We start from the raw sequence: 72,089 nt of genomic DNA on the forward strand, positions 1-72,089 counted from the left end.
ATGTGCATTGCATTGCATCATTTGCATTAGATTTTCCCAAAACGACCCTAATAAGGTAAAATTATTTCAGAACCGACAAAAGATATGGACCAAAGGTTAGAGAGAATGGGGCAAAGGCAAATGCAGATGCAAGAGCTGTTGATCGAAATTCAACAGGATATGCGAGAAATGCTAGAACTCCAAAGAAATATGATGGGCAAGTTAACCCATTTACTGGCCGGAGAATTTGAAAAACGGAATGGCCCAGTGGTCAATAGTGAGGATGATGTTGAAGAGATCATCTATTCCCCAGGCTTTGCCCCAATAAGCATCCCGACCCAACCAGACATGCAAGGGGTACCCGTTGTTATAGGAAACCAATGTCAGACGGATACATCAGCACTGTTGAGCTTCTCGATGGGTTCAGGTTTTAATCCGAAAGATGATCAAGCTGAGCAAGTTGTTCTGGCAGAAACGAAGACAAGGGGAGAGTGGACTTTAAAGGCCCCGAAGAAGAATGAAAAGAAGGCAAATAGTACGAGTAGGTATAACAAGGGTCGTTCGGAGCCAGTTATAGCAGGCTGGCCAAGGTCAGTAACTACTAGCCATCAGACCTTCTCAAGGCAAGAACCCAATCGAAGACCGAGCTCAGATAAACCCCAATATGCGCCCATTCCAATCACGTATGGAGAGTTGTACCGCGTTTTGTTCGACGCACATGTCGTATCCCCTTTTTACATGAAACCTATACTGCCCCTATATCCTAAATGGTACTATGCAAGCAGTCAATGTGAATACCGCGGGAATCACGGGGCATTCCATCGAGAACTGTTCCGTTTTTAAAAAGATTGTCGAAAGACTCACCAATTTGGGTATCGTAAAATTCGATGATCCCTCTGGAGCGGGAAATAGGTTATCCAACCTTTCTGTTAAAGAGGCGAACATTGTGAGTTTCATGCTGAATTGGGGCATGAAATTTAAGGGTGCATTGAGCTCGGAACTCTAATGCAAGGCCTGGTATTGGGAAACTCGAACATCAATGACGTATCAGAAGAGGGAACCCAGGAGTAGACTTTTTCAAGCTTCTGTCCTTACGTACTTAGGGTGTTTTAAACAATGGGACTGTGAAAAGGATCCTTTATTTTTAGAGCTAATCTAAAGTAATATTCCAAACAAGCTTGTTGTTTTAAGCCTAGAAGCAACAAGAGTCCTTTTGTGAAATAGGCTTATATCCAAAATCTTTATTTCAATGAAGTACATGTTTGAGTAAATATTCTTTTATTCTTTCCATTTTATACTGTACAAACGACTATTCTTAGATTCTTTCATTCATGATCATACCATACAAATAATCATTATTAGAATAATTTATTCTTTGGAATCTGCCTTCATATCTACAACAGGTCCCTAGATATCAATGATGAGAGCGACGCTGTCATTGACTCTGAATCTCCTTTTGCACGAAATATGGGCTTAAAGGTATCTCAACACTTTGAAGATGACAGAGATGTAGACTACTCTTTGATTTGTTAAGGATGGTAGAGTAAGATGAAAACAGTTCCTCTCTTACAAAAAGACAGTAGACAGTAGGCCTAAGACAAGAGAAAGAGGCAAACATCGGAGTCTGCATCACTACAAAGGCAAAGCGAGACGTCATTGACTCATTTCTAAGAATTTAAAGATTTTTTGCACGATCGTATCAAGATATGCCTAGCTACTAAGACGTGAGGATGTTGCGGGGTTTTTGAATGACATATGCTAATGTCATATACTGTGGCCGAGCTAATCATGAGATTTGGGTTCTGCTGGTCCACCGTAGAAAGGGATTGCATCAGTATGCTGTAAATGCCAAATTTATGGAGACAAGATTCATGTGTCCCTTTATTTCTTTGTAGATTTTCTCCATGTGGGGGCATGGAGGTTATGGGCCGATCTCTTTAAAAGCTTCTAACCAATACTGATTCGCCTTTGGGGGTCGTCGATTACTCCACGGAAAGGGTAAAAGTTGTTTCATATGCCAATGTTACTAGGTCGACAGTCATCAAATTCTAAAAAAAAAGAGGTGCCAACAAAGAGTGCCAGAAAATCATGTCGAACACAGATTAGGCACTATATGGCAAAGGCAAAGGCAAAGGCAAAAAAAAAAAAGACCCAACAACAAATTAAAGATCATGGGGAAGATGACCGAGACTTGTAAAGATTGGCATAAGAAGTCACTATTTACCCTCTATGCTCATCGAACGTTGGCCAAGACCTTCACCGGGGCAGCGTATTTCATCAATCTATGGGATAAAAACGATTTTAAAGAGGAGATTTCTTACCTCTGAGTCTTGTCAGACCTGAAGGTGGATAAGGCAATCCCGATACGATCAGAAAGGAGGTTGAAAGCCATCCGTCATGGTCCAATGAACGATGTGAGCTTACGATGAAGATGTTAATCCTAGATAATTCCACGAAATGAACTTGATGTTGAAATAGATCATTCCTATACGAAAAGACTTCAGAGAAAAGTAGATGTCAAACTGAGAAGGACCTTATGTAGTAAAAAAGACCTGTTTTGGAAGGGCATTAATATCGACCGAGATAGATGGCAAAGATTTGCCCAAGTCGGTGAATTCAGATTTCGTCAAGAAGTATTTCATCTAGAAAATGAGAGGCCAAGGCGAAAACCCGCAAAGAGCGCTTTGAGACCTTCAAAAAAAAAGAGAAGAAAAAGGAGAGGCCAAAGCGAAAACCCGCAAAGGGCGCTTTGAGACCAAAGGGGATTTGAGTTGAAAACCCTGAAAGGGCGGCTCAAATTTGGATCAAAGTGGGGCATACAACAGTCTTGCTATACCTGAATTAACAATGAAGAAGTATGCTACGTCTTGGGGCATCAACAAAGTGCTTTGAATCCCTAAACACGTATTGAGCTCAGAAAAGTCCTTAAGAAATTGGTACAGAGAAGCTCAAGCAGCGATATCTAGGGCACCTAGTTTTCCGTTCTACCCATTTTGAATTTGCTATATTTGATTAACTTATTCGTTTTGAGTTAATTTCCTTCTTATTGCATTTGCAATCTTTGATTAATTTATCCATTTCGAGCTATGCTCATAATCAATTTCCTTCTTGTTCATTGTTTTGATCTTTTTTAAGCATTTTGCATTGAAATAATGATTAATGGACTAATAACACTTTTACAAAAGAAGTTTTGCATGTTACTCTGGAAGTTTCTAAATAATACAAGAACCTGAAACATGACTATTGTTTATGTGACAGCCCTAAAGTGACCCTAGTCGGAAAGCGGTTTTGGGACTGCTAAACCGAGTCACCAAATTATTTGAATATGATATTTATTGTCTAAAATATGTGATTATGAATGTGTGAAAGTTTTAAGCTTCGATTTAGTAAATTGCATGTGAATTTAGTCAATAGGTCTTATGTGTGACACTTCTGAAATGTGATAGGTTAACCTATAAGGATCTATTAGTGCATGTAATCATAGGGGTGGACTTGCATGTCAATTTCCCCCATTTAATTACTAGTGGCCGGCCATGACAAAGGGTGATGGGCAAAACATGTCATAGACATGTTATGCTGGTGCATCATGGGAGGAACAACAAAATAAAAAGTTAGTAATAAAGAAATGGAAAAAGGAAAATGATGAAAGAAAAAAAAAAGGGATCATCATTCATGTTCTTGCTAGCCGAATCTAAAGAAAAAAAAAGGGAACAAGAGCATTTGGTGATGAAAACAAGTTGTGTCCTTTGATTCTTCTTGGCCGAATTGAAAGGAGGAAGAAAGGAGTGAAGCAATCGGCCATCTTAGGTCAATATTAAGGTAAGGTGTTCATATTAGTTCTTGAAATTTTAGTTGATCTTGAGTGAGATATCAAGTTATTTTTTTGTAACCCATGATGAAATTTTGATTTTGGATTGAGTAAGGTTTTTGACTATGGTAGTTAATAATGGTGAGTTTTGTTGTTTCATGTTAAAGTTAGGTGAATGATGATGGATGAGTGTTTGAACCATAAAAAGAATTCGGCTACCTTGTTATGAACTAGGGCCGAATGTGAGTTGGTTGTGGTTGAATATTGCATGCTTGGTAGAATGGTGGATGAAAGTGCCGAATGTGGTCTTTGGTTTGGCATGAAGTGATAAATAAAGGTTTAAAAGATAGCTTAAGTTAATTGATACTCACTAATGAGTTCGAATGGAAGCTTTGTTAAGTGGGAAATGAGTGGCCGAGAGAGAGAATTATGGACTATTGCCGAATGTATGTTGGATTGATAGAGTCTCCAAATTGATTTTATGTGTGTATGCATGACCGAATATAATCGGCCACATGAGTAAAGAAATGGGTTATTTGACATGTGGTAAAGTTAAGTGTTAAACGAAATGGAAATGAAATCATATTGGAATATGTATACTCGACCACATGAATGAGTACATAGGTTGATGTGTATGTTCGGCCATAGGTAAACATGTTGATGGCTTTATCTTGACTTAGAAAATTCGGCTAAGGTGAATATTGGCTAATATGTTGAGTTGATTCATGATTTCATATGTATGTGACTTTAGTGTCTAATGTATATATATGAGCTAACTATCTTGAGTTCCTCTTTTGATGCTCAAATGATTAAATCAATTTATTTGTTAAATTAAGCTCAAGAGCAAAGGGGAACTAAATCCGATAAAGGGAAGGAAAAAGTGGTCGAATAGCCATCGAAATCGTTCGACAACATCCGAGGTAAGTTTTCGAGCAATGAGACTTAGTTTATGATTTGATTAAGTCATAATGTATGTGCATAGAGATCGTGTTATAAAGCAAACTAAACCATGCTATTTGTATGTGGCTAGTGAGCCGAAATGGGAATGCTTAATACGTGACTTGTGTTTGAACTCTAATTATGAAAATGAAATTAGATGTGTCATGATTTATTGATATGTGCATGAATGTTCGGATGATAACCGGGCTAAGTCCCGAGAGCATTTGAGCTAGTGGCTAATTCCGGGCTAAGTCCTGAAGGCATTCGTACGAGCTACTATATCCGGGCTAAGTCCCGAAGGCGTTTGTACGAGCTATTATATCCGGGCTAAGTCCCGAAGGCATTTGTGCGAGTTATTATACCGGGCTAAGTCCCGAAGGCATTTGTGCAAGTTACTATAACCGGGCTAAGTCCCGAAGGCATTTGAGCTAGTGGCTATATCCGGCTAAACTCCGAAGGTACTTGGTTTGAGAACGAGTGATCTTGCTGTAATAATTTAAATTGATACGCTCGTAAAACCCAACGATGAGGTACGTTTCGTATATGCATTAGGGTGGTGATTCCGTTTAAATAATATTCGCTCAGTAAATTAATGAGCTTCCGGCCTTGGCTAAGTTGATCTTTTGTGTATGAATATAAGGGTTGGTAATGTGAAGTAAGTATGATATTGAGAATTTGTGCATATGAGATTATCCGTTTAGCCATATGAATGCTATACTTTGGTTGTGTCTAATTTCATGGCTCAAACTTACTAAGCATTAAATGCTTACTCCGTTTCTTTGATTCTCTGTTTTATAGATTTTGGGTTCGTCAGCTATCGGACTCGGGATTGTTGAAGTCGAAGTCGTCCACACTATCAAAGCCCCTTTTTGGTACACTTTTGGTTGAACTTTGAAATGGCATGTATAGGACTACCCGTTTTGTTGTTGGTCATGGACCCTTTGGTTTTGTGTAAATTTGGATAGCCATGCGAAAATGGCTTATATACACTTTGAGCTTAGTATTATAATCGTCTTATATGATGTTCATTAAGAGGTATGGAAATGTTTGGGAACGATTAGCCGTTGGAATGGTTAATCATGATCATATTTTGTGCTATATATGCTAAAGGGCTAGTTGAATCATGGAAACTATGTAATAGGTAAAGTCTACCTTAAAAATAGATGCTGATAGCAGCAGTGACGTGAATGTGAAAAATCACTAAAAATAGTAGGAATGGAATTAAATAGTGAATAAATTATGTAATCGAACCTTGATGAATCTATTTTCATAGAAAAGTAACGAAACGATCCTATGAACAGTATATTATGACATATTTAAGTTTTCGCGAAACAGGGCCAGAACGGTTTCTGGATTCCCTGTTCCGACTTTGGAAATTCATTATAAATTAACCGAAGATAATTAAAAGTCATTCCATATATGTATAGATTCCTTTTCGAGTCTAGTTTCCATAGAAACAAACGACATCAATATTGAATCCCTGTACAGGGAGATATCTAGGTCGCAATGCAGGAAGGTCAGGGTAGTCAAACCCTGTAACAGGGGAGAATTTAACTAATAAACTGTACTAATTGGCTCAACGAAAAATTCTAGAAAAAATTTTTTGGATGGATATATGAGTCTAGTTTCAGGGAAAAATTACGAAACTGATTTTCGAGTTTTGGAACTCAAGATATTATTTTTAAGGTGACAGTGACGCAGTTAGTCAGCTGTCTGGAAATTTTTAAAATGGACTGTGAAAATAAGTGAATTAAGTCTGTTAACCCCTCGTGTCCGACTCCGGAAACGGTCTCGGGTACGGGGTGTTACAGTTTAGAACTCACCAAGCCTAAGGGTTGGAAATATTATCTCTTTAGACTTTTTATTGGTTGAACGAAAAGACAAGACATTTTGTCAGTGATACAACCTCGACAAATGACGAGCAATGTCAACCTAAGTGTAAAAGAGGGTCATTCTTGACAAAAGAAAATGATACTCTGCATTCATATACATCTGGTCATTACACCCAGGGAATAGTGTAACAGATCAAACTGATTGAAGATGATACAAATCCTATGCCTTTAAGTTGTAGCGGAATGGATGGAAGAAACCAAATGTTAGTAGGAGGCACAAACTCTATGTCCCAAAAGGTACAGTGGAAGGGACTCTGAAATTACAGTGGGGCAAGCTTGCTGAGCAAAATGTGATTATTTCTTTGACTTTTCTATCAAGAATACCAGCCGAACAAGATGCCAGCGTAATACGTAAGCGATAATATCCTAATGAACAACGAACGATGATACCTTAAGCCTTTTTAAAAAAGGCTCATGACATTTCTACATTTATATAATAACACATCTAGTTAGGAGCATTTGATTCATTTCATAACATCCTAATTATTTGACATAAAGCATCACATTTAGTTAGGAGCATTTGATTCATTTCAATTATAGCATCCTAATTATTTGGCATAAGCATGGATACATGAAACTGATTTTACAGAGGACAGTGCAGTAGAATCGGTGAATTCACAAGTTTTAACCCCCTAAGCAGTAGGGCAACAAGTTGAAGATATCCAAGATGATTTGGCATCTCTGTATCAGGCGGGGAGTAGATCGAAGACATAGCTAATTTGGCTTTCACGTGTTTACGTTAAAGCAGATCCAAGATAATTTGGCATCTCTGTATCAGGCAGGGAGCAGATCGAAGACATAGCTGATTTGGCTTTCACGTGTTTACGTTGAAGCAAATCTAAGATGATTTGGCATCTCTGTAGCGGCGGAGAGCAGGTCGAAGATAACAGATTTGGCGTCTCTGTAGCGGCGGAGAGTAGATCGAAAATAGTAGATTTGGCGTCTCTGTAGCGGCGGAGAGCAGATCGAAGATAGCAGATTTGGCGTCTCTGTAGCGGCGGAGAACAGATCGAAGATAGCAGATTTGGGGTCTCTGTAGCGGCGAAGAGCAGATCGAAGATAACAGATTTGGCGTCTCTGTAGCGGCGGAGAGCAGATCGAAGATAGTAGATTTGGCGTCTCTGTAGCGGCAGAGAGCAGATCGAAGATAACAGATTTGGCGTCTCTGTAGCGGCGGAGAGCAGATCGAAGATAGCAGATTTGGCGTCTTTGTAGCGGCGAAGAGCAGATCGAAGATAACAGATTTTGCGTCTCTGTAGCGGTGGAGAGCAGATCGAAGATAGCAGATTTGACATTTCTGTAGCAGCAGAGAGCAGATCGAAGATAACAGATTTGGCGTCTCTGTAGCGGCGAAGAGCAGATCGAAGATAACAGATTTGGCATCTCTGTAGCGGCGGAGAGCAGATCGAAGATAACAGATTTGGCGTCTCTGTAGCGGCGGAGAGCAGATCGAAGATAACAGATTTGACATTTCTGTAGCGGCGGAGAGTAGATCGAAGATAGCAGATTTGGCGTTTCTGTAGCGGCGGAGAGCAGATCGAAGATAACAGATTTGGCGTCTCTGTAGTGGCGAAGAGCAGATTAAAGATGACAGATTTGGCGTCTCTGTATTGGCAGAGAGCAGATCAAAAATAACAGATCGGTGTTCTTGAGTTTTTAAGAAGCAAGTTGAAGATAGCAAATTTGACACTCTTGAAGACATCAGAATACCTTTAGGGAAGATGAGGAGCAAGATTTTGAGATTCAGCTAGACCAGGCAAATTTGGTCCTTTTTATAGTCTTTGCTCCATTCTCGTTACACGACAATGAGCAAAGAGGGGCAGCTGTAAGGCCCAAATTTTGCCCGGGGCCCAATAAAACCAAACTCAAATTAAACCTAGCCCATTACCCAGTTACAAGCCTAAACCCAATTTTGGCCCAACCTAATCCCATTACACTAGCCCAACCCGAACACACAAAAAAAAAACTTTAGCCACCTAGTGCCACCCCTATTGTCTGCCACCAGCACACTTGCTCCACTTACACCTGCAAAAGCCAAAAGAAGAAAAAAAACAAAAAGGGGCAGAAAAGAAGCAAGAAAACAAGGAAATAGACAATAGCAAATCCATTGTATTTCGGTTATAAAGCCTGAAATCTCAGATTTTTAAAAAAAAACACGAATATGGAAATAAAAGAGAGGGAAGAGATTGTACTAAAAAAAAGGAAAAAAGAGAGAGGAGGAAAAGAAAAAAAAACATTGTATTTTCACATAGAGATAAAAAATCCAAAGCAAAAAAAAAAGGGTTGATTTTAATTTCTTGTATTCCCTTTGTTCATTTTTCATTTTTGTTATTTTATTTTATTTTCTTTATTTTATATACATATATATATACATAATTTAATTAAATTACTTATTTGAATTCCCTTGCAAACATGTTTATATTTTTCCCTTTAAATCTATTTATGTATACCATTTGTTCACCAATTTTAAATTATACTTTGTTTATTTCAAACACTTGCCTATATTACTATTTTTTTTATATACAATGTTTATATTAAGTTTTATTCTTTATGTATCTTGTTAATTGTTGGTAAGTAAATCTTGTTTCAAAATATTTTGTATAATTATTGATTTATATTATATAGTATGTCATTCGTATATTCTTTTGTATATTCTTACATGGTTGCATTTATATAATTTATTTATGTTACAACTTGTTAATATGTACATTATTCGTTTTAAAATTTTATATAGGTACACATTACTATTGCTATGCACATAATATATATTATATATATATATTTTTTGAATCTTGGTTTTAAATTATTTTGCATAACACTAACTTTAAATTTCCTCTTATAATACTTATTTTGAAGCTCATTTATATGTTAAACTTTATATGCGTTATGTATTATTTATTTTTATTTTTATTTATTTTACAATCTATTGTAAATTTTTTGCATGTATTATCTGTTTATGTATATATATATTTATATATAATTTACCTACTTTTAAATTGTTCATTTCAAGTTTATTTGTTTTAACATTTTTAATTACCTTTTAAAATATTTTTCTTAAAATAGATTTTTATTTAACCATTAGTTAGAAACTTTAAATAGTGTATGTGGTAAGATTATTATCATTGGGCATGTTTCGATTTTCATGTTTGCACTTTTCAAAAATTTGTATAATATATTATTGATGTATGTTTTCCATATTTGTTACTTTGTTTTTGCATCCCCATGTATTATATTATAATTGAGATTGCCAACCTATTTGCCTGAAATCAACCTATTTGCCTAAAATTATTCATTTCATTTTCTTTGCTTCAAATGAATCGAATAAATACGTTGCAAGTTTGTTTCCATAATCAATCCCTTTTAAAAAATAAAAAATAAAAAATAAAATTTCAAAGCGAGGTAATATTTCGTGTTTGGTAATTCGAGAAATTGTGCCCTAACGTGTTGGGTTTCGATTTTCTGTTTGACCAAATAAATATTCTCTCGAGATTTCGTCCATGTTTTTTTAAATTAAAAATAAGGCAATATTTCGAATTTAGGAAATTCAAGAAAATAGTACCATAACTTACTAGGTTTCATTTTTTCTTGTTTAACCTAAATAACTAAATATCCTTTTGAAATTTCAAATGCATGAGTTTTGGAAATTATAAAATGATCTTGTATCGAGGATTTGAAATGTTGTGTCCTATCGTGCCGGGTTGCGCTTTTTCATTTGTTCAAAACGATTGAAGATCCCTTTGGAATTTCACTCACGTTTTCTAAAAACTCTTTAAAATGAAAGAAATGTTCGATGTTTGGCAATTCGGGGAATAGTGCCCTATCGTGTTGGGTTGCAATCTCTCGTTTGTTCCAAATAATTGAATGTCTCTTCGGAATTTCACTCGTATCTTCTAAGGTGAGGCAATGGTCAATGTTTGGAAATTTGAGGAATCATGCCCTACTGTGCTGGGTATCGATTTTTCATTGGACCAAATAGTTGGGTATCCTTTTGTTATTTTCGAATTATAAATTTTCGAACGTCGAAACAAGAAGATTTTTTGCAAAGGATTCAGGTTATTCAAATGTTATTAAAAAGAACCACATTTCAAAAACATTTTTAATTTTAGACAAAAGGACATTATTTAATCGATTTGGTACCAATTTTGGGCGTAACGAGGGTACTAATCCTTCCTCATACGTAACCGACTCCCGAGCCTATTTTCTCATATTTTCGTAGGCCAAAATCATTGTTTTAGTAAACCAATATGTTTTATTAAAACAACCCAAATTTCTAGGTGATCCGATCACACCTAAACAAGAAAAGATTGGTGGCCATTTTCGCTTTCCAAAAAGTCGATCAATCATTTTTACTTCGAAATATAAAAAAAATGGTTTCGACACATGATATTACTATTTTCTGTCAAATTTACATAAATCTTAAAAAAAAAACAGATTTGACTCTTAATATTTACACATTCTATTAATTTGATCTTGATTCTAAAATCTCCTCGGGAAATAAGAAAAAAACTATAAAAAAGTCCAAAAAGATAAAAGTATATTGGTGTGGACCAATAAAACCGTGGCATGTGGCACAATGTTTATAAAAAAATATCAGTTAAAATATCAAAATTTAAATATATAAATTAAAAATAAAAAAATTATTCTTAATTTTAAATATATAGAACTCTAAGAAATAAAATTTAATGAAAAAATAAATTCTAATTTAATTTTCCTTATTTACTCCGAAAGCCATCCGCTTCAACCCAAAACCAATAATCATCATCTAACCTTTACCTGCAACCACCCTCAATCACCTCACCATCAATCACCAGTATCACGTACAAGGTTTATGATTTTTGGATAAATTACATTTAAAATAATTAAATTGTTAGTAAATTTATATTTTAATCACTTAATTTAAAAAGTTATAAAATTGTAATTGAACTATTCTAAATTTTTTGTTTAAGTCAGTCAGTTATTAAAATCATTGTCGTATCATGTGTGGCATTTTCTATTCACATTACCTGCATCAATCAAAAGTCCTATTCCCTTTCTTTTTTACAATTCAAAATTTTCTTCATGAAACAACTTTTAATGTTACGAATTTATGAATTAAAATCTAAATAGTTTTCTTCTTTGATCTTTGATACTGATTGTTAGATTGACTTGGATTTAAGATATATTTTTCTACTCGTTGATAAGTATTGATTCACGGTACCGATCGTCGAATCGTCGCTTAGAGCTCGCTAGCTGAACTTCAAAAAAAAAAAAAGCCTAATAACTTGAACAAAAAACTTCTGGATAACTCAATAACCATTTTATAACCTTTTGAAGTTAAGTGACTAAAACATAAACATATTAATAGTTTCATGACTTTGAATGTGTTTTACCTTTTTTATTTGTTTTGTGCATGGTAAATGAGGAACTCCAAAATGTAGAGCTTCATTGCCAAAACAATCCTAAAGACCCATAATATTTTTCAATTTTTATAAAGCTTCATTAGTCAAATGTAATTTATAACACGACTTTTCAAACATACTATTTTGTGTGTCAAATACCATATAATTTTTAATTTATTATAGTAGTAGGTAAAGCCAAATCTGACTCAAAAGTTAATGTAAACATAAAAAAACCCTCATGATTCATGCCGACAACCCAAATAAACGCACAAGGGATTCAAGGTTTACATGAACACACAAACACACAGTTTCTAATTCTACAAACATTACAACCCACAGATCAAATTTCTTTATTTTTCTGTAAAAATTAATAGACTTAAAATTGAGAATTATGGGAAGGTTTTTGTACATAAAAAAGAGGAAATGGAGAAGAGTAAAAGAGGCGTACAATGAGACAAGGTAAAAAAGAAAATCTAAAAAGAAGGAAGGGTTATAGTCAAACTTACACTCGATAGATTATGATAAGAAGGATGTTAAATCAGATTACATTAAATGCTTAATGATTAATCATAACAAAATGGGGGACCATATTAGTAATCAATTAATGCCTTTTTAAGTTTAAGCCGTCAATTTCAACAATTTTAATGAATAAAAAAATTATCGTTGGTTAATTTTGATGAGGTAGTCAGTAATTTTAATTTTAAAAAAATAAAAAAGTTTTTTAAATTTTTTTAAATTTTCTTAATAATTTTAATAATTTTAATTTTTAAATATTTTTCTGAATTTTTTAAATTTTAAAAAATTAATTGTTGATGTGACATCTGTGTATTTTATATCAAAAAATTTAATAGATGTTAACTTTTCCATCCATTTTGGGTGATTTAGCAAATAATTCAAGTTTAAGGGCTAAAAGATGTGAAAACTTAAATGAGGCTAAAATATCTTTATTTATAAAGTTGGAGGGCCAAATAAGTCATTACACCTAAAAAATAAAGTAACATTTAGTCATTGAATTTTGTAATTTTTTGAAGGGTGAGTATTTGGATTGGTAGTGTTTTTTTTATGAGTAAATTACACCAACAATCACTCAACTTTGGTGCAGCTGACAAAACAGTCACTTTGATTTTAATTCAGTCACTCAACTTTAGAAAAATAACAAATCAGTCCTTTTAACCATTTTCCATTACAGACGTAACAGAAAAGTGACATGACATCCTACTATGTAAATGGCCCCAATTTAAAACCCTAGTTGGGCTGGGTAATTAAAGAAGAAGAAGAAAAAGAAAAGGAAGAAGAAGAAGAGAAAATTATAGAGTGGTTCAGCAGTAGCATGAGGTTATGGAAGAATCATGCTCCCAGGGTACCGGAAAATGAGTTGTCACTGAGTTCAATGACTTCTAACCGAGTTAACATGATAAAGTTGATTTCAAGCATACCCAGGTAAAGAATTTACTTTTAAAGAAGTTCCAATAAGTTAAACGACAGTTTCGGTAGAAATCGAGTGAGTTTGTTGTAACTCAGGTCATGTCTCTTTAAACTTGTAAGCGAGTTAAGCGATTTAGGTAATTTCCCAGACAAAGAATTATGAGAAAGGTCTACGGTTTCAAGCGATTTAAGAGCCGTGACGGAGCCAGGAATCGAGAAAAGAATAAAAAAGGTTGTGAATCCGGTGACGACGGTGAGGCAAGCTTCACAAAGAATAGTTTCGGTGACGAGAATGGTCGAGAGTTTTTCTTTGCAGTATCCAGCCAAATGCACCATCTCATCTCTTCTCAGTTTATCTCTATTCGTACCAGATACTTTGGACTTAGAATCTGCATGGTTGAGGGATAAAACAGTGTGATTGTTGTTGTTTTCATTTTCTTTTTCTGTATGGGGTTTTTGTTTTCTTTATTACCTTTTGTCTACCTTTTATCAGTTTATTACCATGGTGATGTTTGGTAGGTATCTGATTATGAGTGTTTTGTTGGGTACATATGGTTTGTATTGAAATGGAAATTCATTTATCAATTAATGCATATTGTTGGTTATACCCATGTGAGGTTTAGACTTATAATAGTTAATAGATGATGATGATGATGTTTAAAGTTGACCATCATCTCTCTTTCATGGAAAATGGAAACTGCATCTTTTTTTTTTATTTAAAATGAGCATATCCTTGTTAGTGAAAAAGAAGAAGAATTAAATCACCACCTTTGAAAACAAAGATTGTTGGGATGGAGAAGAAGAAGCATAAACATATTAGGTCATTTACGCAAAAAGTAAAAGTATTGGGCCATTTATTTAAAAAACGAGAAAGGAAGAAGGAAAAAAATAGTCACTCAACTTTGCCTCGTCCAACATGACAAGTAAACTGGTCACATTAGCTAGTTAATTGGCCATGTCAATGGTCTCATTAAGCCTGTGACAGAAAATGTAACATCCCGAATAAGGGTCTAATCGGAATAGTGATTTTGAGACCACAGATCTGAGTAGAAATAACTATTTTATGATTATTTTATGATCCATGATATGATTGCATGTTTGTGTGAAATTTCCATGAAGAAATTTTATGCCTAAAGTGTCCAATTTGAAGTTAGGGACTAAATTGAATAAGTTGCAAAACTTGAGTTCTAGAAGCTTTAAGCATGAAATTGCTATGGGTTATTAATTAGAGGTCCTTAAATAGTAATTTGACCAAGTTCTAAAATTTTGGACAAAAATGGGCATGTATAGGAAAAATTTGAAAGAAAAGCCTTAAGGGCATTTTGGTCATTTAGTAATTAAAAGAATAAAAAGGGAAAAATAAGGAAAATTCATGTCCATCTTCTTCCCTAAGTGCCAAAATTTAGGTGGTCTCCACAGCTAGGGTTTTTCAACTTTTCAAGCTTGATTGTAAGAACCTCCAAGCCCCTTTTTAATGTTCTTTACATTTTTGAGATCCTTGAAGCATGATCTATCCATTTCTACCCTTATTTTGAAGTAGGGTTTAAGTCCAAAAATTTCCCATGTATGACATGCATGTATTTTTATGTTTAATGGAAGAATATGAAAGTTTGATGTGTGATAAACATCTTTTACAAAGTGATTTTGCATGAAAACACCTAAACCTATTTGTAAAAGTTGCAAAATGGGTAGTAAATATGTGAAATAAAGAAAAATGTGGGCTGTTAGGAGTAGGAATATGAATCGTCTAGGCTTGTGTAACAAAGAAAATGCATGCATTTCGTTTTACGAGCCTAAGGACCAATTTGTAATAAGTGAAAAGTTAGGGGTAAAAAGATAATTTTACAAAGTATGTGTTAAGGTTCGATTCGAACAATGTATATATTAAAAAAGTTAAATTTGGTATTATAGATCAAGAAAAACCTGATTCGGGTCTTGATCGGGGGAAAAACAAGGTTTACAAAAAATAGGCTCGTTTTCATCATTTTGTACCGAGGTAAGTTCATATACAAATAATGTGACATTATGTTATATTTTCGATGCTTGAGTATTATGTGAATTTAAATTCTTTAATGCTATCATGAGTTATGCTTTGATTGCTCCATGAGTAAGTGATTGGTATTATGGATATTGAGATCGACATTACGAGCAAGCTTGACGAAGATGTGATATTGAAAAATCCTGTTTGAACCTTAGGAATAGTTTAGGATAACATGTCACTAGGAACCATGTGATTTATGAGCTCATGAGATATGTGGTATATGTTTATGTGGTTCTGGGTGTTGGTCTTGTACGTCCTACCAGTGGCTGGGTAGTTCGGCATGTGTTGTTGATACCTGACAGCTTATATGAGCAGCCCGTGTAGCTACGTCCTGACAAACAGCTTGTGTGAGTAGACCTGTGAGTAGCTCAAGAATGAGCTTTTATGTGTTATCTGATATGATGTAGCTTTAGCTACGTATGTGGCACTACGAGCCTTCCGTGTATCCGATAGTATTCCAAGTGTTCAACGGGTAATCAGTGAGTTATTGAATAACAAGTAAGTCAATGATGAGGAATTATGAGAATGTGCTATGAGTTGGTACTGGTATGTACTTATAACTCATGAGTAAAGGACTAGGTATACTATGAATATGTGGTAAGAGTGCATATGAGAAAGTTATGCTTGTGAAATATTGATGACCTTGTGACTAATGATCTACATTTACGATGAATGGATTTATAATAATATTTGAAAATAATCATGTGTTAGGCTTATGATACTAATTGAGTTGTGATATAGTACGGTGTATATACTTAAGTTGTGATCCAATGGATATGAGAAAAAGGAAAGAAAAACGTAACCGTCGATTAAAGTCATTGGGAAAACATCGAGAGAAGTGAGCTATAGATATGTGAAATATTGTTAATCTATACGTTGAAATTATGATTACTTGTAAATGATGTGCATGTTGTTAAGAGAGTTAACATAACTTGTTAATAATGTGATATGCTATAATGGGGAGATTATGGTTGCTAGTCTAATGCTAAGACATACAATTAATGTTTGTAAGATAAAAGAATAAACATTTATGAATAAGTGATAATCATGAGACTTAATGCAAATTATAATATTAGTATCCTTATGGATGGAGAAAGTAAATAAATGTTAACAGTTGTTATTATTTGCATATGAACTTACTAAGCTTTGAAGCCTACTCCCCTTCCTTTCCCATCTCTTATAGGTTAATTTAGCTAGCTTGGATTGGAGACCGCCAGAGATGCCATCACACTATCACGCAAGTATTTTAAGTTTATGGCATGTATAGGGATTTTGTCTTTTGATTAATTATGTCATTGTTAATGTGGTCAAATGTGTTGGCCTAGAATGGTTTATGGTCCAATATGTATAAGGCCATGAAATATGGCTCATATTGATTATGTGGTTGTAAACCTATTCATATATGCATGCATGTGCCAAGGTCATACATGATGTGGTTAAAATTGTTTGGCATGGATGGATTGTGGATGTGACTATAGATGTTTGATGATGGAATTGTAAGCGAGTGGCATGATAATAACCAAGACATGGGTATCTTAAATGGAAGTAAACTTCAACTCTTAGTGCATGCAAATTTTATAAATTTAGCTTGAAAAAGTATGAAGTTTTATGCATGTATTAGTGAAGATAAAATGATCATGATCATATCATGTTTGTGTATGTTTAAGTGCTTATTTTTTCCATGCTAAGTGCCTTTGAAGTTATATATGTATTTGTGTAAATAAGGGTGGCAATTGGCTTGGAAAATAGCATTATATTTGTCCACATGGGTAGACACATGGGCATGTGTCTATGCCGTGTTTGACACACTCTCTGCTGTATGGGCGTGTGATCCGGCAGTGTGTCCCCTGCACCTTAATTAGGCAAAACAGAATGCCCAGTAGTAAACACATAGGCAGAGACACGACCGTGTGTCTCAGCCGTGTAAAGGACACGGCCTCAGGACATGGGCGTCTACCCAGGCCGTGTGAAGTCTGTAGTTAAGTTTTTGGAATTTAAATCGCCACACGTCCTAAGCACACGGGCATGTGACTTGGCCATGTGACCCTAATTGTGTTGATGACGTCATAAATAAAGACTTAACAGGCTGAGGACACGGGTGTGTGTGATCACGACCTACCCGTACAGGCGTGTAACCCTTCAAAACAAGAAAATTTTTTAAGTGTTGTATAAGTTCTGAAAGTTCTCGGTTTAGTCCCGAACCACCCTCAATGTATGTTATGCATGTGAATGAAAAATTTTAAATTTGAACGTAAATTCATGTCTTGGCCTTGTATGATTGTGCGAGTTTATGTCCGGTAACGCCTTGTACCCTATTCTGACATCGAATACAGGTAAGGGGTGTTACAGAAAATGTCAATAGGTAATTGATTTGTCACTTTTCGATAACGTTAGTTACTGATTTGTTATTTTTCAAAAATTGAGTGACTGAATTGAAATCAGAGTGATTGTTTTGTCAATTGCATCAATGTTGAGTGACTGTTGGTGTAATTTACCCTTTTTTTTTCTTTAAGTAGCTTAGAATTTTGATGTGTCTTTCTTTTTAAATATTTAATTTTTTAATATTTTACTATAATTCTATAGGACACTTGTCAATCCCTTGACCCTACTTGTGGAGTTTAAAAACTTCACTAGCAGTGTACCAATTAATTTTCTTGTTTTTCAAAATTGGTATTTGAATTTTTTTAATCCATATTAGTCTTGAAATTTAGCAATTTTTCTCAATTTGATCCTTGAATTTGAATTCAATTATGGTATTATATATTTTTAAAATATATATATAAAATCTAGAAAATAAAAAATTATTAAAACTTATAAAAGAAAATTTAAAATGTTAAAATGTTTCATGTCATGACGTGATACAATCTTGAAGTATCACGTCATCACATTTTAGTAGAATCTAAGTTTAGATACCAAATTGAGAAAAAATACTAATGTGGATAAGAAAACCTCTATAGACCAAGGTGAAACAAAAGTTTCCAAATTCAAGGATTAGGTAACACCCCTTGCTCGTCCTAGCATACGATACAAATGAGACTAGAGCACTTTCGTGATAAGAATATTTGATTTATTTAAGAAATTAAATTTAAAACATTTTTATAAAATTATAGAAAATAGATAAATTCAATTTTAGAATTTTAAAACCATATTAAAATCTTTTAGAATAAATTTGTAGGTGTCCAAGACCAAATACAAGCTTCACAAGGCTCAAAATCATCAAAATAAAGCAAAGACCATAATCCGACATTGTGGTATTTGCACAAAGGGAGAAGTATTGATACTTCTCCTTGTTAATATAGGTTTGGAAATCTGTCTCACTTGTTGTGGTACTACAACGGCCATGTAACACCCTTTACCCGTATCCAACATCGAATAGGGTACGAGGCATTACCGGACTTATACACAAGCAATCATATAAAACCGAGAAGTAAATTTCCATCCAAATTTAAAACTTTTCACATTCATTCCTATCATCCCTAAAACGAGCCTACGAGGCCCAAAATATAAATTGGAAGTGACTTGGGACTAAATCGAGAACTTTAGAAAATTTCACAACACTTGGTAAATTTTTGCTAAAATAGAGGTCACACGCCCGTGCAGCTTGGGACACGCCCGTGTGGGTAAACTGTGTGGTCACACTTGCCCGTGTCCCTAACCCGTGTAACTCTTTGTTTCTCACCAAGAACAAATTGAAGTCACACGGCCAAGACACACGCTTGTGCCCTGAGGTCTTGTCCTTCACATGGCTGAGACACACGCCCGTGTCTCTGCCCGTGTGCTCCATTTTGAGCATTCTGTTTTGCAAAAATTAAGGTGCAGGGGACAACGACCAGATCACACTCCTATGGGGCTGGCCGTGTGTCAAACACGGCCTAGGCACAGTGTGAACAAAAACATGGCTATTTACCAAGCCATTTTGCCACCCTCACTTGCACATATTTACTCAACATCACATGGCACAAACTCAAGCATGAAGAGCAACCAAATAATCACAACCAAGACAATAACATTTCATTCTCATACCATTTTTAAACATGCTTAAAACATCAACCTTTCCATATCAAATTATGCAAGCTTCCACATTCATAAATGACATTAACACAAATATACTCATAACCAACATTAGCCAACTTCCAAGGCTATATACAAAATGAACCATGAGCCATTCACATACTAGTACCATATCAACATCTATCATACATACAACATTTATCATGCCATAAATCACATTTCCAAGTATTTCACATTCACCAAGCACACCATGATCATATCACCAAAGGCATTGACATATATATGAATATACTTAGGCTTACTGTAACACCCCAAACCCGACCTAGATGTTATGGCCGAATCTACCAATGTCACATGATAGTGTATGAAACTAAGTTGTTACGATAAAATAATTTTCATTTTTTTACTCTTGGTGACCCCAAAATCATTACTTATTTAGTCAATCATTTAAAAAACACAATTCGTAGCGGAAGCTTTACGAAATCGTTTAGTTTATGGAAAACCGAGAGATTAGGTGAATCCGTCCATTTTAAGAAGAACCCTTTTGTTTTAGAGAAAATCATTTATTTGTTGTGTTTTGCAGTTTAAAAGAAAAACCAAAAACAATTTAAAATCCAACTTAAAATCAAACAGTCCAAAAGTCCAATTTACATTTAAAATTAACCCATAAAATACTTAAGAATTAAATACCAAAATTGAAGTCAAAATGGTTTATGATATGTGTGGCCACTATCGAGTCCTCTGCTGCACTGATCCATCAAGTCTGGGGATTACTTGTGCATATTTAAAGAAAAGGGTGAGTTTACGAAAACTCAGTGTGTAATCCCTAAATAGAACAAGTAGACAAAATGTAGTCACAGTTTGGGCTTAAGCCCTTTCAGTACCAGATTCAGTTCCAGTTAGGGTCTTAGCCAATTTCAGTACAGAAGCAGTCATGCATTAGGGATTTGGCCCATTACAGAATCAGTAATCAATATAGTAACAGATATATAGTCACAAAATCCTACCTAGCCAGCCTTTACACACCATCTCCGTCCAACCCTACATTCCATGTGGGGATATAATCAACCCACCCATCCCTACATTCCAAAAAGTACCGAATGCGGCACTAAACAGTGGTTTCCAACTGAGTTGCCAGTAAATTAGGCCCGAGGCCTTTTAGTACACTTCCTCCGAACAACACCAACCCCCATCCCAATGCAATGCATCATACAGTAATCACACGCTATATAATGGCAATAGTGCTCATTAAATATCATTATGCTCGATAACATGTAAATATATATATATCAGTCAAATAGTCATTTTAGTCAATTAGGGGTCTAAACAGTGCTTACCGACCCTACAGTAGGTTCATAGTCGACTTGGGCAACCCGTGTAACCTTAGAAAACGTTTCAGTAAAATAGGCTCATACGCCCACGGCCTAACCCAGAATCCCACATGCCCGTGTTATGGCACATGGCTAGCACATGGCATACCACACAGCCAGGTGGTGTCGATAGAATAGTTTTTAGCTTTCACCGAAACCTCATTTTCTGTATTTTTGGGTACACGTCTGGTTTCGATTGATGCTAAAACGGTCCCCTAGCACTCTTGAACCTATAATTGACCAATTTCACTCAGTTTATCATTTAATCAATCAAACTAAAACCGAATCCGAAATGGGAAATGCATCCCTTAAGCGATGAAAAGCTCACCCCAACGCCTTGAAACAATTGATCACACAATGGTACGATGAGACCCTTAATCAACATGAGGTGCTGCTGCCAAACATCAGAAACCCCTAAATCAAAATTAAAAAACGTAAGTTGTAGACAAAATAAAGCTTTACCTACCCTAAAAGCACGTAGAAATTGATATAGCAAGAGTGAAGGTACAATAGCTGACAGAAGCGAATAAGAAGCGAAAGTAAGTCAAGGGAAAAACGACAGAGAAGAAAAGGGAATTTTGCTTAACGTCAAAATTTTTGGGAAAAAGGGGCCGAAATTTTGTAAAAAAGAATTTAATCAAGATAATTTCCTAACTCCCCATATCCCTTAAATCTCTCCGCTCAACCCACACCCAGAATTTTTGTTTGACCGAAACTTTCTCGGTCAAACGAGAGCAAAAATAACATCCTTGCTTGTGCAAGGATTCGAACTCAAGACCACTAGCATATTACCACTCCACTTAACTACTAGACCAGCAGACCCATTCTGATGTATGACCATAACCAATTAAATAAAAGCCTACTAAACAAGGTTAAGGCTTTATTCAAAAAAATTCTAAAATTTTCCCAAGACGAGGCTTGAACCTGAGACCTCACACTCACACCTAGAACACTTAACCACTAAAGCAGATTCACACTTGTGTGTCACATTTTAACAGATAAAAAATATAAATTTTGAGGCGTTACAACTTTGCCTCTTAAAAGAAAATTTCAGCCTCGAAATTTTACCTAATCAGAACAGATGAGGATACTGCTGACGCATCACATCCTCAGGCTCCCGCGTAGTTTCCACTGTGCTATGATTATGCCATAGGACTTTGACCAGTAGAATAGACTTCTTGCTCAGAACTTTTATGACACGGTCCAATATTTGAACCGGCTTCACCTCGAAGGTCAGATCTGGCCTAACTTTGATCTCCTTAATAGGAACAATATGCGTTGGATCAAAGTGGTAGCGCCTCAACATTGAAACATGGAAAACATCATGAATCCGCTCCAACTAAGAAGGTAGCTCCAACTGGTAGGCAACCGATCCCACTCGTTTCAATATATGATAGGGTCCAATAAACCTAGGGCTCAACTTGCCCTTATGACCAAGTCTTAGTACCTTCTTCCATGGAAATACCTTAAGAAAAATGAAGTCTCCCACAAAAACCTCGAACTCACGATGCTTCAGGTCTACATAAGACTTCTGTCTATCGGATGCCACTTTTTATTGGTCTGGAATCAACCTAAATTTATCCTCGGTATCAGAAACTAGTTCAGGACCCAGAACCCGTCGCTCACCCAACTCAGTCTAGCATAAAGGAGTGCGACACTTACGACCATAAATTGCATCGTAAGGTGCCATCTGTATACTAGACTAGTAACTATTATTGTAGGCGAACTTTGACAACGGAAAATACTACGCCCAATTGCCTCGGAATTCAATCACACAGCTCCTCAACATATCCTCCAGTATCTGAATCATCCTCTAATATTGACTATTTATCTGATAATGGAAAGCAATACTAAGCCTAACCTTGAACCTAGAGCCTCATGTAGCTTTTTTCAAAACCGAGACGTGAAACGAGGATCCCTATCAGAGATGATCAAAACCGGTACCCCATGTAGTCTCATTATCTTAGACACATATAATTTAACCAGCTTCTGCAGCTAGTAGTCAGTACAAACCGGTATGAAATGAGTGGACTTGGTCAATATATCCACGAAAACCCATGCAGAATCTTTTTTAGTGGGTATAATGGGTAACCCACTAATGAAGTCCATAGTCACTCGCTCCCACTTCTAAAGTGGAATCTTAACTGGCTGCATCAACCCCGAAAGTAACTGATGCTCTGCCTTAACCTGCTGGCAAGTCAGACATTTATCCACAAAATTGGTAACCTCTCATTTAAGTCCTAACCACCAGTATAACTCACGAAGGTCTCGGTACATCTTAGTTTCACTAGGATGCATAGCACAGGGGCTACTATGCACCTCTCTCAGTATCAACTGCCTCAATTCAGTGTCTTTCGGTACACAGATTCTCCCATGGAAATAGAGTACCCCTTCGCTATTCAGTCTAAAGTCTTCAGTATGCCCACTCTTAACTTGTCGAAAACGAAGACCCAAAGATTTGTCTTCCAACTGCTTACCCTTAGTCTGCTCAATCCATGTAGGCTTAACCTGAAGCTCAGCTAGTAGACTTCCATCATCAAATAAACTGAGGCGAGCAAACATCGCCCTCAAATCAGTCATAACCTTACGGCTCAGTGCGTCGGCCACCATATTGGCTTTACTAGGGTGGTATTCAATTGTACAGTTGTAGTCTTTAAGCAGCTCAATCCATCTATGCTGCCTAAGATTTAGCTCCTTCTGAGTGAGGAGATACTTGAGGCTCTTATGATCCATGTAAATGGTACACTTTTCAGCATATAGGTAATGCCTCTAGATTTTCAATCCGTGTAAATGAAACTAAGTTGTCACGATAAAATAATTTTCATTTGTTTACTCTTGTTGACCCCAAAACCGTTACTTATTTAGTCAATCATTTAAAAAACACAATTCGTAGTGGAAGCTTTACGAAATCGTTTAGTTTATGGAAAATCGAGATGATTAGGTGAATCAGTCAAACAGTCATTTTAGTCAATTAGGGGTCTAAGTAATGCTTACCGACCCTATAGTAGGTTCATAGTTGACTTGGGCGGCCTGTGCAACCTTAGAAAACATTTCAGTAAAATGGACTCATACTGTAACGCCCCTTACCTGTACCTGAGACCAAAACAAGGTACAGGGCATTACTGTGCACGAACATGACATTTTCGGGAAAATTTCTGGCTATAAAATTTTGTTCCAATTGAAAATCAATCAATCATATTCATGATATCCCTATTATGGACCTACGAGGCCCAAGAAATACATTGAGAATGGTCTAGGACTAAACTGAGAACTTAAGAAAGTTTTTACAAAAATATCCTAAGTTAAGCCTCACATGCCCGTGTAGAGGCAATGTACACACTCGTATGCTTTGGGACACATTCGTGTCCCTTACTTGTATGGAATTAATTAAATTTATTTCTGATATCAAACCTACAAGGGTTTTCACATGACTGAGCACACGCCTGTGTCCCTAGCTTGTGAACTTCACACGGCGTAGACACGCCTGTATTGTCGCCTGTGCCCAAAAACTCAAGCATTCTGTTTATGACATCATCATGCATTTAGGGACACACAACCAAGACAAACGCCCATGTGCTAGGCCGTGTCCTCCACATGGCTGAGACACACGGTTGTGTCTCTATACATGTGTTTACTACTATGCATTCTGAGCTAAATATTTTAGGTGCAAGGGACCCACGGCCATACCACACGCCCACGGGGATGATCGTGTGTCACACACAGCCTAGACACACGACCGTGTGTCTATCCTTGTTGACCTTTTTAGAGGCTACAAATCTAAGCCAATGGTCACCCTTTATAACCACTCATATTTGCGAACCTAAATGATGTTTAACATGGCTTAAATATGTCTGAATACTACCTTAAATGATCTATTGTACGTTAACCTCATCTCATCGGTTATGTACATGCTAATTTATCCTCTTTGTATTTAGGATTTCCATCTCATTCAAAAACATATTTAGACTTGGCTCATTGTTACAACTTATGACCAATTAAGTCCTAACCATCCCAAGTGATTTGGCCACATTTCATATGTCTATTTATAATATATTACATTAAATTACAAACAAGCACAATTAATAGGTCATAGCCTACATCACAATGAGCCATGTCTTATGATCATATCAAAAAAGAATAAGTTTAATATTTAAGCCTTTACATAGGCCAACCAATGACACGTATCACAAAATAACCGGGACCTATACATGCCATTGAATCAAAATAAAGTATCTATATACCAAAGCAAAACAAGTTGATAGTGTTGACAATGCTCCAATCATCTTCCAATCTTCACGAGTCCACGAGTCTGTAAAACAGAGAAAGGAGAGGGAGTAAGCATTAACATACTTAGTAAGTCCGGATAACAGGAAAGTAAACTTACCGGTTATTTAGCATACAATCATATAAGACATTCAGGCCAGACATTCATAGTAAAATTTCCTATCACATGTACTCAACCATAAAGTTAGTCTCATTCCAGTACAATGTAACATCCTTCATAGATGAGTTCATCAATTCAAAGAAGTCTATTTCCATTTAACATTTTAATCCCGTCAAATTTCTTAGAATCTCGATGTATATCTCGTTTACCATCAAATCATGCAAGTGATCCGTTAAATACACACTCCCGTGGTCACTTTTATGGCGAGATTACCAGTCCAGGATAAATCCCTTACAATGACATATACTCCTACGAGTTCAGGTCGGAATTACCAGTCCAGGATAAATTCAGATCCTATTCGGATTATCCGTCTGGGCTAAATCTGTAACACCCCTCACCCGTATCCAACACTGAAATAGGGCACGAGGCATTACCGGAACTTTACATTTTCAATATATTGACTCAGGTCAACAAATTTCATTCAAATTTAAAACTTTTCATTCATGAATATCTCATCCCTTGTATAGACCTTCAAGAGCTATAACATACCTAGAGGCAGTGCAGGACAAATTCGGACACGTTTGATAAACATCGGGCTTCTCAGAAAATTTTCTTTATTATGAAGTGTCACACGCTCGTGTAGGTGGGCCGTGTGGACTCACACGCCCGTGTGGCTTGGGGCACGCTTATGCCCTTCAGCCGTGGGCAACACTAACTTATTAACACGACCATGGCACACACACGTTCTGCCTGCCCGTGGATGACACTGTCATTTTAACGTGGCCATGGTGCATGCTTATGTGGTCTACCCGTATACAACTTTGAGCTAAAATTTTGAGTGCAGGGGACACACGACCATAGCATATGCCCATGGGAGAGAACCATGTGTCACACACGGCCTACACACACGCCCGTGTGTCTAACAATGTGGACTCTAATAGGCTATTTTCCAAGCCTTTAGTCACCCCTTTCTACTACTTGTACTTAGTGGTTTCATACATGACAGGTTATTTCCCATTTAGTGTTTATGGGTTCCCATATCACTTTAATTCAACCGAAATTGAGTGATTCATGTGACTCATTGCCAATTGGTAACGACCCATCACTAGTAAATAAAACCATGCATAAATTCGTAGGTCATAGCCTACTTCAATTAGGCCAATTTTCGTGGCCATATACAAAGAGATAAACATATTTTTACATGCCTTCATTTGGCAAATCAAATGACACATATAACAAAATACTCAAAAATACTATACATGCCATTGAACAAAATAAACAAAGTCTCTATACCAAAGCTTGCTTGGTTGATAGAGTGTTGACTCTCCAATTGTCTTCCAGTCCTTATGAGTCCTCGAGCTCTGTGAGACAGAAAAAAAAGAGAAGGGTAAGCATTTTCATGCTTAGTAAGCTCGAATACCTGGAAAGTAAACTTACCAAGTAATTAGCATACATCCATACTTAAATCATAAAATCATCCATTATGAAATGATTTCCTATCACATGCACTTAATCAATGAGTTAGTCACGTAACAAAGCATCATGTAACTTAAGTCGATGAGCTCATCATTCATCATCTTATTGACATACATCATATTAATCCTGTTGAGTTTCTAGGAAATCTTGATGGAATACCCATTATCCGTCAATTCATACGAATGATCATTCCATATATGCACTCCCGTGAGCCTCACATCATATGACGGGATTACCAGTCCAGGCTAAATCCCCTATTATATGAACTCATAAGGTGATGTCGGGATTACCAGTCCAGGCTAATTCCCTTATAACGACAAACACCCTTAGTGAGCTCGGATCTGAATTACCAGTCCAGGTTAAATTCAGACGCTAATCGGATTACCCGTCCAGGCTAAATCCATAATGCATACATATTCTTCAGGAGGCTTGATCATTCAAGGAACACCCGTCCGAGCTAGATTCCTTTCCATACTTGAGATCACGGATTACCCGTCCGGGCTAATCCTTACTGTAACACATGCAGGATCTCAGTTCACATATCAATGAGGGTTTATCCATCGAATTCCCTTTTTCAACCTCAACCAAGACATTTTCCACATGTTATCATCAATATGCATCTCTATGATATTTCATGCCAATAATAAATGCAATCATCAAGCATTCATAAATCATACAATTATGCATATTAAGGGTTTATTTTATGTTATCCTAGCTTTCCTGGTATTCTTTTTGGGATTGTGTTTCGGTTATTCCGAAACCCTGAGTTTACCTCGATCAACCTCCGGAATTTGTTCCTCATGGTCTATAAGAACAAAATTATATCATTAATTCACTACATTATGCGTTTCAAGTTTAATATCTACCCCGGTCCAAATGACTGTTTTGCCCCTAACCTTTGATATTTTTACGATTTAGTCCCTAGGCTCATATAAGGAAACACATGTACTTTTTATCTTCCCCAAGCCTAGCTGAACACTTTTCCTTCTTATGGTAGCCCACATTTTCCATTTGTTTCTCATTTCTACCACACATTTACATCTTTTACAAAATAGTCCCTATAAGGGTTTTTCATGAAAATCAACTAGGAAAAGATGTTTAATACACATTCATCTTTCATATTCCTCCATAATCCATTAAAATAGAAGCAACTCATGCATGGGTAAATTTTTAAACATGAACCCTAGCATGAAATATGGGTAGAAATAGAGAGAGCAAGCTACTGGGATTTCAAAAATACAAATAGCATGAAAAACGGGGCTTGGGAGCACTTACTATTGAGCTTGGAAAGCTTGAAACCCTAGCTATGGAGAGCCCCAAATTTTCAGCTGGATGAAGGAGAAAATGGCTGATTTTGGCTTGATTTTTCCTATTTTAATTCATTAAAATGACAAATGACCAAAATACCCTTATGCCATTTCTTTAAAATTTCATCCATGCAAGCCCTTTTTTTTCCAAAAATTTAAAATTTGGGAAAATTGCTCTCCAAGACCTTCTAATTCATAATCTAAAACAATTTCATAAAAATTGATTCTAGAATTCAAGTTTTGCAATTTATTCAATTTAGTCCCTAATATCTAATTGGACACCTTATACTTAGAATTTCTCCATGAAACTTTAACACATGCATATACTCATATTTTAGGCCTCATAAGAATCATAAAATAAATATTTTGATGTCGAATTTGTGGTCCCGAAACCACTATTCTGATTAGCCCCTATTTCAGAATGTTACATTTCTCCCCCTTAGGGACTTTCGTCCTCGAAAGTTTTACCAGAAAACAAATTCGGATATTGACTTCTCATGGTTTCTTCCTGCTCTCATGTAGCCTCTTCTACACCATGTCGATGCCATAGAACTTTTACAAGAGCAACATCTTTATTTCTCAACTGTTTAACTGCACGAGCCAATATCTTAACCGGTTCCTCTCCATAGGTCATGTCCGGTCGAATTTCAATCTCAGTCGGTGAAATTACATGAGAGGGGTCTGATCGGTATCTCCTTAACATGGATACATGAAACACATCATGAATCTTTTCCAGTTCGGGTGGCAACGCCAAACAATAGGCTAACAGTCCAACTCTTTCGGTGATCTCGTACGGCCCGATAAATCGTGGACTCAGTTTACCTTTCCGACCAAATCTCAATACCTTTTTCCATGGAGAAACTTTCAAGAATACTCTATTCTCGACTTGAAACTCAATTTCCTTTCTTTTCAATTCAGCATAAGACTTTTGCCTATCTGATGCCGCTTTTAAGTAATCTCGTATCACTTTAACTTTTTCTTCAGTTTCTTTGATCAAATCAACTCCATGAATCTAATTTTCCTTGAGTTCTGTCCAGTACAACAGAGTTCGACACTTCCTACCATACAAGGCTTCATAAGGTGGCATCTTCAAACTTGTCTAGAAACTATTGTTGTAAGCAAATTCTACCAATGTCAGGTATGTTTCCCAACTACCCTGAAATTTGAGGATGCAACAACGCAACATGTCCTCGAGAATCTGAATCATTCACTCAGGCTGACCATCAGTTTAAGGATGAAAAGCTGTGCTAAAGCTCAACTTTGTACCCAAGGCTTCTTGTAACTTCTTCCAGAATCTCTAAGTGAACCTCGAGTCTCTGTCAGAAATAATCGACAGTGGTACTCCGTGCAATCTTACTATCTCAGAAATGTACAAATCAGGCAATCTATCAAGGGGTAATCCGTCCTTATCGGAATAAAATGAGCTGACTTTGTCAATTTGTCCACTATAACTTTTTTTTTCGGAGTCAAAGGTAATCCTGTCATAAAGTCCGTGGTAACTCTGTCCCACTTCCATTCAGGAACCATTACAGGTTGTAACAAACCTGAAGGCACTTGATGTTCAGCTTTAACTTGTTGACATACCAGACATTTCGATACAAATTCAGAAACATCTTTTTTCATGCCGTTCTACTAGTACATCTTCTTTATATCATTATACATCTTGGTACTTCCCGGGTGAACAGAAAAACGACTATTATGGGCTTCTTGCAAAATCTTCCGAATAAGTTCACTGTCCTTGGGTACACAAACCCTATTTCTAAACATTAAGCATCCATCAGGTCTGATTCGGAAATCTGATTCAACACCAGAATCACATTGAGCCCTTTTTGCTTGCAAGTCATCATCATTAAACTGAGCATCATGAATTTCCTACAGAAATGTTGGCCTAGCCTCCAGCTTGGCCAAAACTGAACCATCATCGAGTAATGTCAAACGAGCATCTATAGCTCTCAAGGCATACAGGGATTTTCTACTCAAAGCGTCAACGACCACATTCACCTTTCCCGGGTGATAGTCAATAATCAGATTATAATCCTTAATTAATTCTAACCATCTCTGCTGTCTCAAATTTAATTCTTTCTGAGTCATCAAGTATTTCAAACTCTTGTGGTCTGTGAATATACGGAAAGTCTCGCCATACAAATAATGCCTCCAAATTTTCAAGGCAAAAACAATAGCAGCAAGCTTTAGGTCGTGGGTTGGATAACTTTTCTTGTGAGGCTTCAATTGCCATGAAGCATAGGCTATCACCTTGCCATCTTTCATAAGCACACAACCCAATCCATTTAAGGATGCATCACTGTAGACCACAAATTCTTTTCCCAGTTCAGGTAACACTAAAACAGGAGTTTCGATCAGCAATGTCTTTAAATTTTCAAAACATTGCTGACACTTACCCATCCATTCAAACTTAACGTCTTTCTGTAGCAACTTCGTCATCGGAGTCACTAATATGGAAAATCCTTTTATAAACCTTCGATAGTAATCGGCTAAGCCCAAAAAGCTTTTAACCTCGATTACATTCTTAAGCGATTTCCATTCAACAATTGCAGAAATCTTACTTGGATCAACTCAGATGCCTTCACCCGAAACTATATAACCCAAAAATCCAACTTCCTAGAGCCAAAACTCACTTTTGCTAAACTTAGCATATAGTTGCTTTTCCTTCGAGGTCGGAAACACAATTCTCAAGTGCTTCACATACTCTGTCTCATCTTTAGAGTAGATCAAAATGTCGTCAATAAACACCACAACAAACTTATCCAAGTATGGCCGAAAGATTCTATTCATTAGATCCCTAAATACAGCCGGTACATTTGTCAGCCCAAACGGCATGACAAGAAATTCATAATGGTCATACCTCGTTCTGAAAGTTGTCTTGGGTACATCCGAGTCTTTAACTCGTAGCTGATAATAGCCAGACCTCAAATCTATCTTAGAGAATACGGTGACTCCTCTCAACTAGTCAAACAAATCATCGATCCTTGGCAAAGGATACTTATTCTTAATAGTCACATTGTTTAGTTGCTGATAATCGATACATAGCCTCATCGAACCATCTTTCTTTTTTACGAACAACACGGGGGAACCCAAGGTGAAAAACTTGGCCTAACAAATCCTTTATCCGTCAGTTCTTGCAACTGTGCTTTTAACTTCTTCAGCTCTATAGGTGCCATTTTGTACGGGGAAATAGAAATGGGAGTTGTCCCTGGCACCAACTCAATACCAAACTCTATCTCCCTGTCAGGAGGTAATCTGGGTAATTCCTCCAGAAACACATTTGGATACTCACATACTATCGGCACTGACTCAATTTTCAATTCACTTTCCTTAGTGTTCATCACAAACGCAAGGTAAGCTTCATATCCTTTCCTCATATATCTCTGAGCAACCATTATCATAATTGTAATCGGTAGTGAACCCAATTCCCTTGATTCAACTCGTAGAGTCTTACCATCCGGGCATTTCAACTTAATGTACTTACTACCACAATTTACAGTTACATCATGAAGGGCTAACCAATCCATGCCCAATATTACATAAAATTCATCAAATGGTAACAACATAAGGTTAGCCGGAAAACAAAGACCTTGCATTGTCAAAGGAAAATTCTTACAGACTTTATCAACTAGGACAGATCTGCCTAGTGGGTTCGACACTCTAATGATGAATTCTGTAGGTTCAACAGATATGTTCATACTAGAAGCCAATCTCATATAGATATATGAATGCGTTGACCCCATGTCAATTAAAGCAATAATAGTTATATTAAAAAGAGAGAAGGTACCCGTAATAACATCAAGAGCAGCGGCTTCCTCTCAGGCACGTATTGTATACGTTCTTGTCGGGGCTCGAACTTTTAATTTTGCAGCGTCTTTAGTAACGACTCGACTGGCACTAGCACTCCTAAGGTATCTCGGAGGTCTACCTCGTGGAATGGGAGCATTCAACTACAGACCTATTTCCTCATCTTTTTCAGCTCATTTCGGGAAGTTTCTGAGAAAATGATCAAGAGAACCACATCTGAAACATGCGCCACTATTCATTCGGCACTTTCCAAAATGAAATTTGTTACAGCTCTTACACTTCGTTTTTTGATCATCTACACTCCCCACACTAGTTATCATCGGGGAGGAAGATCTTTGACCTTGTTATTTAAAGCTTTTTGATCTACCTAAATATCCCACTGACGAAGTGGAGCGTTCATGCAGGCTCCTGGTTTTCTTCGAGGAGAACGAGAGTGTTTTACCGGTAGACCTCTTGCTCGCAACTCGAGCCTCTCTCTTAGCTTGTTTTCTTTCATTATTAAGTTCTTCGGCCTTCTTGGCTCGATCGGCCAATGTGGAAAACTCTTGTATTTCCAAGATTCCAATCAACAACTTGATGTCCTCATTCAAGCCTTACTCGAAGCGTTTACACATTTCAGATTCAGGTTGGACCCATTCAGTTGCGTACTGGCTTAGTCGTACAAACTCCGAACTCCCTCTCATATTCGACTACAGTCTTGTTCCCTTGTTTGAGTTCCAGGAACTCCTTTCGCTTCGAATCCAAAAATTGTTGGCTAATATATTTCTTTCTAAACTTTACTTGGAAGAAATCCCTAGTAATATTCTCTTTCGGCACCACCGATGATACGGTTTTCCACCAATTGTATGCAGTGTCCTTCAAAAGGGACACAACGCACTTCAAACATTCTTTGGGTGTGCATGACAAATCATCTAACACCCGTGTAGTATTTTCGAGCCAGAACTCGGCTCTTTTAGCTTCATCATCAACTTTCGCTCTAAATTCCTCGGCCCCATACTTTCTAAGCTTATCTACTGAGGCTTTACCAATTTTCACCGGTGCCATACCTCGTGGCACATCCTCATCAGGTTGGTTAGGGGGCGGGGGAGGTCTTGGTATATTGGGGCGACTTCTTAGATAATCCCTAAACCATTCATCCATCATATCAAAGAAGGCAGCTCGAGCCTCTTCTCGGCCTTCTAACATCAGGCTTCTATTACTACTAGATACAGCTCGCTGTACGGAAGTTGGAGCATGAATCTCGGCTCCCTTAGACTCATCTTGTGCTTGATTGGAAGAATTTACTATATTCAAGACAATTTAAACAATTAGGAGACGTCACACTATGAACATTAGAGTAATGGAATGTATAGTGAACCTTTAACATCCTCTATGGTTGTCCTAGAACCGACTAAACCGTAGCTCTGATACCAAATAAATGCAACACTCCTCACCCGTATCCAACACTGGAACAGGGCTCGAGGCATTATCGGAACTTTACACTTTCAATATACTGACTCGAGTCGTAAAATTTCATTCAAATTTAAAACTTTTCATTCATGAATATCTCGTCCCTTGTATAGACCTTCAAGACCTATAACATACCTATAGGCAGTGCGGGACAAATTCGGACACGTTTGATAAATATTGGGCTTCTCAGAAAATTTTCTTTATTATGAAGTGTCACACGCCCGTGTAGGTAGGCCGTGTGGACTCACACACTTGTGTGGCTTGGGGCATGCTTCTGCCCTTTAGCCGTGGGCAACACTGACTTATTAACACGGTCATTGCACACACCTGTTCTGCCTGCCCGTGGATGACACTGTCATTTTAACGTGGCCATGGTGCACACCTATGTGGTCTACCCGTGTACAACTTTGAGCTAAAATTTTGAGTGTAGGGGACACACGACCATAGGACATGCCTATGGGAGAGAACCGTGTGTCACACACGGCCTAGACCCACGCCCGTGTGTCTAACAATGCGGACTCTAATAGGCTATTTTCCATGCCTTTAGTCACCCCTTTCTACTACTTATACTTAGTGGTTACCAAATTCAAAGTAAAACACAATTATACATTTGTAAATAATCTTGATTAAATTAGATGTATGGAAACCTCATATCATTGGTTTCATGATAGGTTATTTCCCATTTAGTGTTTATGGGTTCCCATATCACTTTAATTCATCCGAAATTGTCTCGTTCATGTGACTCACTGCCAATTGGTAACGGCCCATCACTGGTAAATAAAACCATGCATAAATTCGTAGGTCATAGTCTACTTCAATTAGACCAATTTTCGTGGCCATATACAAAGAGATAAACATATTTTTACATGCCTTCATTTGGCAAATCAAATGACACATATAACATATTTTTACATGCCTTCATTTGGCAAATCAAATGACACATATAACAAAATACTCAAAAATACTATACATGCCATTGAACAAAATAAAAAAAGTCTCTATACCAAAGCTTGCTTGGTTGATAGAGTGTTGACTCTCCAATTGTCTTCCAGTCCTTATGAGTCCTCGAGCTCTGTGAGACAGAAAAAAAAAGAGAGGGGTAAGCATTTTCATGCTTAGTAAGCTCGAATAACTGGAAAGTAAACTTACCAAGTAATTAGCATACATCCATACTTAAATCATGAAATCATCCATTATGAAATGATTTCCTATCACATGCACTTAATCAATGAATTAGTCACGTAACAAAGCATCATGTAATTTAAGTGGATGAGCTCATCATTCATCATCTTATTGACATACATCATATTAATCCCATTCAGTTTCTAGGAAATCTCGATGGAATACCCATTATCCATCAATTCATACGAATGATTATTCCATATATGCACTCCCGTGAACCTCACATCATATGGCGGGATTACCAGTCCAGGCTAAATCCCCCATTATATGAACTCATAAGGTGATGTCTAGATTACCAGTCCAGGCTAATTCCCTTATAACGACAAACACCCTTAGTGAGCTTGGATCTGAATTACCAGTCTAGGCTAAATTCAGACCCTAATCGGATTACCCGTCCAAGCTAAATCCATAATGCACACATATTCTTCGAATGGTTTGATCATTCAAGGAACACCCATCCGGGCTAGATTCCTTTCCATACTTGAGATCACAGATTACCCGTCCGGGCTAAATACTTATTGCAACACATGCAGGATCTCAGTTCACATATCAATGAGGGTTTATGCATCGAAATCCCTTTTTCAACCTCAACCAAGACATTTTCCACATGTTATCATCAATATGCATTTCTATGATAGTTCATGCCAATAATAAATGCAATCATCAAGCATTCATAAATCATACAATTATGCATATTAAGGGTTTACTTTAAGTTATCCAAACTTACCTGGTATTCTTTTCGGGATTGTGTTTCGGTTATTCCGAAACCTTGCGTTTACCTCGATCGACCTTTGGAATTTGTTCCTCGGGGTCTATAAGAACAAAATTATATCATTAATTCACTACATTATGCATTTCAAGTTTAATATCTACCCCGGTCCAAATGACTGTTTTGCCCTTAACTTTTGACATTTTTACGATTTAGTCTCTAGGCTCGTATAAGGAAACACATGCACTTTTTATCTTCCCCAAGCCTAGCCGAACACTTTTCCTTCTTATGGTAGCCCATTTTCCATTATTTTCTCATTTCTACCACACATTTACATATTTTGCAAAATAGTCCCTATAAGGGTTTTTCATGAAAATCAACTAGGAAAAGATGTTTAATACACATTCATCTTTCATATTCCTCCATAATCCATCAAAATACAAGCAACTTATGCATGGGTAAATTTTTAAACATGAACCCTAGCATGAAATATGGGTAGAAATGGAGAGAGCAAGCTACCGGGATTTCAAAAATACAAATAGCTTGAAAAATGGGGCTTGGGAGCACTTACTATTGAGCTTAGAAAGATTGAAACCCTAGCTATGGAGAGCCCCAAATTTTCAGCTGGATGAAGGAGAAAATGGCTGATTTTGGCTTGATATTTCCCGTTTTAATTCATTAAAATGACAAATGACCAAAATGCCCTTATGTCATTTCTTTAAAATTTCATCCATGGAAGCCCATTTTTGTCCAAAAATTTAGAATTTGGGCAAATTGCTCTCCAAGACCATCTAATTCATAATCTAAAGCAATTTCATAAAATTGCTTCTAGAATTCAAGTTTTGCAATTTATTCAATTTAGTCCCTAATTTCCAATTGGACACCTTATACTTAGAATTTTTTCATGAAACTTTAACACATGCATATACTCATATTCTATGCCTTATAATAATCATAAAATAAATATTTTGATGTCGAATTTGTGGTCCCGAAACCACTATTCTGACTAGGCCCTATGGGATGCTAGATCACTATGGGATCACCCGTGCGGGCTAGATCCTTTATACCATTATTCCATTTTTTAGTAATCCATCAGACATTCCTTTTTATTCAGCCGGGACATTTCATCATAACATTAATAATTCATGAGTTGTCATACAGTAAATATTACTATTAAAATTCATATATGTACATACATCTTTAATGTATTTAAAGATAGTTTACATTCGAGTTACGCGAACTTACCTGGTAACTGCTTAGGTTTCGTATTTCAGTTATTCCGAAACCTTTCATTTTCCACGATCGATCTCCGGAATCGGTTTCTTGGGGTCTATATTAGTAAAAATAAATTATTGATACCTCATGCTATTTATTTTAGACAAAAAATTCACCCCTGAGCAAGATGACCATTTTGCCCCTAACATTTTAAAATTTTACAACTTAATCCCTAGGTTTGTAAAATGAAATACATACAATTCCTTGGTTACCCAAGCCTACCCGAAAGTATTATAAACTAATACTAGCCCTGATTTTCCTTTATTTCACATTTCTACCACATATTTTGTACCTTTTGCAAAAAGGTCTTTTAAGGGTTTTTCATGAAAATCTCTTAGGATAAGATGTTTAACACACATCTAACTTTCATATTCCCCCATAAATCATCAAAGAACAAACATGTCACACATGGGTTATTTTGTGTACATGAACCCTAGATTAAAATATGGGTAGAAATGGAGAGAACATGTTACCAAGGATCTCAAAAATACAAAGAACATTAAAAACGGAGCTATGAGTCACTTACTATTGAGGTTGGAAAGTGAAGAAACCCTAACTATGGTGGCCCTTGGAATTTCAGCAACAAGAGGGAGAAGAATAGATGATTTTTTTCCTTCATTTCCCATTTTTATTGATTTTATTACCAAATGACCAAAATGCCCTTCCTTACTAAACTTCCAAAATTTTCCATGTATGCCCATTTTTGTCCAAAAACTTAGAAATTGGGAAAATTAGTATTTAAGGACTTCTAATTAATATTCCAAAGCAATTTCACACAAATTGCTTCTAGAATCCAAGTTTTATAATTTATTCATTTTTGGTCCCTAATTTCCAATTGGACACCTTACACATATAATTCCTCCATGAAACTTTAACACATGCTTACTTTCATATTCTAGGCCTCATGATAATCATAAAACAAATATTTTGACATCAAATTTGTGTCTCGAAACCACTGTTTCAACTCGGCCCAATTTTGGGATGTTACACACACGTCCATGTTGTTTGCCCGTGTGGGCCAACAAGCCTTTGTGGCCTCTGGCGTGCGGATCACATGACTTGGCCTAAAATTTCACACGCCCGTGTAGCCCACACGACCAAAATCGGTAGAGCCCGTGTATCGCACACGGCTTACCTGGCCATCACACGGTCATGTTTGATGCGCACAGCCTGGCCTCGTCGATCGCACGCTCGTGTTATGACACATGGCCTACCACACAGTCATGTAGCATCGAAAAAATAGTTTTTAGCTTTCACCAAACCTCATTTTCTGATTTTCCAAGTACACACCTGGTTTCGAGTGATGCTAAAACGGTCCCTGAGCACTCCAGAACCTATAATTGACCAATTTCACTCAGTTTATCATTTAATAAATTGAACTAAAACCAAATCTGAAATAAGAAATGCATCCCTTAGGTGATGAAAAGCTCACCCCAACACCTCGAAATAGTTGATTATGCAATAGTACGATGAGATCTTTCATCCACGTGAGGTGTTGCTGCCAAGCATTAGAAACCCCCAAATCAAAATTAGAAAATGTTAGTTATAAACAAAAGAAAGCTTTACCTACCATAAACGCACGTAGAAACAGATATAGCAAGAATGAAGGTACAATAGCCGATAGAAGCGAACAGGAAGAGAAAGTGAGTCAAGGGAAAAACGAAAGAGAAGAAAAGGGAATTTTGCTTAACGTCAAAATTTTTGGGAAAAAGAGGCCAAAATTTTGCAAAAAAGAATTTAATCAAGATAATTTCCCAATTCCCTATATCCCTCAAATCTCTCCACTCAACCTACTACCCATAATTTCTGTTTGACCGAAACTCTCTCGGTCAAACGAGTAAAAACAACATCCTTGCTCGCGCAGGGATTCGAACTCAAGACCACCAGCATATTACCACTCCACTTAAGCACCAAACCAACAGGCCCATTCTAATGTATGTCCACAACTAATTAAATAAAAGCCTACTAAACAAGGTTAAGGCTTTATTTAAAAAAATTCCAAAATTTTCCCAAGACAAGGCTTGAACCTAAGATCTCTCACACACACCCAGGACACTTAACCACTAAAGCATATTCACACTTGTGTGTCACATTTTAACAGAATCAAAAATATAGATTTTGAGGCGTTACACTTACTACCATGTTACCAATATAAGCCAACTTACATGGTCAAATAGCAAAACAAGCCTTTGATGATTACAAGCCATTACATTGGCTAAAATCAATAAGGACACATATAACAAATTGACTTAGTCTCTATACATGTCATAATCTTAAAGTACTTGAATTCAACAATACCCAAAATTGATAGCTTGATAGTGTGATAGAATCTCCGGCGATCTTCAACTCAAGCTAGCTTCACGACACTATAAAACATGGGAAAGGAAGGGGGTAAGCAATATAGCTTAGTAAGTTTGTATGAAAATAATAAACAACTCTTATTAGGCATTTATTATGATAGCCCGATCTAGACCCTAATCGGAGCGATGGTTTCGGGACCACGAATCCGAGTTAGAAAAATATTTAAAAATAAATTTTAGTGTTTATTATATGTGAAATAATATATGTGAAATTTTTGTGATTTAATTTTTTCGTTTGAGTGTCTGATTAAACAAAAGGACATAATCACGTGAAATGAAAATTTGATGGTTAATTGTAAAAGGGCCAAATTGTTGTTGTTCTTTTAATATGGAGGTTTTATGTTGCAAATATACCATAATATTTGTGTTGGATGATTGTAGACAACCATTATAAAGAATTCATATTATTTATTAAAGGTTAAATAAGTAATTAAATAATATGATAATATAAGTTATAATATAACATAATTAAAAAGCCATGGTTCATACTTTTCTCTTTGACCGAATTTGAAAATAGAAAGAAAAAGAAAAAGAAGCTAGGTTTCAGTTGTATTCAAGCTTGATTAAGGTATGAGTTTAGCTCGGTTTTTGATAATTTTTATGTTTTTGAGATCGTTGCTTCGAATACCCTCCGACCCATGCTAGAATTTATGATTTTGATGTATATTTTGAGTAATTCCATTGATGAATATTTGTGTTTTGTGATGTTTGATGATAAATTATGAAAGATATGTTTTGGATTAATATGTTTTGTATTGGAATTTTTGATGAATTTGAGTAATTAGGGCTAAATCACAAAAATAATAAATTGAAAGGCTAAAATGCAAAATAAAAAAATGTGAGGACTTGTTTGGGTATGAAGAGTATTCGGCCTATGTATAGTATGAGCAAATTATGCTTGTTTTGTGTTTTATGCAATTAGGACTAATTTGCAAAAATATGAAATATCAGGGGTAAAATGGTAATTTGCCCATTTATGTGTTGTTGGAATAAATTGAATGAAATTTTGTTTGAATGAGATTAATTTGAAATTGTATAGATCAAGAAGAAAAGAAATCAGACTAGGATAGAGGAAAAGCAAAAATAGTCGAATAGTCGATTTACATTGTTCGTCGATATCCGAGGTAAGTCTTTAAGCAATTAAACATTGTTACTTTTAATTAAATATGAGTGCTATATGCTGAAATGAATTATTTGAATATATATTCATGTAAGCCGAATGTAAATAAGCTTGGGAGCTATGTTAATGAATTTGTTACGATTGAGTTACAACATTTGAGAGTTAGTATGAACTATATTGAATATCTGCAATTTTCGATATAAGAATTGTTATAAGACAACTTTATAATAGTGACATTCGGACTTGAAGCCTAGCAAGCCTTGTGCTGGTAAATTAAATTGGGCTTTATGCCTAGCAGGTTTATTGCTAGTGTATAAATTCAGACTTTGAGTCTAGCAGGCCTTGTACCGGTATGTGTTACAGGCTTAGGCGTAGCAGGCTTTATGTCGATGAATTATTGTAAGTTTATGCCTAAAAGACTTTATGCTAATGTGGTAATTGAATACGTTAAACGAACTAAAACGATCAAGTACGTGATAGTTGGTTATCTATTCATAAATAAGGTGAATCGATTTCTTGATATGTGATGAAAAAGGATACATGAGGTTGAGGCAGTATATGTGATAATATGAAAAACATATTTGGTCTTATAGTTGTATATGGATGTAATGTTAAACTTTGAGTGATGAATATATGTCTTTAAATATATATGTATTGTAATATCCCGAATTAGGGCCTAATCGGAATAGTGGTTTCGTGACCACAAATCCGAGATAGAAATAATTATTTTATAATTATTTTGATGATTATGATATGATTGCATGATTGTGTGAAAATTTCGTGATGAAATTCTATGCCTAAAGTGCTTAAATTGAAAGTAGGGACTAAATCGAATAAGTTGCAAAACTTGCATTCTAGAAGTTTTTAGTATGAAATTGTTTTGGAATATTAATGAGGAGGTCTTAAATAGCAATTTGACCAATTTTAAGTTCATGGACTAAATTAGGACATGGAAGGAATTTTTGGAAAGTTTAGTAGTAAGGGTATTTTGGTCATTTAGTTATTAAAATGAATTAAAAACAAAATTAAAAGCCAATTTTTGTCCATATTCTTCATTAGGCCGAAATTTCAAGGGTTCTCCATAGTTAGGGTTTGTTTCAAGCTTCCAAGCTCCATAGTAAGTGATTCCAAGCCCCGTTTTTAATGTTTTTTTACGTTTTTGGAACCCTGGTAGCTCGATTAAGCTTATGTTAGCAATAATTCAACCTAGGGTTTATAGTTGAAAAAATACTCATAGGTGAAATTTGTGTATTTTGATGTTTTATGATAGAATATGGGGTTTTAAATTATGTTAGACAACTTATACTACTCGATTTTAAGCAAAAACGAGTAAAAGGGCTTAATCGGTAAAAATACCTAATAGTCACAAGTACATGTTAGAGTGAGAATTTGATGTTTCCATAGAAGAGAAAAGTGATCAGCATGTTGTAAAACATAAGAATAAGGAATAAAGTTTAATCCCGAGCCTAGGGGCAAAAATGTAAATATGCAAAAGTTTAGGGGAAAAATTGTAATTTTGCCAAAATTTGAGTTAAGGATCAATTTGATAATGTGAGTATTAAATGAGCTAAATGTGTTATTTTAGATCAAGAAAGACGTGGAATCGACCTCAATCGAGGAAAAGAAAAGATTGTGGACTAAATTGCAAAATCTTTGTATTTTGGTACCAAGGTAAGTTCATGTGTAAATAATGTAGCATAATTGTTATTTTTAAGTTTTTGATGTTAATTATATGATATGCTGATTTTTAATCGTGAAATATTATGCTTTGTGGTCAATATTGAGTAATATGCAAATTATGTTTACTACTTGATAAATATGAATTGCTACCGAGTATCGGTTCCGATATTCCATGGAAGACGACAAATGTGAGATCGAGGGAAAGAGCCCGTTTGAACCTTAGGAATAGATTAGGATACAAGTGACATGTCACTAGGATGGTTGAGCATCCGAACTCGTTGAGTTGAGTCCGAGTTCACTTATGGATGCGAATGTCCGAACTCGTTGAGTTGAGTCCGAGTTCGTGAGATGTAATTAGGCATCCGAACTCGTTGAGTTGAGTCCGAGTTCACTTATGGATGCGGACGCCCGAGCTCGTTGAGTTGAGTCCGAGTTCGCTTATGGGCGGGTTACATGATTGCTTGATTGAATATGTGGCACTTATATGCAAATTATCCATGTATCCGAATTATATTCCGATGTGTTCAACGGGTAAAGTTTTACTCAAATGGAGGAATACTCGAGATGAAAAGAGACGTATTGGTAAGTGATGAGAAATGGATATTTTGGATAGGTATGTATTTAACCCTCGGGTTGAGTGTTGATTACAACCACGATAAGGTAATAAGATGATGAAAAATGATTAAAAAATGTGATAAGTGTGTTGATGATATATGCTAATGTTGATTAGTTTGATTGTTTGTTATGTTATTTATTATTTACATATGAACTTACTAAGCATTTATGCTTACTCCCTCCTTCTTACTCATTGTAGTTTTGGACAAGCCAGTTCAGGAGTCGGGATAGGTCGAAGGCTCAGTCACACTATCAGGAAGATTTTTGGTAAATGGCTTGTAAATTTAAGTATGGCATGTATAGCAATATACTTATTTTGTGTACATGATCTTATGATATGGTGACAGAATGGTTGAGAAAATATTTGATAATGATAAATTATGAAAATGGTAAGTTTAGATTATGTTTGATGTTAAGGAAAATTATTAAGATACTTAGTGCATAAAAACTCATAAGATGGATGAAATTTGCCATAAACAGAATACTGCAGCAACACTGACGCGAGTTTGAGATAGAAATAATTATTTTATGATTATTTTGAGGTTTATGATATGATTTCATGATTGTGTGAAAATTTCGTGAAGCAATTTTATGCATAAAGTGCTTAAATTGAAATTAGGGACTAAATCGAATAATTTGTAAAACTTGCATTCTAGAAGCTTCTAGTATGAAATTGTTTTGAAATATTAATTAGGAGGTCTTAAATAGCAAATTTACCAATTTCTAAGTCTATGGACAAAAATTGGACTTGGATGGAATTTTTGGAAAGTTTAGTAGTAAGGGCATTTTGGTCATTTAGGGGCAAAATGAATTAAAATACAAAATTAAAAGCCAATTTTGCTCATCTTCAACCCCATGGCCGAATATAGCAAGGAGAAACCATGGCTAGGGTTTTTCAAGCTTCCAAGCTCGATTGTAAGTCCGTTCTAGCCTTGTTTTTAATGATTTTTACGTTTTTGGAGTCCCGGTAGCTCGATTAAGCTTATGCTAGCAATAATTCAACCTAGGGTTTATATTTGGAAAAATACCCATAGGTGAAATTTGTGTATTTTGGTGTTTTATGATAGAATATGAGGTTTTAAATTATGTTAGACAACTTGTGCTACTCGGTTTTAAGTGTTAGGTATGTTTTGAAATTTAGTTTTAAATTATGTTAGACACCTTGTGCTACTCTGATACCACTAAATGTAACGCCCCGTACTCGAGACCGTTTCCGGAGTCGAACACGAGGTGTTAACGGACTTAATTCATTACTTAAACAGCTCATACAATTCATTTTAAAATTTCCAGACAAGCTGGCTAACTGCATCAGAGTCGCTTTAAAAATCATATCTCGAGTTTTCACCCGAGCTCGTTGAGTTGAGTCCGAGTTCACTTATGGGCGGGTTACATAGTAGCTTGGCTACATATGTGGCACTTATGTGCAAACTTTCCATGTATCCGAATTATATTCCGATGTGTTCAACGGGTAAAATTCTACTCAAGCGGAGGAATACTCGAGATGAAAGGGACGTATTGGTAAGTGTTGTGAAATGGACACTTTAGACAGGTATGTTCTTAACCCTCGGGTTGGAAATAGATACAACAACGGTAAGATCGTAAGATGATGAATGATATTTAGAAAATGTGATATGAATGTCTCGGTGATGATTATGCAAATGATGTTTTATGTTTGCTTATATAGTTATGTTACTTGCTATTTGCATGTGAACTTACTAAGCATTTATGCTTACTCTCTCCTTTTCATTCCTTGTAGTTTTGACAAGCCAGCTCGGAAATCGGGAACGGTCGGAGGCTCGCTCACACTATCCGTATACCATCTTGGCACAATGGCTTGTATATTTTGAGTATGGCATGTATAGCATTATAATCATTTTGTATATATGGTCTTATGATATGGTTATTGAGTGGCATGGAAATGCTTGGCAATGATTAGCCATTTGAAATGGCTAATCATGATCATATTTGGTGTTATGTATACTAAATTGCTAGCTAATCCATGGAAACCATGAAATAGGTAAAATTTACCATAAAATAGATTTAGACAGCACCAGTGATGTGAGTTTGAAAAATCACTAAAAATAGTAGAGATACAATTAGATGATGAATAATATATGGAATTGAAGAATTATGAGTCTATTTTCATATGGATTGAACAAAACAGGTATATGAGTTATATTTTATGAGATGTTTAAATTTTTGTGAAACAGGGCCAGAGCGATTTCTGGATCCCCTGTTCTGACTTTGTAAATTCACCATAAATTTTACAAAGATAATTAGAAGTCATGCTTTATATGTACAGATTCCTTATTGAGTCTAGTTTTATTAGAGCAAATAGCATAGTAATTTAAGCTCTGTAGAGGGAGATATCTGATTCGTAATACACAAAGGTCAGAGTAGTCGAAACCTGAAACAGGGGAGAATTTAACTAATAAACTGTACTAATTAGCCCGACCAAAAATTCTAGAAAAAAATTATTAGATATATATATGAGTCTAGTTTTAGGAAAAATTTACGGAATTGGATTTTGAGTTTCAGAACTCGAGATATGATTTTTAAAGCGACTGTGATGCAGTTAGCCAGCTTGTCTGGAAATTTTAAAATGAATTGTATGAGCTGTTTAAGTAATGAATTAAGTCTATTAACACCTCGTGTTCGAGACCATTTTTGCCCCTAGGCTCGGGATTAAAATTTATTCCTTATTCTTATGTTTTACAACATGCTGATCACTTTTCTCTTCTATGGCAACATCAAATTCTCACTCTAAAATGTACTTGTGACTATTAGGTATTTTTACCGATTAAGCCATTTTACTCGTTTTTGCTTAAAATCGAGTAATACAAGTTGTCTAACATAATTTAGAACCCCATATTCTATCATAAAACATCAAAATATACAAATTTCACCTATGGGTATTTTTCCAAATATAAACCCTAGGTTGAATTATTGCTAACATAAGCTTAATCGAGCTACCGGGATTCCAAAAACGTAAAGAACATTAAAAACGGGGCTTGGAATCACTTACTATGGAGCTTGGAAGCTTGAAACAAACCCTAACTATGGAGAACCCTTGAAATTTCGGCCTAATGAAGAAGATGGACAAAAATTGGCTTTTAATTTTGTTTTTAATTCATTTTAATAACTAAATGACCAAAATACCCTTACTACTAAACTTTCCAAAAATTCCTTCCATGGAAACCATGAAATAGGTAAAATTTACCATAAAATAGATTCAGACAGCACCAGTGACGTGAGTTTGAAAAATCACTAAAAATAGTAGAGATACAATTAGATGATGAATAATATATGGAATTGAAGAATTATGAGTCTATTTTCATATGGATGGAACAAAACAGGTATATGAGTTATATTTTATGAGCTAGGGTTTGTTTCAAGCTTCCAAGCTCCATAGTAAGTGATTCCAAGCCCCGTTTTTAATGTTCTTTACGTTTTTGGAATCCCGGAAGCTCGATTAAGCTTATGCTAGCAATAATTCAACCTAGGGTTTATATTTGGAAAAATACCCATGGGTGAAATTTGTGTATTTTGATGTTTTATGATAGAATATGGGGTTTTAAATTATGTTAGACAACTTGTGCTACTCGGTTTTTAGTGAAAACGAGTAAAAGGGCTTAGTCGGCAAAAATACCTAATAGTCACAAGTATATGTTAGAGAGAGAATTTGATGTTGCCATAGAAGGGAAAAGTGATCAGCATGTTATAAAACATAAGAATAAGGAATAAAGTTTAATTCCCGAGCCTAGGGGCAAAAGTGTAATTATGCAAAAGTTTAGGGGCAAAAGTGTAATTTTTTAAAGTTCGTATTAAATGCTGTTTTGATAAATGTATGTATTAAATAAGATTAATTTGGTATTATAGATCAAGAAAAACGAGATTCAAGTCATGATCGAGGAAAAGAAAAGATTGTGGACTAAATTGCAAAATCTTTATATTTTGGTACCAAGGTAAGTTCATATGTAAATAATGTAGCATAAATGTTATTTTTAAGTTATTAATGTTAATTATATGATATGCTGATTTTTAATCGTGAAATATTATGCTTTGTGGTTAATGTTGAGTAATATGCAAATTATGTTTACTACTTGATAAATATGAATTGCTACCAAGTATCGGTTCCGATATTCCATGGAAGACCGCAAATGTGAGATCGAGGGAAAAAGCCCGTTTGAACCTTAGGAATAGATTGGATACAAGTGACATGTCACTAGGATGGTTGAGCATCCGAACTCGTTGAGTTGAGTCCGAGTTCACTTATGGATGCAAATGTCCGAACTCATTGAGTTGAGTCCAAGTTCGTGAGATGTAACTAGGCATCCGAACTCGTTGAGTTGAGTCCGAGTTCATTTATGGATGCGAACGCCCGAGCTCGTTGAGTTGAGTCCGAGTTCACTTAGGGGCGGGTTACATGATTTCTTGATTACATATGTGGCACTTATGTGCAAATTATTCATGTATCCGAGTTATATTCCGATGTGTTCAACGAGACCATTGCCGGAGTCGAACACGAGGTGTTAATAGACTTAATTCATTACTTAAACAGCTCATACAATTCATTTTAAAATTTCCAGACAAGCCGACTAACTGCACCACAGTCGCTTTAAAAATCATATCTCGAGTTCCGAAACTCGAAATCCAATTCCGTAAATTTTTTCTGAAACTAGACTCATATATCTATCTGATAATTGTTTTCTAGAATTTTTGGTCAGGCCAATTAGTACAATTTATTAGTTAAATTCTCCCCTGTTTTAGGGTTCGACTATTCTGACCTCTGTGTATTACGAATCAGATATCTCCCTCTACAGAGCTTCAATTACTATGTCGTTTGCTCTAATAAAACTAGACTCAATATGGAATCTGTACATATAAAGCATGACTTCTAATTATCTTTGTAAAATTTATGGTGAATTTACAAAGTCAGAATAGGGGATCCAGAAATCGCTCTGGCCCTGTTTCACAAAAATTTAAACATCTCATAAAATATAACTCATATACCTGTTTTGTTCCATCCATATGAAAATAGACTCATAATTCTTCAATTCCATATATTATTCATCATCTAATTGTATCTCTACTATTTTTAGTGATTTTTCAAACTCACGTCACTAGTGCTGTCTGAATCCATTTTATGGTAAATTTTACCTATTTCATGGTTTCCATGGATTAGCTAGCAATTTAGCATACATAACCCCAAATATGATCATGATTAGCCATTCCAATGGCTAATCATTACCAAGCATTTCCATACCAGTCAATAACCATATCATAAGACCATATATACAAAATGATTATAATGCTATACATGCCATACTCAAAATATACAAGACATTATGCCAAGATGGTATACGGATAGTGTGAGCGAGCCTCTGACCGTTCCCGATTTCCGAGCTGGCTTGTCAAAACTACAAGGAATGAAAAGGAGGGAGTAAGCATAAATGCTTAATAAGTTCACATGCAAATAGCAAGTAACATAACCATATAAGCAAACATAAAACATCATTTGCATAATCATCACCAAGACATTCATATCACATTTTCATTTATCATCTTACCATATTGTTGTTATATCGATTTTTCAACCCGAGGGTTAAGTACATACCTGTTAAAAGTATCCATTTCACAAAACTTACCAATACGTCCCTTTCATCTTGAGTATTCCTCCATTTCAGTAGAACTTTACCCATTGAACACATCGGAATATAATTCGGATACATGGAAAGTTTGCACATAAGTGCCACATATGTAGCCAAGCTACCATGTAACCCGCCCATAAGTGAACTCGGACTCAACTCAACGAGCTCGGGCGTTCGCATCCATAAGTGAACTCAGACTCAACTCAACGAGCTCGGATGCCTAGTTACATCTCTCGAACTCGGACTCAACTCAACGAGTTCGGACATTCGCATCCATAAGTGAACTCGGACTCAACTCAACGAGTTCGGATGCTCAACCATCCTAGTGACATGTCACTTGTATCCTAATCTATTCCTAAGGTTCAAACGGGCTTTTTTCCTCGATCTCACATCTTTTCTGTCTTCCACGGAATATCGAAACCGATACTCGGTGATAGTTCATACTCATCAAGTAATTCACATAATTACATATTATTCAACAATAACCACAAAACATAACGTTTCATGATAATAATAAGCATCATATCATATAAACAACATTAAATTCCTTAAAACAACAATTATGTTACTACATTTACACATGAACTTACCTCGTATGCGAAAATGACTACTTTTACCATTTCGTCCACAACTTGGTATTTTCCCCATTTTAGCCCGAATTTCAGTTTTCCTTGCTCTATCATTTAAAATATAGTCTAATTAGGACTAACATTATTCAAATTGACCCAAAATCATATTTTGGAAAAATTACAATTTTGCCCCTAAACTTTTGCATATTTACACTTTTGCCCCTAGGCTCGGGAATTAAACTTTATTCCTTATTCTTATGTTTTATAACATGCTGATCATTTTTCCCTTCTATGGCAACATTAAATTCTCACTCTAACATGTACTTATGACTATTAGGTATTTTTACCGATTAAGCCCTTTTGCTCGTTTTCACTTAAAACCGAGTAGCACAAGTTGTCTAACATAATTTAAAACCTCATATTCTATCATAAAACACCAAAATACACAAATTTCACCTATGGGTATTTTTCCAAATATGAACCCTAGGTTGAATTATTGCTAGCATAAGCTTAATTGAGCTACCGGGACTCCAAAAACGTAAAAATCATTAAAAACGGGGCTTGGGATCACTTACTATGGAGCTTGGAAGCTTGAAACAAACCCTAGCTATGGAGAACCCTTGAAATTTCGGCCTAATGAGGAAGATGGACAAAAATTGGCTTTTAATTTTGTTTTTAATTCATTTTAATAACTAAATGACCAAAATACCCTTACTACTAAACTTTCCAAAAATTCCTTCCATGTCCTAATTTTGTCCATGAACTTAAAATTGGTCAAATTTCTATTTAAGACCTCCTCATTAATATTCCAAAACAATTTCATACTAAAAACTTCTAGAATGCAAGTTTTGCAACTTATTCGATTTAGTCCCTACTTTCAATTTAAGCACTTTAGGCATAGAATTTCATCACGAAATTTTCACACAATCATGCAATCATATCATAGACCTTAAAATAATCATAAAATAATTATTTCTATCTCAGATTTTGTGGTCACGAAACCACTATTCCGACTAGGCCCAAAATCAGGATATTACAACTCTCCCCCTTCAGGGATTTTCGTCCCCGAAAATCTTACCAGAAAAGTGGTCTTCACTTTTAATCTCATATTCAGTGCCGAAGAACTTGCACTTAGACTGTACCTCCATTACATCTCTTCAATTTCTCATATGATCTAAAAGCTTCCAGTCTCAACTCTCAACTGTTCTTAAACTTTCAACCCTTCTCAGTTTCCCATGATATCATGACATAAAACCCGGATCTCAACTTGATTTAATGGAGACCGGAATTCCAAGAAATCTAACAATCAAAGAGACATGAAATTCCATGAATCTGATGAGTAGGAATTCATTCAATACAGATATGATTTATAGATCTCGCCAAACATTTAACAATAGGATACATCACATTTTCCTCTTTCCGCAATAGAAATAATTCTGATATGGCCTCAAGAATAATCCTTCTCATTTCCATCCCAATATCAACACTGACAAGGATAATTTTGATAGATCCCAATGCTCGGCTTTAACCCCTTTAACAACTCTGATTTTATGTAACAACGGATGCTCTAAATTATCACATTACCTTACTGTCTTGAAACACATCACAATTCATACAACAGTACATTACTGAAAGTCAGGAAGTCTTTACTCAATGTAGATTAGTCTAGTTCAGACGCTTCAGTTACCAATATTCTCATCTATCCGAACTCTGTCAACATGTAATAAACTTTTCAGCTTTCACAAGATGGAAACCTTATCATTCGTAGTGACTTAAACTAATATCCAACTCTTTTCTAATAAATATACACTTCTCGTTCAAACTATTTACTCTTTTATCCGTACAAAATGAAATTCTATTATCAGACTTGGGAAAAATAATCCTGACATAATTGTCACATGAAATCTTTCAAATAAATAATTTACCATACCGACTGAAACTCGCACTTTTATCACCTATGCCTTTACTGATGTCAAATCCTTACACAGAAATTAGAAAAAATCCCAATACTAAAATCACCACATTACTAAGATCAAATTAGAAGTATAGTCATATTTGATATGATTATCACGAGTTGAAGAATGCACTTCGAACACGAGTCATAATTGACAATTTATGGAACAAAGATAACAAGGAAACCGAATAAAGAAATCCAAGATAGAGAAATCCAGAATAAAGAAATCCAGAATAAAGAAACCCAAGATACGATACTATGCCGGAGAATCGAAAACCAAACTCATAGAGAAAATACAGAATACCCCGATAATTCTTTAAAGAAAGAAAGTCCAGAAGAAAACATCATTTAATCCTACAGAAATCAAATATAACAAGATCAATAAATCTTCCCATACATATATATCAGATGAAGCATCAAGTAGAAGAAACAGAATCATAATATCATACGTATTCTCTCATCAATTCTTATAAGACGAAATGAAATAGAATACCCGATGAAATAGAGCAATATAAATTATAAACCAGTCAGACTACCAATGCTTTCATCCAACACCAGAATTAGAAGACATTCCCATATAACAAGAATTTCTTCAGAAGATCAATAGCCAAAGAAATATTTTTGAGAACGGGTAAACACATAGAACATCTCAAAAAAGACTGCTAAATCTGTCTAGTCATAACTGTCACACTCAGATAGTTCACATTTCAATTATCATTTCCCCAACTAGTTTTTCCGTCACAAATTTCATATTAAACCATTCACTAAAGAAGGCCAATTTTGAATAAATTTCGATTTACACTTTTCTCGACCTTGCACCTGAGTAATTCGGTTTACCAAGGAGAATTCCTTTTCTAACTAGGACAGTGCATAACTCCAATAATCTTTACGTCAATCCAATACTTTACTGGCTCTGACTTTACTTATCAGCTCATTTTCAATCTCTAATCATACTTATAATTATTCTATCACTGTACTCTTTGGGTTCTCAACCGGAAACTTATTCAATACAAATCTCATGAAATTCCATTATAAGTACCACTTCGGTAAGGGGGAGGGGTTGTAGGACCTCTGACTCGACTTTCTTATACATACACATATGACACAACTTCCATCATCATAGTAACATCATCAAAATCATGTCATTCATTCATGTTGGCTTACACCAATTTTCCTATTGTCCCATTTAGACAATATACTTATGCATACATTCTATGTTTTCTAGACAGCTTTACTTATCCATTCATTTAATTAAATTAATTCATGCTCATGACATTATATAAGGCCAAACAAACATAGATATTTGCATCACAATCACAACTTTCATTTCGTGCATCATCATGTACATATCATTACAATCATATAATTTAGTCCAACAATTTAACATAGATAAGTTCATTTCATTATAATCCTTTATCTCATAAAAACTATATATCATTAACATTTATCAACATTCGACGTCCAAATCAAGACAAGGACATTTTCACTCGTATCATAATATTATGACCTTTATTCATACCTCTACTACTTTATATTTATTTCGTTCATCTTATCAAGTAAGCCACATACACTACATCATATGAGCATTAAGCAAATATGAATATTTGGAAAAATACCCATAGGTGAAATTTGTGTATTTTGATGTTTTATGATAGAATATGGGGTTTTAAATTATGTTAGACAACTTGTACTACTCGATTTTAAGCAAAAACGAGTAAAAGGGCTTAATCGGTAAAAATACCTAATAGTCACAAGTACATGTTAGAGTGAGAATTTGATGTTGCCATAGAAAAGAAAAGTGATCAGCATGTTGTAAAACATAAGAATAAGGAATAAAGTTTAATCCCGAGCCTAGGGGAAAAAATGTAAATATGCAAAAGTTTAAGGGCAAAATTGTAATTTTGCCAAAATTTGAGTTAAGGATCAATTTGATAATGTGAGTATTAAATGAGCTAAATGTGTTATTTTAGATCAAGAAAGACGTGGAATCGACCTCAATCGAGGAAAAGAAAAGATTGTGGACTAAATTGCAAAATCTTTGTATTTTGGTACCAAGGTAAGTTCATGTGTAAATAATGTAGCATAATTGTTATTTTTAAGTTTTTGATGTTAATTATATGATATGCTGATTTTTAATCGTGAAATATTATGCTTTGTGGTCAATATTGAGTATTATGCAAATTATGTTTACTACTTGATAAATATGAATTGCTACCGAGTATCGGTTCCGATATTCCATGGAAGACGACAAATGTGAGATTGAGGGAAAAAGCCCATTTGAACCTTAGGAATAGATTAGTATACAAGTGACATGTCACTAGGATGGTTGAGCATCCGAACTCGTTGAGTTGAGTCCGAGTTCACTTATGGATGCGAATGTCCGAACTCGTTGAGTTGAGTCCGAGTTCGTGAGATGTAACTAGGCATCCAAACTCGTTGAGTTGAGTCCGAGTTCACTTATGGATGCGAACGCCCGAGCTCGTTGAGTTGAGTCCGAGTTCGCTTATGGGCGGGTTACATGATTGCTTGATTGAATATGTGGCACTTATATGCAAATTATCCATGTATCCGAATTATATTCCGATGTGTTCAACGGGTAAAGTTTTACTCAAATGGAGGAATACTCGAGATGAAAAGAGACGTATTGGTAAGTGATGAGAAATGGATATTTTGGACAGGTATGTATTTAACCCTCGGGTTGAGTGTTGATTACAACCACGATAAGGTAATAAGATGATGAAAAATGATTAAAAAATGTGATAAGTGTGTTGATGATATATGCTAATGTTGATTAGTTTGATTGTTTGTTATGTTATTTATTATTTACATATGAACTTACTAAGCATTTATGCTTACTCCCTCCTTCTTACTCATTGTAGTTTTGGACAAGCCAGTTCAGGAGTCGGGATAGGTCGAAGGCTCAGTCACACTATCAGGAAGATTTTTGGTAAATGGCTTGTAAATTTAAGTATGGCATGTATAGCAATATACTTATTTTGTGTACATGATCTTATGATATGGTGACAGAATGGTTGAGAAAATATTTGATAATGATAAATTATGAAAATGGTAAGTTTAGATTATGTTTGATGTTAAGGAAAATTATTAAGATACTTAGTGCATAAAAACTCATAAGATGGATGAAATTTGCCATAAACAGAATACTGCAGCAACACTGACGCGAGTTTGAGATAGAAATAATTATTTTATGATTATTTTGAGGTTTATGATATGATTTCATGATTGTGTGAAAATTTCGTGAAGCAATTTTATGCATAAAGTGCTTAAATTGAAATTAGGGACTAAATCGAATAATTTGTAAAACTTGCATTCTAGAAGCTTCTAGTATGAAATTGTTTTGAAATATTAATTAGGAGGTCTTAAATAGCAAATTTACCAATTTCTAAGTCTATGGACAAAATTTGGACTTGGATGGAATTTTTGGAAAGTTTAGTAGTAAGGGCATTTTGGTCATTTAGGGGCAAAATGAATTAAAATACAAAATTAAAAGCCAATTTTGCTCATCTTCAACCCCATGGCCGAATATAGCAAGGAGAAACCATGGCTAGGGTTTTTCAAGCTTCCAAGCTCGATTGTAAGTCCGTTCTAGCCTTGTTTTTAATGATTTTTACGTTTTTGGAGTCCCGGTAGCTCGATTAAGCTTATGCTAGCAATAATTCAACTTAGGGTTTATATTTGGAAAAATACCCATAGGTGAAATTTGTGTATTTTGGTGTTTTATGATAGAATATGAGGTTTTAAATTATGTTAGACAACTTGTGCTACTCGGTTTTAAGTGTTAGGTATGTTTTGAAATTTAGTTTTAAATTATGTTAGACACCTTGTGCTACTCTGATACCACTAAATGTAACGCCCCGTACTCGAGACCGTTTTCGGAGTCGAACACGAGGTGTTAACGGACTTAATTCATTACTTAAACAGCTCATACAATTCATTTTAAAATTTCCAGACAAGCTGGCTAACTGCATCAGAGTCGCTTTAAAAATCATATCTCGAGTTTTCACCCGAGCTCGTTGAGTTGAGTCCGAGTTCACTTATGGGCGGGTTACATAGTAGCTTGGCTACATATGTGGCACTTATGTGCAAACTTTCCATGTATCCGAATTATATTCCGATGTGTTCAACGGGTAAAATTCTACTCAAGCGGAGGAATACTCGAGATGAAAGGGACGTATTGGTAAGTGTTGTGAAATGGACACTTTAGACAGGTATGTTCTTAACCCTCGGTTGGAAATAGATACAACAACGGTAAGATCGTAAGATGATGAATGATATTTAGAAAATGTGATATGAATGTCTCGGTGATGATTATGCAAATGATGTTTTATGTTTGCTTATATAGTTATGTTACTTGCTATTTGCATGTGAACTTACTAAGCATTTATGCTTACTCTCTCCTTTTCATTCCTTGTAGTTTTGACAAGCCAGCTCGGAAATCGGGAACGGTCGGAGGCTCGCTCACACTATCCGTATACCATCTTGGCATAATGGCTTGTATATTTTGAGTATGGCATGTATAGCATTATAATCATTTTGTATATATGGTCTTATGATATGGTTATTGAGTGGCATGGAAATGCTTGCCAATGATTAGCCATTTGAAATGGCTAATCATGATCATATTTGGTGTTATGTATACTAAATTGCTAGCTAATCCATGGAAACCATGAAATAGGTAAAATTTACCATAAAATAGATTCAGACAGCACCAGTGACGTGAGTTTGAAAAATCACTAAAAATAGTAGAGATACAATTAGATGATGAATAATATATGGAATTGAAGAATTATGAGTCTATTTTCATATGGATGGAACAAAACAGGTATATGGGTTATATTTTATGAGATGTTTTAATTTTTGTGAAACAGGGCCAGAGCGATTTCTGGATCCCCTGTTCTGACTTTGTAAATTCACCATAAATTTTAAAAAGATAATTAGAAGTCATGCTTTATATGTATAGATTCCTTATTGAGTCTAGTTTTATTAAAGCAAACGGCATAGTAATTGAAGCTCTGTAGAGGGAGATATATGATTCGTAATACACAGAGGTCAGAGTAGTCGAACCCTGAAACAGGGGAGAGTTTAACTAAGAAACTGTACTAATTGGCCTGACCAAAAATTCTAGAAAAAAATTATTAGATAGATATATGAGTCTAGTTTCAGGAAAAATTTACAGAATTGGATTTCGAGTTTCGGAACTCGAGATATGATTTTTAAAGCGACTGTGAAGCAGTTAGCCAGCTTGTCTGGAAATTTTAAAATGAATTGTATGAGCTGTTTAAGTAATGAATTATGTCTATTAACACCTCGTGTTCGACTCCGGCAATGGTCTCGTTGAACACATCGGAATATAACTCGGATACATGAATAATTTACACATAAGTGCCACATATGTAATCAAGAAATCATGTAACCCGCCCCTAAGTGAACTCGGACTCAACTCAACGAGCTCGGGCGTTCGCATCCATAAATGAACTCGGACTCAACTCAACGAGTTCGGTTATATGCATATATTTGATTTTGTTATGTCTTAAATTTGTTTTGAAATGTTTGTTACACAACATGAGAGATTTATGTTTTAAATACGTCTATAGGTGGTTAATGTCTTGTAATAATAGTTATAATCTCATTAAAATGATAAATATTTTTGGTTATAAGTAAAAATGAGATAAAGAATATGGTTGTTCTATGGTTTTACATTTATACACATGTTCATGAGATTTATGGTTTGGTATAATATTTATGGTTGTGTATATGTGTGATTTCGGTTTGAGCATATGTCAAGAATGTAACCCAAATATATGATGTATGTATAGTTGCTATGTGTTTTGGCCTAATATATGATAGTTGTTAACTACGCTTAAGTAGATCATGTGTTAGTTAGGTAAGAATCAGGACATATGCATGGTGAGGATTCGGTGTTCACTTATAGACCAAATTAATGATATGAATGACATTTGATTTGATTATCATGGTAATTTAATTAAATTGGGTATTAGATTCACATGAGAGAATTTAATTGATGAAAAAGAACATGTGTACCTAACATTCGGTTATGACATGTTAGTTGAGCTCTTATAAGTTGTTATATATATATTATGGTTGATAAGTATGCGCATGGTTAATACAAAATAAGTCTAATAACCCAATAATGAAATTATTATTGTATACATGTTATGAATTGTAAAAATTGTTTTGATATATTTTGGATTATGTTAAATTAAGCTGTGTTGTGATTTATATGATTATTTAAGATTTAGTATTTGATTATGTTAGAAGCATTGACGTGATAAAAGCTTTGAGTTGTAAATTATAATGCTTATTTATTTGAATCATAAAATAATCGATAATACCTTATAACCCTAATTCGATGACGGATATGGGTTAAAGGTGTTACATTTTATTAGTATCAGAGCTACGGTTTAGTCGATTCTAGGACTAATGTAGTGTGTGTGGGTCTAGCTATACATGCCATAATATATACTGCGATAGTGTGATGACTTCTGAATTTGAAAATGTGTTTTCTTATAGTAAATGGGTCCTGACAGAGCTGTAGCTGATGATGTCGAGAGTATAGCGCCTGCTCCCGTGCATGGGACAGCGCCAGTTGAATCTCGGTTGATCTCGAGAAGTCATGAGGGGGAGGCTAAACAAGCCTTCTATCAACTGATGAATGATTGGTTTACCCAATATATCCGAACTAACCCGTCTACACAACAACCTCCACCCCTGAATAATCCATCTTCAATACCTATGATACCTCCGATGATTGATACGATGAGATTTAACGAGCCTCCTGTTGAAAAAATTAGAAAACACGGCCTGAAGAATTCAGAGCTACTAATGATGATGATGCTGAGTAAGCTGAATTCTGGCTTGATAATACTATCTGTGTATTTGATTGGTTATCTTGTACCCCGGATGAGTGCTTAAAGTGTGCCATATCCCTACTATAAGAAACTGCATATCACTCTGGTGGAATACACTAGTATTAGTGGTTCCGAAAGAACGGGTGACCTGGGACTTCTTTTAGATTGAGTTCCGTAAGAAATACATCAGCCAGAGATTTATTGATTAGAAACGCAAAGAATTTCTAGAGCTAAAGCAGGATCATATGACTGTGACAGAATATGAGCGGAAATTTGTGAGACTCAGTCGATATGCTCGTGAGTGTATTTCAACTGAAGCTATCATGTGTAAAAGATTTGAAGACTGTTTGAATGAAGACATTAAATTGCTGGTTGGTATACTTGAAATCAAAGAGTTCGTGGTACTTGTTGAGCGAGCTTGCAAAGCCGAAGAGCTCGGAAAAGAGAAAAGAAAAGCTAATTTTGAAGCCAGAGATTTCCGTAAAAGATCATTGGGTAAGACTTTTCACTCAGCATTGAAGAAGTTCAGAGATGATTCTAGTCGATCTAAGGATATTGCGGGCTTTTCTAGACGAGATCGAGACCGACCCCCTGTGAGTTCACGAGCCACTTCGATAGCTAGTGTTGGAAATGTTTGACAGAACAGAGTTGAGTGCAAGCATTGTGGTAAATGGCATTCTGGAGATTGCAGATTGCATGACCGGTCTTGATTTAAATGTGGACCGATGGATCATTTTATCCGAGATTGCCCAATGTTAGCCGAGCAAAACACTATTCAGAACGCGAGACCGAGTAATATGTCAGTGCAAGGTAGACCACCCAGGCATTCGGGTAATGTAGGTGGCAGTAAGAGAGGGACGAAAGATACAACAGTTCGATCTAAGGCTTGTGCACCTGCCAGAGCATATGTTATACGCACTCACGAGGACGCTTCTTCCTCAGATGTTATTTTCGATACTTTCACTCTTTATGATACTAGTGTTATTGCATTGATTGATCCTGGTTCGACTCATTCTTATGTGTGTGAAACATTAGTATCCAGTAAGACTTTTCCTGTTGAGTCTACTGAGTTTGTGATTCGAGTATCGAACCCCCTGGGCCAGAGTGTTCTGGTTGATAAAGTATGTAAAAATTGCCCGTTGATGATTCGGGATTTATGTTTTCGAGCTAATTTGATGTTGTTACCTTTTGACGAGTTCGATATAATTTTGGGTATGGATTAATGACTTTGCACGATGTCATTGTTAATTTCAAAAGAAAGACCATTGATTTGAGATGTCAAAACAACAAGATTATTCGGATTGAATCTAATGATCTGAGTGGTTTACCAGCAATAATGTCTTTGGTGTTAGGTCGGAAGTATGTGAGAAAAGGTTGTGAAGCTTACTTTGCTTATGTGCTTGTCAGTAAAGTGACTGAAAAGAAGATTGAATCTGTACCAGTTGTGTGCGAGCATCCGAACGTGTTTCCTGAAGAATTGCTGGGTTTGCCACCTGTCCAAGAGGTAGAGTTTGGTATTGAGTTAGTACCGGGGACGACTCTGATTTCAATAGCTCCGTACTGGATGACACCTACTGAATTAAAAGAGTTGAAAGCACAGTTGCAAGAGTTAACTGATAGAGGTTTTGCACGACCGAGTTTCTCTCCCTAGGGTGCGCCAGTTCTATTTGTGAAAAAGAAAGACAAAACTATGAGAATGTGCATTGATTATAGACAGCTCAATAAGGTGACCATAAAGAATAAATATCCATTGCCACGGATTGATGATTTTTTTGATCATCTTGAAGGGGCTACAGTGTTTTCAAAGATAGATTTGAGATCTGGCTACTATCAGTTACGAGTTAAAGACTCTGATGTACCAAAAATTGCCTTCAGAACGAGGTACGGACATTATGAGTTTCTGGTTATGCCTTTTAGACTTACTAATGCACCTGCTATTTTTATGGATTTGATGAATCAGATCTTTAGATAGTATTTGGATCGGTTTGTGGTTGTGTTCATTGATGATATATTGATCTACTCCAGTAATAAAACTGAACATGCCGAGCATTTGAGACTTGTGTTACAGAATTTGCGAGAAAAATAGTTGTATGCGAAGTTTAGTAAATATGAGTTCTGGTTACACGAAGTTAGTTTTCTAGGACATGTTTCAGCATCAGGTATTCGGGTTGATCTGAGTAACATTTCAACAATACTTGACTGGAAATCTCCGAGAAACATTTCTGAAGTCTGAAGTTTTCTGGGACTTGCTCGTTACTATAGACGATTTGTGAAAGTGTTCTCGATGATTGCAACCCCGATGACCAAGCTACTGCAAAAAGATGTTAAGTTTGACTGGTTGAAAAAGTGCTAGAAAAAATTTGATCAGTTGAAAGCCCTTTTGACCGAAGCTCTAGTGCTAGTTCAGCCAGAATCAGGTAAAGAATTTGTTATTTATAGCGTTGCATCTTTAAATGGTTTGGGCTGTGTTTTGATGCAAGAAGGCAGAGTTATAGCTTATGCCTCGAGACAGTTAAAGCCGCATGAAAAGAATTATCTGACATACGATTTAGAGTTGGCAGCTATTGTGTTTGCATTGAAAATTTGGCGCCACTATCTGTTCGGTGAAAAATGTCATGTTTATTCTAATCATAAAAGCCTAAAGTACTTGATGACTCAAAAGGATCTGAATTTGAGACAACGTCAATGGTTAGAATTGTTAAAAGACTATGAGCTAGTGGTTGACGATCATCCGGGAAAGGCTAATGTTGTTGCTGATGCTCTAAGTCAAAAATTCGTGTTGCTTTGCGTGCAATGAATGCACATATGGTTATGTTAGATGATGGTACGATAATAGCCGAGTTAAAAGCAAGACCGGTATTTATTCAGTAGATTTGCGAAGCTCAGAAGGTCGATAATGATTTGATAGTAAAGTGGGCTCAATGTGATTCGAACATTGATTAAGAATTTCAAGTGGATGCCGAATGATGTTTGCGATTCAGAAATCAAATATGCGTTCCGAGAAATATAGAGTTGACTTAGTTGATTTTGAACGAAGCTCATAACAGTCGACTATCTATTCACCCGGGTAGTACGAAGATGTATAATGATTTGAAACAACACTATTGGTGGCAAGGTATGAAACGAGATATTTCTAACTTTGTATCGAAATGTTTAGTCTATCAGTAAGTAAAAGCCGAACATCAGGTACCTTCTGGATTGCATTAATCGATCATGATACCTGAATGGAAATGGGACAGAGTCACGATGGATTTTGTATCGGTTTACTGTTGTCACCGAGCAAAAAGGATGCAATCTAGGTTATTGTTGATAGATTGACTAAATCTGCTCACTTTTTTTCGGTTTGAACATATTATTCGCTTGATAAACTTGCTGAGTTATATATTTCTCAGATTGTCAGATTACATGGAGTACCTATTTCTATTGTGTCGATAGAAATCCGAGGTTTACATCGAGATTTTGGAAGAAACTACAAATGCACTAGGTACTAAACTGCATTTTAGCACTGCTTTTCATCCCCAGACAGATGGTCAGTCTGAGCGAATCATTCAGATACTTGAGGATATGTTGAGATGTTGTATTCTCGAGTTCGAAGGTACATGGGAATGATATCTACCTCTGATTGAATTTGCGTATAATAACATCTTTCAATCAAGTATTAAAATGGCACCCTACGAGGCTTTGTATGGTCATAAATGTCGTACACCATTGTTTTGGACTGAACTCAGTGAAAAGAAGATACACGGGGTCGATTTGATTAGAAAAACCGAACAGAAAGTGAAAGTGATCCGTGGAAGTCTGAAAGCAACATCAGATGCAGACTTGAAACATAAATACATAGAGTTTCAGATCAGGGATAGAGTGTTTTTGAAAGTCTCACCATGGAAGAAAATACTCAGATTCAGTCGTAAAGGAAAATTGAGTCCTAGATTTATTGGGCCGTATGAGATTATAGAGAGAATTGAGCCGGTTGCGTATAGACTGTTATTACCACCTGAGCTAGAAAAGATCCACAATGTATTCCATGTTTTGATGCTTCGTAGGTATCGATCTGATCCTTCACATGTAATTCGTCTGTCTGAGATTGAGATTAAGCTCGATATGACATATGAGGAAGAACCGATTCGTATTCTGGCTCGTGAGATTAAAGAGTTGAGAAATAAGAAAATTTTGTTGGTTAAAGTACTGTGGCATAAACACGGAGTTGAGGAAGCAACGTGGGAGCCAGAGGATGCAATGAAAGAGCGTTATCCGAATCTATTCGCTGGTAAGATTTTTGGGGGCGAAAATCCCTAAAGGGGGAGAGTTGTGACAGCCGATTTAGACCCTAATCGGAACGGTGGTTTCAGGACCACGAATCTGAGTTAAAAAATATTTAAAAATTACTTTCAGTGTTTATTATGTGTGAATTAATATCTGTGAAATTTTTGTGATTTAATTTTGTCGTTTGAGTGTCCGATTAAATAAAAGGACTTAATCGCGTGAAATAAAAATTTGATGGTTAATTGTAAAAGGGCCAAATTGTTGTTGTTCTTTTAATATGGATGTTTTATGTTGCAAATAGACCATAATATTGGTGTTGGATGGTTGTAGACAACCATTATAAAGAATTCGTATTATTTATTAAAGGTTAAATAAGTAATTAAATAATATGATAATATAAATTATAATATAGCATAATTAAAAAGCCATGGTTCATAACTTTTCTCTTTGACCGAATTTGAAAATAGAAAGAAAAAAAGAAGAAGCTAGGTTTCGGATGTATTCAAGCTTGATTAAGGTATGAGTTTTGCTCGATTTTTGATAATTTTTATGTTTTTGATATCGTTGCTTCGAATACTATCCGACCCATTCTAGAATTTTTGATTTTGATGCATATTTTGAGTTATGCCATTGATGAATATTTGTATTTTGTGATGTTTGATGATAAATTATGAAAGATATGTTTTGGATTAATATGTTTCATATTGGAATTTTTGATGAATTTGAGTAATTAGGGCTAAATCACAAAAATAATAAATTGAAGACTAAAATGCAAAATAAAAGAAATGTGAGGACTTGTTTGGGTATCAGGAGTATTCAGCCTAAGTATAGTATGAGCAAATTATGCTTGTTTTGTGTTTTATGCAATTAGGACTAATTTGTAAAAATATGAAACATCAGGGGTAAAATGGTAATTTACCCATTTATGTGTTGTTGGATTAAATTGAATGAAATTGTGTTTAAATGAGATTAATTTGAAATTGTATAGATCAAGAACAAAAGAAATTAGATTTGGATCGGTGAAAAACAAAAATAGTCGAATAGTCGATTTACATCGTTCGTCGATATCCGAGGTAAGTCTTTAAGCAATTAAACATTGTAACTTTTAAATAAATATGAGTTCTATATGCTGAAATGAATTATTTGAATATATATTCATGTAAGCCGAATGTAAATAAGCTTGGGAGCTATGTTAATGAATTTGTTACTACTGAGTTATAACATTTGAAAGTCAGTATAAACTGTATGGAATATCTGAAATTTTTGATATAATAATTGTTATGAGACAGCTTTATAATAGTGACATTCAGGCTTTGAGCCTAGCAAGCCTTGTGCTGGTGAATTAAATTGGGCTTTATGCCTAGCAGGCTTATTGTTGGTGTATAAAATCAGACTTTGAGTCTAGCAGGCCTTGTGCCGATGTGTGTTACAAGCTTAGTTGTAGCAGGCTTTATGCCGATGAATTATTATAAGTTTATGCCTAAAAGACTTTATGCTGTTGTGGTAATTGAATACATTAAACAAGCTAAAATGATCAGGTACGTGATAGTTGATAATCTATTAGTAAATAAGGTGAATCGATTTCTTGATATGTGATGAAAAAGGTTACATGAGGTTGAGGCAGTATATATGTAATATGAAAAACATATTTGGTCTTATAGTTGTATATGGATGTAATGTTAAACTTTGAGTGATGAATATATGTCTTTAAATATATATGTATATTCGAATATATAAGATAATGTGGCTTCGAAATTTGGAAATATATTGATGTTATATACATGTATATTCGGCCATAGAGAAATTGTCTTATGAAAGCATATGCTATACATATATTTATGGAATTAAAAGTTTGGAAATAAATGTGATTACAAATGCATAAGTTAATTTATTTATTGAAATGATTAGTAATTGAGATGTTATTATGCATTAATTGTTTAATTTGAAAAAGGCTTACTAAGCTAAGTTAGCTTACTCTGGGTGTATTTGTTTACTCTATTTTATAGATTTTGAAACAAGGTTAACGATCCACAGCTTTGGTATTTAAATCGTCGAACTTAAATTATAGCATGTATAGGCTGAATTGTGTTTTGATGTGATGAACTTTGGTATTGTATAAAAGCCATGCGAAAATGGCTTATTTAAATGTTCGAATTCGGTTTTGGTTTGATCATGGCATAAGTCCACTTTAGTTATTATGTTATGTGACATGTATGAATGATGTTTGTGATGTTTATTTTGTACATATAAGTTGGTTCGTGATTTCGATTATATGAATATAATTGATTTTGTTATGTCTTAAATTTGTTTTGAAATGTTTGTTACACAGCTTGAGAGATTTATGTTTTAAATATGTCTATAGGTGGTTAATGTCTTGTAATGATAGTTATAATCTCATTTAAATGATAAATATTTTTGGTTATATGTTAGAATGAGATAAAGAATATGGTTGTTCTATGGTTTGACATTTATACACATGTTCATGAGATTTATGGTTGGGTATAATATTTTTGGGTTGCATATGTGTGATTTTGGTTTGAGCATATGTTAAGAACGTAACCCAAATATATGATGTATGTATAGTTGCTATGTGTTTTGGCCTTATGACATATGATAGTTGTTAATTATGCTTAAGTAGATCATGTGATAGTTAGGTAAGAATCAGGACATATGCATGATGAGTATTCGGTGTTCACTTATAGACCAAATTAATGATATGAATGACATTTGATTTGGTTATCATGGTAATTTAATTAAATTGGGTATTAGATTCATATGAGAGAATTGAATGATGAAAAAGAACATGTGTACCTAACATTCGGTTATGACATGTTAGTTGAGCTCTTATAAGTTGTTATATATATATTATGGTTGATAAGTATGCGCATGGCCAATACAAAATAAGTCTAATAACCCAATAATGAAATTATTATTGTATACATGTTATGAATTGTATAAAATTGTTTTGATATATTTTGTATTATGTTAATTTAAGCTGTGTTATTATTTATATGATTATTTAAAATTTGGTATTTGATTATGTTAAAGCATTGACGTGATAAAAACTTTGAGTTGTAATTTATAATGCGTATTTATTTGAATCATAAAATAGTCGGTAATGCCTCATAACCCTAATTCGGCGACGGATATGGGTTAGGGGTGTTACATTTATCAAGTTCAACAATTTAAACACAAAATAATACCAATTACTATAAGTCTCATAGTTATAATTTTATTCAATCACGATATTTACTCTATTTACTGATAAACATATTTTAACATATCTTGGTGATAGCCTAACAACCGTAATCTCTCTTTCGTAACATATCACAACACTTAAAAAGTCATTTCAAACCTCATAGTAAACATGCACATTAAATATGAGTATTCACATTTCAAGCATATATTTTAACATCTTTCAATTGTCTAAAGCTCATGTCTTCCCATAATCATTTCGATAGGAAATTATGCCAATCTTTACTCTTTCTCATGTCCGATGGATTGCAACTTAAGTGAATAAAACACACTATATCATAACTCAATTTGGCCCAAAGGCCAATCACATGGTCTTCAACCGAATTTATCATGAATTTATGATAAACCGTAATTCATACATATTTTTATCCTATGCTTAGCACATTTTATGGATGATTTTTCCTTAAAAATGGAAAATTCGATGCTCCTAATGCCTTAATTTCATGTTTTATACTTAGGTGAGCATAGGAGAGTGAAAGGAACGAGAAACGGGCCAAAATGGAGAAAATGGGATAACGTACGAAATCAACACGGCCTGGACCTCCTCATACGGGCAGACCACACGGCCATGTCAATTTGGCAGAATCGAAGAACGACTCACACGGGTGGACCACACACCCGTGCCTATTTAACAGGCTTGACCACGGCCTTAAGCAATCACACACGGGCGTGTTCCTGCTAAGCCCAAGTTTAGTCCAATTCGGAAAAGGCCAATTTTAAGGGTTCTTAAGCATTCTAAAGCCTATAAATGCATCCTAGAGGAGGAGGAAAAGGACACACAGAGAGGGAAGCAGGGAGCTGCTCAAGGAAAGCTGATTGATCCATTTCAGAAGCCGGATTCATCATCAAGACTAAAGATCTCCCCTCAATTTCCCTTTAGGAGTTTTGGGTTTTTCTTTATGTTTTGTATTCATTATTCTTCTGAGATGTTTTCCTTTTTAGTTATGAACTAAAACCCTTAAATACCTAAGGGGGATGAAACCTAAGACAGATCTTGTTATTATTATCTGAATTGTATGATTAATATTTGACTTGTTTTTAATTGTGTGTTCTTAATTCTTGTCTTGATATTCCAGGATATTGATTCAAGTTAAGCTCTTATTCAGAGGAGGAATAAACCCTGTCTAAGAGTACATTTGTCATAATTAAGCGGAGTTGATTGCGCGCCTAGAGATAGGGTGACAAGATTTTTCTGAATTAGGGTGAAACCTAATAAGGGGATCCATAGATCGAGTTAATGCAACCCTAAGTAGTTAATTAGAAAGAGGTTTCAATTATTCAACCTAGGGTTAGACGTTTTTAGTCTCGAGAGGGATAATAACATAACTTAGGGATTTCTACGGATCAAGTCAAATGAATAAATCGTCCGATTCAGAGTCAAATAACAAGCGAAGTCTAGGTGGATTTTTCCTTAGGTATTGTCTTAATTTAGTTGTTTTTTTTCCGAAAGTAATTCCCCAATTCTATTTTCTGTGAATTCTTAGTTTAGGCAATTAGTTAGTTAAAACAAACCCATTATTCTTAGGCTAGATAATAAAACGACAGTCATTACTAGTACTTTTAGATCCTTTGTGTTTGATAATCCGTCCTGCTAATACTGTACTACTGATCGATAGGTACACTTGCCTTCATCATGATAATAGTTAGTTTCAAGAATGATTCATTATAAATATTTAAAACTTGTAACGAATATCACGTATCAATTTCATACATCACAATCATAGGCCAATAATCATAAGGTTTCACGAAATCATTCTCGTGGAAAACATGAACTCACGATTTCATGAAGTCATTGCTTATAAACTTTACATACATACCTGTACCAACTCATAACATAGTTGCATACCTTGTCAAATTTGACATACTCTTCAGATTACCCATTGAACACTTGGAATATTATCGGATACTCAGAACGTCTTGCACATAAGTGCCATATATGTAGCCAATGCTACATCAAATCTCATAACACATACGGCTCGCACACGAGCTAATAACGGGCCTGCTCACACAAGTTGTCAGTCAAGTCATAGCTACACGGCCTGCTCACACAAGCTGTCAAGTTTTTGTAATGCATATCGGACTACCCAGCCACTGGTAGGACGTTCATGACCAGCACCTGGGTACACATAGATCAGATAACACATGGTTTCCTAATGACATATCACTTGTATCCTAAACTATTCCTAAGGTTCAACTGGGATTTTCTCATCGTCAAAACTTCGTTGAATATTTCCATAGAAATAATCATACAATTTATGCAATATTAAACATTAAATACATAATACATCATTGCATTATTTACACACGAGCTTACCTCAACACAAAAATGGCCGAAAGGACCTAACCGTCAAATACTCATTTTTTTCCCCCGTTCTAGGTCCGAAACTCATTTTTCTTGATCTATATTATCACATTCAAATTATTTAATCATTAAACTATTCAAATCATCCCAAAATCACATTATTGCAAAAAGTACATTTTTGCCCCTAAAGTTTCACATTTTTACATTTTAGTCTCTAGGCTCATAAATTGATTTTCATCAAATTTCTTCATTACCCAAGGCTAGCCGAATCTTTATTGTACTCATACCAGTCCACATTTTTCATTAAATCACAATTTTACTACTTATTTTATAACTTTTACAAATAGGTCCTTTTAGGCATTTTCATCGAAAATCACTTAGTAAAAGTTGTTTATCTACACCAAACATAATTTTCTACCATTAGACATCAAAATACACAAATATCCATCATGGGTAAAATTTTAAACTTTGACTATTTCTTAAATTAGTGGTAGAAATAGATAGATCTTGTTACGAGAATTTCAAAAACATAAAATATTAAAAACGAGGCTAAAATGGACTTACAATCGAGATTAGAAGCTTGAAAAACCCTAGCCATGGCTTCCCCTTGTGAAATTCGGCTATGGGGTAGAAGATGGACAAAATTTGGCTTTTAATTCATTTAATTACCAAATTACCAAAATGCCCTTAATGAAAAACTTTAAAAACATACCTAACCATGTCCATTTTTGTCCAACAACTTAACCAATGGTCTAATTACCATTTAAGGACCTCTGATTTAAAATTTAATAACAATTGGACACCTCTAGCATGTAGAATTCAACTTTTTTAGTTTGTACAATTTAGTCTTTTGACCAAATTGTGTGCCCAAACGTCAAAATTTTCAAACGAAATTTTCACGAAATCATTCCATAAAATTGTAGAATATAAAAATATAATAAAAATAATTTTTTTCTCTGTCAAATTTGTGGTCTCGAAACCATTGTTCCGACTAGGCCCAAAATCGGGCTGTTGTAGGCCAAGTACCAAAACCACGACCCTTAAAGCTAAAAATTGACTTAAAACTTACTTGTTTCAAGTTGAACTTAGAGGACTCAAAAATAAAGTTCAAAACATCAAAAGTTACTACCGAAATGCCTCCCAACATAGTAAATAGAAACCATGCTTAAAGAACAACCATAAACATGCATAAAACATTCATAACCATGCTTAGATTAAATCGTTATCTGTCAAAACATTCATAAAACAAGGCTAGCATATCAAGCAATTTATAGTACAATGAGTTTTATGCTCAACAAAACAAAGCTCATATCAAGTAAGAGATATGGGCATGCATGCAAGAGAATATTCAAACATCTCGTAGTTAAAAGCATCAAGTGAGCCTTCTAGCTTAACAAAACATATAACACCCCAAACCCGACCTAGACATTATGGTCGAATCTGGCGATGTCACAGGTAGGGTGTTTGAAACTATGTTGTTGCGATAAAACCATTTTCATATTATTACCTTTCTTTATCTTTTATTATTTCCAGAAAAATGTATTACTCATTTAATCCATTGTTTCAAAACATAATCCGTTGAGGAAGCTTTAGAAAAATTAGTTTAAGTAATCGTATGTTTAGAGAAATCATTTGTTATTTTGAAGACTGAGCTTTCCTACAACTAGCATTTATAAATCCATCAGTAAAGAAATCTAAAAAACCAAATCAAAACAAAAGTCTGTAAGTCCAAATTACAAAAAAAAAAACTTAGCCAATAAAATTGAACCCATGAATCATAAATTAAATATCATAGAAGTTCAAAACTGTGGTCACCGTCGAGTCCTCCGTGTAGCGATCCATCTAAGTCTAGGGATTACCTCAGCATATTAAACAAAAGGGGTGATTTTTCATAAACTCAGTGTGCAATCCCATAGAAAACAGACAATAGTAGACACAGTGCACAGTCAAATACAGTTTTGGGACTAAACCCCTTTTCAATATCAGTAAGGGTTTGGGCTTTAGCCTATCTTAGTACAGTATCAAATATGTAGTTAGGGCTTAACCTATAACAATATCAGTAGCAGTCATGCAGTATTCAGTATTAAAGTCCTACCCAACCAGCCTTTACACACCATCTCCATCCAACCCTACATTCCATGTGGGGATTAAATCAACCCACCCATCCCTACACTCTAGGTAGTATTGAATGCGACAAAAAATAGTAATTTGTAGTTGAGCTGCCAGTATATTAGGCTCAAGAGCCTTTCAATACACTTCCTCCAACAATATCATCCCAACCCAATGCAATGCACATAGAAAGAATGACACACTATTACAGTGTTCCCAGTTACACATACAGTTCAACATTCATTCATATATGTATCATGCTTAGTATATACATCATATAATCAGTTCACACATTTAGGGGTCTAAGTAGTGCTTACCAACCCTACAGTAGGTTCACAGTTGACTTGGGCGACCCGTGCAACCTCAGAAAACATTTCAGTAAAATGGGCCCACACGCCCATGTGGCCTGCTCGTGTTGGCCCACATGCCCTTTGGCCCAGACGGCCTAAATTTTCCTTGTTCGTGTTTTTCACACGGCTTGGTCCAAAATCCCACATGCCGGTGTGGTTTACCCGTGTGGGCCCACATGCCCGTGTGGTCCATACGGCCTAAATCATTCTAGTTCCTCTGTTGTACACGGCCTGCCTGGCCATCACACGACCGTGTTTGGTGCGCATGGCCTGGTCTTGTCGAACACATGCCAGTGTTAAGGCACACGGCCTACTACACGGGCTACCACATACCTGTGTGGTGTCGACAGTGTGGTTTTCAGCTTTTGTTGAAACCCTATTTTCTATATTTTTGGGTACACACCTGGTGTTGATTCGCTGTGAAAAGTAACCTGAGCCTTCAAGAACCTATATTTGATCAATATAACACTTAATTAATCATTTTATTCGTCATCCAATCAAAACCCTCAAACGAATAACTCGAGAAACTAATCCAACAATGATTCGAAAAACTCACTACGATGAAATGATAATCAGTCGTCACCACAGACTGAAATACCCGTTTAAAACCTTCGGACAACACCTAAACGAGAGTAAAAACGGACCCTCATGTTAATCGCTTAATCAAAATATAATAGAAGAGGACGGTTTTAGAAAGAATTTTTATCCAAACATTAACTGGTCGTGTATTAACGGACAATATATATATGGGTCCGCGGTAGAACTAAGGGAGATACCACTTACTGAACTAGCGTGATAAAACGCTATACCAAAAATGAGGTTTTTCACTTAGCAAGGTCAACAAAAAAGAAAAGAGGGAGGGAGAGGTGAAAATTCGGCAGAAAAAAGGGAGTGCACCAACCATCCAAAAGAAAGGAATCAGAAAGAAGGTTTTAGGAAGAAAAAAGAAAAAAAGGAATAAAAAAATGAAAGAGTGCAGAATCTAACAAATTAACCCCAACTACCCATCAACACAATCCCTAATTTTTCTCCTTTAACTCCTACTACACATCCACTACTTGGTGCCTTCGTTCCACACAACTCTAGCTGAATTTTAAATAAAAAATACTATTCCCATGCCATCATAGGGAATCGAACACAAGCCCTCTAACACACCAACGCTCCACTTAACCACTAGACCAGTTGGCCCATTCTGATGTGTTTTTACAAACATTTAAAGAAAAGCCTACAGCGCAAGGTCAAGGCTTAATTCAGAAAAATAACAGAATTTAGCCAAAGACTTGACTTGAACTTAGGACCTCTCAGACACTCCCAAAACACTTAGCCACTAAAGCAGACAAATACGTGTGTCAAGATTACAAATGCCGAAAATAATAATTTTGGTGTGTTATAAAACAAGGACAAATCCTCAAGTACCATATAACATATGAAATCAACAAATTTATACACGTAGACACCCTAGTACATGCCACAAACTATAAATATGCTACTTTCATTCTCTAGATGGTCTTGATGATAGTGTGATGTACGGTTCGAATAAGGCTTTGAGAATCCATGAGTCGATAATATATGCACAAAAACAACAACATGGAAGCATTAAACATATAATGTTAAGTTCAAATGGAATTCACTATAGTTACCTTATCTTGAAGTAAGAATATCGAATACCATAATAACATTAATAATAACCTTAATAACATTAAAAGATACAAGGCAAGTTAGGCACGGAGGTGCAATCATATCAAATATTGTAAACTATATTTGACATGTGACTTACTATACATAATTGATCTCATTTACAACATATTACAAGTACTTTCATGGAAATGAAAAATACATGTAAAGGAAACAATTTCACATTAAAGTTTATATCACAACCAATTCATATACATTTTTATTAATAAATTTATTATCAGTATAAAGCTTTTTCACCCAATTCAACCTCAATAAAACAAACTCGGACAAACGAGAAACCACCACCACAACCAAGAGCACATAAGTTCGAGGCTTGAAAGCATCATATACATCCCTCTACCTCACTAAAGAAGTCTTCAAAGATACAGTGTACATCTGATGATCTGCAACAAATGTCAAATTATCGAATGGCATGATAAATCTTTAACTCTATATCAAACTCATACAAAAATGTCTATATGACCCTAAATGACATGTCAATCATATCTTAACCTTTCTATCAAGTTCACTAAGGTACATATATTGAGTGAAATTTTATGTTCCTTTCTTTTTCATTTAGTCACATGAAATAAATCCCATATTTCCACCACATATAATTTGATTTTTATGTCACATAGATAATACCAAGGAGACGAGAAACCACAAAGAAAAATAAAAGCAAATGTTGCTAACTGGTTGTCTAATCTTTAAACTCATACTAAACAGTAGTACGTGGTCGGATTGTAATGTGAAAAGATAACTTGTATTAGTAGACGAACCTAAACATATCCTTAGTCTAATCGAAAATGATTAAACCGATTGAAAGACTAATATGTCATCTATCAAGTCCAATTGGGGAGAT

The sequence above is a fragment of the Gossypium hirsutum genome, chromosome A13, assembly GCF_007990345.1.
Source record: "Gossypium hirsutum isolate 1008001.06 chromosome A13, Gossypium_hirsutum_v2.1, whole genome shotgun sequence".
In the NCBI taxonomy this organism is placed as follows: domain Eukaryota; kingdom Viridiplantae; phylum Streptophyta; class Magnoliopsida; order Malvales; family Malvaceae; genus Gossypium; species Gossypium hirsutum.